The sequence below is a fragment of the Leptodactylus fuscus genome, chromosome 5, assembly GCF_031893055.1.
Source record: "Leptodactylus fuscus isolate aLepFus1 chromosome 5, aLepFus1.hap2, whole genome shotgun sequence".
Taxonomy (NCBI): Eukaryota; Metazoa; Chordata; class Amphibia; order Anura; family Leptodactylidae; genus Leptodactylus; species Leptodactylus fuscus.
Window position 1 is genome coordinate 101,603,692 of NC_134269.1, and position 72,089 is coordinate 101,675,780.

Below are 72,089 nucleotides of genomic sequence, written 5' to 3' on the forward strand. Positions count from 1 at the left end.
GGTAGAAACAGACAGGAAATATTGACCAGTGGATGGAAAGGACACTGCGCTACTCCAAAGCGTTGAATCAACATGCACTTTATTGAGGTTTCTTACACACAACGAATTCGGACAGCGTTTCGGGGACTACCCCTTTTTCAAGTGTACAACCAATACACACACGTATCGGAAACTCTGGCGGGTTCCCTCTGCGGACTTTCTGTAAAAAGCACTGTGAAAAAAAATACAATGTATTACCGCTGACTGGACTTGGTGACTCTCCTGAGTCTAAGTGTGGCTTCCCCTGAAATAAAGCATTTTTCCCCATAGACTATAATGGGGTTTGATATTCGTTCGAATAGTCGAATATTGAGGGGCTATTCGAAACGAATATCGAATCTCGAATATTTCACTGTTCGCTCATCTCTAGTCATAACATAACAGGTCCCTCAAGTCAAGCTTATAACTCTACAGTGTTGATCCTGAGAACCTGTAATATTTTTCTTGTGCAAGAAAGACATTCAGGCCTCTTTTGGACTTACACAATGAATCCACTATCACAATATCCTGTGGCAGTGAGCAGAGCCGGCGTTTGGGAGGGCAAACTGGGCAATTTCCCAGGGCCTCCATCCCCAATGGGGCCCCTGAGATTCAGAGCATCAGGCTTTTAGCCTGATGCTTCCGATCCTGGGAGGTCCCCAGCTGTATTGGTGTACTGTACACGGAGATACTACTTAATTCCATCACAGAGCAGGGAGCTGAAAAGTCCCTGCTCTGCCATAGAAGACCACCAGAAACGCATGGGACGTCACAGTGCAGGTGGAGCATACCTCCCAACTTTTGAACAACAGAAAGAGGGACAAAAAGTGGCAAATCTAGCTCTGCACACTTATGTTGACTCCGCCCATTCTCATTCATTTTTCATGTACTCCCACACAATATTATCCTCCTACAGTCACCCGTACATTATATGCCCCCACATTGTAATGTTCCCTTCCAACTGCCCCGCAGTATCAAGTCCCTCTCCTGGTGCCCCAGTTTAAACATGAAACTGGGGCAGCTGGAGGGGGACATTAGCAATGGGGTTAGTTGGAGAGGGACAATAAATTAATGGCAGATGAATTGGAACATGAAGTGGGCAGATGAAACTCGGGCAGCTAGAAGCAGACATTAAACCATAGGGGTAGCTGGAGGGTGACATTAAACTGGGGACAACTAGAGGCAGACAAGTCCCCCTACAGCTACTCCCACGGTTTAATGCCCCCTTCAGTTGTCCCCAGTTTAATGTCCCCCAGTTTAAGTGCCCCCTTCATCTGCCCCATTTCATGTCCCTTCCTCCATCTCTGCCCCCGGTTTCATCTCCCCCCCTCCATTTCTCCCTCACTTTCATATCCCCTTTCATCTGCCCCCAGTTTCATATCCCCTTTCATCTGCCCTCAGTTTCATGCCCCCCTCCATCTCTGCCCCAGTATAATGACAAAAATACACACACAGACAGACACTCACACTCTCTCTCTCCACCCTGCATCTCACATCCTCCCCTCCCTTCTCAGTACCTTACACGCATCTCTTCACTGCACGGGACACTGACACGCCCACCTAGTCACGTGACCGTGTGATGTCACACAAGGTCCTTGAACCATAGTGAAGCGTTCATTCGAAGGAATGATTGTTCAGTAAAACATTAAAGGGACATAGCGGGACATGTAGGGAGCTGTGTGGGACCGCGGGACAGGGGTATGAAAGTGGGACTGTCCTGCCAAATGCGGGACGGTTGGGAGGTATGGGTGGAGTGATGATGTCACTGCATCGCGCCACCTGTGCCACTACTACAGGGAGAGTCTGCGGCTGCTCCGCTCATCATGGGTGCGCAATAAGGTGAGTACAAGATTTATTGCTTTATGGTAAGGGATTATCTGTTAAGGGGGCAAACTATTATTTATAGTGGAGGAACTATTAAATTTAACGGGGCTAGTATTTATAATGGAAGAACTATTATATATAAAGGGAGCACTATTTTAAGTGAGGAATTATTATATATAAGGGAGGCTATTATGAGGCAGAGACCAGAGCATCAGGGAAAGGAGAGTATGATTTTTTTTTCTCTTCACCTCCAACCTATTTATTTAAAAAATAAAAAATTTTGCCCCTTAACCCCTTCCCGTCGACAGCATTTTTTGATTTTTGTCTTTGACTCCCCCCCGCCTTCCAAACCCCATAACCTTTTTATTTCTCCTCTCTCAGAGCCATATGTGGTCTTAATGTTTGCGGGACAAATTTTTCTTCATGATGCCACCATTAATTATTCTGTACAATATAGTAGGAGGCTGTAAAAAAAAAAAAAAAAAAATCAGAATGGGGTGCATTTGAAGAAAAAGTGCATTTGTACGATTTTCTTAAAGGCTTCATTTTTATGGTGTTCACTGTGCAGCCAAAATGACATGTCATCTGTAATCTATGTTTCAGTACGATTCTGGGGATACCTAATTTATATGATTTTATTTACATTTTAACCCCTTAACAAAAATCCAAAACTGTGCCAATTTTTTTTTTCTAAAAGTCACCATATTCTGACACACGTAACTTTTTTTATACTTCCGTGTATGGAGATACATAGGGTGTCTTTTTTTGCTAGACCAGGTGTATTTTTTAGTTATACCATTTTGTGGGATTGTTATTGGAAAACAGCGATTTGGCACTTTTGACTTTTTTTCCCCGCGACGGCATTTACCGTACGGGAAAACTATTTTTATAGCTTTGTAGACCAGGCATTTTCAGACACAGGGACACCTAACATGTACCGTATTTTTTCACTATAAGACGTACTTTTTTCCCAAAAAATTTCGGAGGAAAATGAGGGTGCGTCTTATAGTCCGAATGTGGGGGGAGGAGCGGATTTACAGCATGGCCGCGCTTACTGCCACTGCTGGTTTTCTGCAGCGTCAGGAGAGTGACAATCTGCAGGCCCCGGCAGCTAAGACACTCCCCGGCTTCCGCCGGTCTGTTACAGCAGATGCCGGGGACTGTCTTAGCTGCCGGGGCCTGCAGATTGCCACGCTCCTGCCGCTGAAGAAAACCAGCGGTGGCAGTAGCGCGGCCATGCTGCAAATCCGCTCCTCCTCCGCAGGTCCCGGCAGTCAGTTAGCCCCGGGGCCGGTCCCCACCGGCCCCATACCTTTAGTGATGCAGGCCGGCTCCTGCACGGCGAGGCCGCAGGAGCCGACCTGTTCCGATGACAGCTGGGAGCCTAATGAAGGCTCCCAGGCTTGTCATAGATATATATTACTATCGCGGCTGGTCTATGACACTCCGCGATAGTAATGTATAGAATCTCCCATAGACAGCAATACACTTGTATTGCCGTCTATGGGACTTGCAATCAAATGATTGCAGGTTCAAGCCCCCTAGGCGGTGGATAATAAAATAGTAAAAAAAAAAAAAAAAAAAAAAAAAACACTTAAAAAAAATATAAAATAAATAAAAGTTCACCTCCTTTCCCTAGAATACATATAAAAGTATAACATTACTGTGAAACATATACATTAGGTATCCCTGTGTCTGAAAATGCCCGGTCTACTAATATTTTTATGTACAGTGAATGTCAAAATCAAAAGTGCTAAACCGCCGGGTTTTTCTCTCTGTTTTGCCTCTGAATTAAATAAAAGGTGATCTAAGCAATAAACATTTCCCAAAATGGTATATCTAAAAAGTACACCTGGCCCCACAAAAAAAAATTTTTTCCCTATTTTTCTCCTCTAAAACCTGGGTGCGTCTTATAGTCCAGTGCGTCTTATAGTCTGAAAAATACGGTATGTGTTTCACAGTATTTAAGTACTTTTATATGTGTTCTAGGGAAAGGGGGATGATTTGAATTTTTTTTTTTTTTAACTTTTAAATTTTTTTTTATGCATTTATTAGACCCCCTAGGGGTCTTAAACCCCAGAGGGTCTGATCACTAATGCAATGTATTACAATACTGATGCATTGCAAAAGTAAACGTAGCCTGCAATAGAAGCCAGTTAATGACAGGCCGGGGAGCCTTCACAAGGCTCCTGGCTATCATAGTAATGTGACGCCGGCCCGGGAGCTTGCTCCGGGTGCAGGCAATTGCCATGAAAATGGTGGTGCCCACGCACCGCCGGGAAAATGGTGCCTCGGTCAGCTTTGACTGAGGCGCCGAAGGGGTTAATGCGCACAATCGGTTCGGGTGCCGATCATGGGCATTAGCACTGGGTGTCTACTGTTTTAAAACAGTAGACACCCGGTGGTTATGGCAGCAGCCTGGCTGTAATTGCCCTCATTAGAACAGTCTCATTTAAAATGTAAAGTTTGAACTCAGAAATAGGATACGACTCATATGGCAGCTATGTTTAAACTTAAATGATGATTGTGATTTTTAAGATGTGGTAGAGTTAAAAATTGTAGGGGGCAATATAAAATAATTGCTTTTCACAGTGGCCGGTAGACAAAAAAAAGTTTGAGAACCTCTGGACTAGACTGAGATTTCCAACAGCCACCAGGAGACTAAATATTCTTTACAACCCCACCCAGTGACCTGTGATTGGCCAGGGCTGAACCAAGGCACTAATTTGAGCTGCAGAGGGGGAGAAATAACAGGAAAACAATATAACACAAAAAATACACATAGAACATGCAAGACGGGACATGCCAAGACAACCTGCAGGTACAAGGGACAAACATAGAAAAAGCAGCTCATTTCAGGATGCTGTCATTTACTGCAGATTCTGCCCCCAAATCCTCAGCAAATTCTTACCAAAATATTCCTCCCATGGTTATCATGGGAAGCAGGAAGCGCAAAAGGAGGCTGAAAAAAATAAGGGTAAGTTCACACAATGCCCTTTAGGGCAAGACATACTATGCAAAATTGGTGTTGGCAGAAAGACTTCTACTCTTATTCACTTTAATGAAAAGTTCAGGCAGAATTCACTGAAAGATCAAACAGGATGCTTCATTCTTTTTCAGCTAGTGGGAAAAAAAAACAAAAAAAAACGCATCTGCCTCCTATTGAAATGAATGGGACATTTTATTTTGTTAACACCATGTGAACCTTATCCAAACTTACAAAAGTAGGGATATAATTAATACAATTATTTACTAGGACTCTGTTCACACTTTATTGTGGTCTGTTAGGGGTCTGACATATACGGCAAACAGCAGGCTCTTACACATTGCCCTTAGCACCTATTGTAAGAAAAAAAGTATATGGTACATTAAAATGTATTCACTGTATGCCTCTACATGAAACCGTACACTTACTAGCCTATATACAGTGAAAAAAAGGTAATGTGATCCGTGATGGAGATATGCTAGCACCTTGTGATGGATATATCCGTAATGATGATCTTGTAGTTACTGCCCAATGTTTGCACAAGATTGAAGTGGGACATGGGCGATATTAGACAGGATGGCTCTTTTTGCAGCTGCTGGCTTAGATGAACCTTCTGCAGATACACCTGTGCTTAACTCTTTCAACACCTCTGCACTAGGACAGAGTTTCCCAAACTGTGCTCTGGGGAGCACCAAGTGCTCCTCGAACCATTTACAGGTGCTTCACGGTATGGCGATAATAAAGGGTTAACAATTTAAAAAATAGGTAAATGTGAAGGGTTTCAAAATTAAAATACTGGTTCACATGCACTCCTGTATATACGAGACCAGCGGCTTAATGCTTCACGGTTGGACGGTACTTCCAAACTGGTCTCAGACCTCCCTTTCTGGATTAATATGCCGGTCTCGAATATTCGCCGAACAAGCTGTACCTACGGACGGAAGTGCTTTAGTCATCTTTCACGCTTATATTGTGCGGTCACTCGATCCTGTGTCAGTTTAGTTTGCGCAGTATTTGCAGTTATTCGCCATGTGTTATTCAAAAACATTCCTAATTTGGTTGTTCACACAATGGATCACTGGTTGAAGACTGGATACTTCAGAAAAGCAGTTAATACCACTGACACAGACCCTCCAGCAGGAGCAGCGGCTTCAACATTGAACAAAAGTAAAAATATGGATGTTGTGATTATCCAGAACCAGATTTAGGCGATACGACTTTTCATTTGCAGTGTTGAAGAGATTACTGATGCTGAAATAATTCGATAGGCTGAAGAGTTTGTGGAAGAGTTAGGGCGGGTTCACACCTGTGCCTGATCTCCGCTTTAGTCAATCCTGCTGGGTTTCAGTCTTCTGCCCCGAAAAACCGGACAGGGGACAGAAACCCAGCAGTCAGTTTTCAAACCCATTCAAGCGAATGGGTTTGAAAAATAAGCGCCTGTGAGCGTTTTGTACCTGTCCGCGGCAAAACCATTTTTTTTAACTGGACACAGTCGGACATGCAGGACTTTGTGTCCGGTTAAAAAAAAAAATGGTTCCACCGCGGATAGGTACAAAGCACTCACTTTTCAAACCCATTCACTTGAATGGGTTTGAAAACTGACTGCCGGTTTTCCATCCCCTGTATGGTTTCTCAGGGCAGAAGACGGAAACCTGCCAGATTGGGTAAAACGGGCACAGATGTGAACCCGCCCTTAATGACGCCAAATGCGCCAGAAGCGTTCAACAAACGAAAATATAATATCTAAAATCAATTCGTTAGAAATCCCCTCCCCATCGTTAATATCGCGCATTACCTTTGTCATCGATGTAGGTTTTAGGTAAAATATGTTAAGTGCTCCCTACAGAATTTCTGTCGTGAATACTGCTCCTTAACTCAAAAAGTTTGGGAAACGCTGCACTAGGAGATTCAGCTGGGGAGAAAGTTTAGAAGAAATTCTTAGCTTGGTCTTAAACGTCACCTTTCTCCAAGTTTGGGACCCCTAAACCTTCAGAATGCCATTATGCAATGGAGTTTAGGGACCCTGTTCCTGCAAACTTTAATAAGTAGCTTACCGTGGGGTTGAATCCAGGAATCCGCTTTACCACATCAGTGTAATCCGTTTGTAATGTGAATCGCAATAGCAACAGATTTCAAAAAATCTATTTGTAATATAAAATGTTTACTTGAAAGTCTTTAGTAGAGTGCTGATAGGATTAGATTGATACAACACAGATGAGTGGCTGATTACCTCTGCAGAACGTTCCCTTTCTTCAGCGGAGTACCTGTGGGGACTTAATCCACTTCGTGTTTGTTTTGGGTAGCCTTGACAGAATTCCACCAGAAGCAACCAATATACAGGTGCATTTAAGTCAATACGCTCAATAACAACAGTACTAACTCTAGTCTTATTGGCCCATGGTACAAAGGTGAATATATACATACCAGTTTACACAATACCTGCTTGCCCTAGTAGCTGGACGACAATCCTTACCACTACTACTGTTGAGGGAATGACCTCCGCCAGAATACGGGTCACTTCCAGTGGTCAGTCACCTGCTCCAAATCAATCATGCATGTGCGCGCTGACAAAGATAAACACTGACGTTGATGCAGTTTTAATCTCAGTCCATGCAACTGGGCGCTCTGGCTGCTCACACAATACTGAGGTTTATTGAGGAAGTTACAGTTTTTATACAGGAATGCAAGAAAGATAAGATAACGGCAGGCTGTAAGCATATACATCTTGTATCCGAATACACTGGCGATCAGTCATTGGCTCTTAAGTTTCAACATCTCTTAGATTTCGATTTCCCGAGAAATGATACTGTCTTTCTTGTAAACCACATGACGATCGTGTGCGTCAGCCTCTGGGTGCGGTACTGGATACAGGCACCATCTTAATGTATAAACGTTGCACAAAGAAAAATATAATTTCTTAAGCAGTATAAAGAATGTACAAAAATAAGAATGGACATGGTCTACCTTCACACTACTAAGGGTCCATCCACACGGAGTTATTTGGTGTGGAATTTTAGCGATGAAAAAAAAGCCTCCCATTGACTTCAATGGTTTCCTTTTTCTACTAGGGTCCATTCACACAGAGGAAAATGGTGAGGAATTTCAGGAGCTGAAAAAAAAGCGTCCCATTGACTTCAATGGGTCCATTCACACAGAGGAAAATGGCGATGAATTTTCCGCACTGAAAAAAAAAGCCTCCTATTGACTTCGAGTCCATTCACACGGAGGAAAATGGCGCTGAATTTTCCACACTGAAAAAAAAAGCTTCCCATTTAGAGATGAGCAAGATGAGCTTACTCCATAGAAATGAATGGAAGCACCTGGTACTTCCGCTTTGACGTCGGCCGGCCGCTTAACCCCCCGCGTGCTGGCTACGTCCATTCATTTCTATGCGACCCTGCTGTTCGGATCGGCTGATCCGAACAGTACTCGCTCATCTCTACTCCCATTGACTTCAATGGGTTCCGCTAGCTTTTTTTCCTTACTTTTCACTACTCTGTGCATAGGTTCTTAAAGGGGTTGTGCATGATAAGTGTTTTTTTACTATCTCAAAGGGCTGGGGAAGGTGAACGAAAAAAATAACCCTTAGCACCGGGACAAGTGAGCACGGGTTACTTTATTTTTTCATCTTCCCCAGTCCCCTTGCAAAAAAACATATCCTGGACACCCCCTTTAACCCTGATGCATTGCAGCATGTTAGTGGCCCCAAACTGGCAGACGCTTTGGACAAAACTGTTTTTGGACAAAATTTTTATTATGGCTAGTGCAGGGCTAACCCCCCCCCCCCCCAAAAAAAAAAAAAAAAAAAAAAAAAAAAATACATTTTTTTACCCCAGGCATTGGCCATAAGCCCTTGTTATCTTTATATAACGCCAGTAAATTTTCAGATGGTTAGCAGCCCTAGTAGTTTGTTCAGTGTACAGCCCTTTTCAAACGTCTATCTGTCAGTAGCTGCAGAATTAGATAGAATCAAGCAGAAAAAACAAGACCCAAGAGCCTTATGTTGAGGTATCAGAGGCTACAAGCTAGTAGTAGATACACTACTATACGTTGTGACCTTCTTGTAATGGCTAACTGAACAGGCCGCTACGTGTACTAGGCTGAGCCGTGACGTCATGACGCCATTGACGCAGCTCCAGCTCTGGCCGTGTGTAGCGTGGGCTCCCGCAGCCATTGCAGCTCAGAGAGGTCCTTGCTTGAGTGTCACGGCGCAGGCTCGCTGTAGCGCAGCCGCTCTGAGGTGAGTGCCCTACCGCGCAATCTCCAGCTATCTCAGCCCTGCTGGCGCAGCCGCAACACGGAGCTCGGGCTCCGGGGCTCAGCCGGCAGCTCCGCCCCGCACAGCGCTTGCCGGGGATAACTGCGGGAAGTGGGGCGCCGGGAAACGGCTAGGGTGCTAGGAAAAGGCGGGGAGGGGGCTTTAGGCCTGAGTAGGCCTATATGAATGCGATCATTTATTGTGGGTGGAGGAGGCCTTGGTCTTCTTGCTTGATGTTCAGGCATCTGCTAATAGCAGAAAAGGCCGAATATGTGCTCGCCTGTATGGGCGCAGAGCTGGCGCTATTTACCACTGTGCAGGGTACCTGTGTGACTGGTGCTGTATCATCTGCAGGGTATATGAATGGAGGCTCAGCACGGGCTCTATTGTATTAACCCTTTCTACAGGGTATCTGCACACTCTCTGCATCTCCTAGTATTTTATGTATCTAGTGACCACTGGCCAGCACTTAGAGATCTAATAACCCTGTTGTGTATATGTGTTGCACCATATACCATAATCTATAGATGTATGAGCACTCTTCTAACCAGTAGGAATCTGCACCACCATTCACAATGCCATTGTATTATTTTCTTCACCTTCCCCCTAGAAAAAATAATCTGTGTAGTTATACAAAGGTTACATTACCCGCAAGTGTCCATGGGGAAATTGTTCACATTGTATGTACAATGTGAACACACGTGTGTATGTGTGCACCTGAATCGGACACTGCAGCTGTTATCTGCCAGCTTTAGGCCATGTTCACATCTGGAGCCTGCATGAGAAAGGATTGGGAAGATAGCAAAGGGTGCTACACTATTTTGTCTGATGAAGTGGTGGTGTCCACAGCTAAAACCAGATAGACTTTATCATAGTCAACGTGATCCATATAGGCTTATACAATGGTCCAGTGTGTAGGTTATTTTTATTCTGCCCCTGTAACGGAACTGGAAAACAGAAATAATGATGCAGAAGTGAACATAGACAAAAATTTCAGGCATACTTAGTCTGTGACATAAAGGTTGTATGTTTGCAGTATTTCACAGACTGAATACTGTCCGAGTCTTAAACCCTCATAGTCGCTTTTGATGTTAAGTCACTCCAGGACTGCTGTCCAATACTGTAATCATGCTGGTAATGTGACCTTGACCTACATTATACTAAAACTGACAATTTTATGTATACATTTTGTTTTGCAGTGACACAAAAGCTTTCACTTTAGTACATTTAAAAAGTCAAATGCCAAAAGCGCCCTCTTGGCATATGTCTAGGCTACAGGTATGTTTCAGTACATGTTAATATATATGTGATGTTAGCCATAGATGTATGTGAAATGCCTCAGGTTCTATAGTCTGGTTAGACTATGGACACAAGCAGCAATGAGACATTCAAAATACTGAACCACATCATACTGCCAGAGCCATATCTATGGGTGTATGTGACCATCTTAAAGCGTAGCTAAACTTTTGGACAGCTTTTGATTTGCCAGTATTTGTATCATTAATACATTTTGTAATATAGGTTAACAAATTTTGGACCGTTTCTATGAAATATATATATATATTCCTGTTCAAGCTCCCAGCGTTTCTATGAAACCCTGCAATTTTTCACTCTCTTCCTTGCTTCTATATTGAGAGCTTTTCCTGTGCTCAAGTTTCTAATTCTTTGGCTCCACTTGGGGACCCGAAAAAATGTAAACCTAATCCACTTGAAAAGCAGTTACCTACAGACCCCATAGACTATAATGGGGTCCACCAGGTTTCCTCCTGAAAAATGCAGAGAGAAAAAGCAGGATTTTTCTCAGCATTTTTCAAGCGGAATGGGGGAGATAGAATCCCTGAATGGAAACCTAGTGCTGTTGTAAATCCAGCCTAAGGGGGCATTCACACTACGTATACTGAAGCTTATTCTGAACGTAAAACACGTTCAGAATAAGCGGCGTATAAAGCAGCTCCATTCATTTTTATGGGAGCCGGCATGCGAGCGCTCCCCATAGAAGTGAATGGGCTGCTTCTTTCACTGCGAGCAGTCCCATTGAAGTGGATGGGAAGTGCCGGCATGTACGGCTCGGCATGAGCAGAGCTTGCCATATACGCCGGTACTTCCCATTCACTTCAATGGGACTGCTCGCAATGAAAGAAGCAGCCCATTTTCTTCTATGGGGAGCGCTCGCATGCCGGCTCCCATAGAAATGAATGGGAAGTGTTCGGCAGCCCTGCTGTAACGCCGGCGTGTACAGCTGTGATACACGCTGGCGTTACGTAGTGTGAATGCACCCTTACTGTGTATTAGAGTACGGGCTGTAAAATGTAGAGAAAATTAGGGTGGGGGGGATCTCTTCAGATATATCTCGGATATTATAAAATATATATGAAAGAGGAGATTCTCTGCTTAACACAGTTGCTTAGTAAATTCTATGGGGTTGAATGCCATATTTATATCTATACTGTTAGCCCATAGAAGCATTACGCAGGACTGACCCATGGGCTGTACCATTCTGTTGTGCAGAGTGGTGTCAGCACTGATATAAATGCATTTGAGCAGGATTTTAAATACATGTTTATTACAAAACTATGATTAATAAACCTAGAATACCGCTTTATTATTCTCAAGGAAGCCAAGCATAATTTTTCCAGAGCAATCCTTTTTCTTCAGCTTTGATATTTGAGATGTAAACCTGAGAGTCTGAGCAGTTTTTCCTCTTTAACAGACTAATGTTGACGTGTGATAAGATGCTGTGATGTAAGATAGGATTGGGTGTGAAGCTGCGTATTGTACTGTAGAAGGTGGAAGATGAGCAACATTGCACTTATCTGGGCAGTGCACTCAGCAATTACAATGCAAGGACAGAAACACAGTTACATTTTTCCTAACCAATACTTTGCGAAAACCCTCCTGCTTATCTTATTTTGGTTTACATCTGTTCCATAGTTTCATGCGGCTGGCAGATGGATGGTCTGGCGATGGTAGTGCACTTCTCATTCGCCACACTGAAACATCTGGCATGGACAAATGCCTCTGTCATTTTGTCAGATTCATGCAGGAGACAGTGGCGGACTCAATTTTTTTAAAAATTTTTTGTGTATTCTAACTGGCTCTCCTCAAGAATGAAACTGGCTTTCTAGTACCATTGGTAGCCAAATTTTACCGTCTCCATAAACTTATAGAAAAAAAAAAATTAGCAAGCTCGCCAACTTTGGCAGGGCCAGTCAACTATCTTATGTGTACGAGGGCCTTCTGGCTCCAGGGCCCTGGAACCATAGTGGGGGGGAGGGGCAGTTCTAGTTAGCTAGTGGAGAGGCACTGACTCCCAACTTGAGAATCACAATGATATAATATATTAATATTGTATAATGCCTTTAATGTAGAGCTTTATTTAGGACCTTTCACGTGGCTTTATTTGGTTCAGTGGTATGAACCACGACTTCCTTGAACAGAAATTGCAGTACTCCCAGAGGATCTATTCAACCAAGTCGTCTGTTCACCTATGTAAAAAGCAGCAACATGTCAGACGTATAACGAGGCTTTTTCTTAACGATCTGTACAAGTATACAAACTGTGTGCCAACATCAAGTCATTATATGATTCAAATTCAATAAGTAGTGGTAAATACATATGACACGTCTCATAATGTGAAGTTTCATATGTAGCAATATATGTAACGATACAATAATATTAGTGGCATACATAGTTTAAGTAAAATTCTTAAGAGATGGGGAATAGGACCACTCGACTGCATGAAAGCAGGGCAGCCCAATATTACATATTTCCATAATCATTTGGCATTCTCAAGTGCTCAGTGCACAGACAATAAGAATGAAGTTTTTTTTAGTGTGAAATTAATAGTTTGAGCACAGTTGTTTTTCTCTGAGTTCACCTTAAGCTTTACAAAGGGCAACACCCCACATGTGTAGACATAGTGCAGGCAGGTAAATGTGGTCTGGAGAAGAAAAGAGTTAATGAGGAGTGTTTTCTTCTGGAGGAGAGCTAATTTGCATAGTGTTTCCCTGGAAGCATCGCTGCAGGGAATCCTTATGTCAGCACAACCACTATGGGAAGAACCTGCATCTCCTGAAGATGTGCCTCTATTAAATCAAAGGCAAACAGAAGTACAGTAGGGGCACATGTACCTCTGTAGTCCAAGACGCGAGACTTGATCTCGCAAGGTGGTGACCAATATGCCTTCCAATACAACTCTCAGAAGTACTGTTACCTGTCTTTTCGTGACTTGGGCTCGACTTTGTGCAGACCTCAATACATCGGCTGCATATTTGGGATGGAACACCATCTCTTTGCATCTTCTGATAGGCCCCACTTTCCTGCTTCTAAGACAGTGGACATTCTTTGTCCCTTATGCTTGGGAGAGATGGTAACATATCTATACTTTATTTACATGCCATATGCCAAAAGAGTGCCCTAGCTGCACTTTCTTCTACATAGGGACACAGTTGAAAAAATGTTTGTTTGTTTGTTGGGGAAGGGGGGTTGTTGTGCCAAAGCCGAAAAATAAACAATAAAACAAAAAATAAAATCTAATTTTGGCATTCTTATTGTAACGATTCACAAAATATCGTGAGTGGTGAAAAAAAACATGATAGAATTGCTTTTTATTCCAGCTGGCTAAAAATGTTAACGTTAGGCAATACATGATATTAGGGCTGGGGTCGATTATAACCTAAATCAAAGTCACAAATAACTGAACATTTTGTCTAGATTACAATTGATGTATGATTTTTAGGACCCTCCTTTTTTACACATGCCTCACCATGTCACTGAATTTTGGTTTTGGTTATTCACCTATCGCTAAACCTGATTGCATAGTGACATATCCTTTAGCCAATGGCAGTGTAATACAGGAAGGCATGGATCCAGAATAACTGAAATATTCATTGTGAGCAAGTTCACATCGATTAATCCAGTTGACTTTGGTTATCTTGTGATTAATTGCCCAGTCGTCATAAGCGGCACCGGACTTCCCTGGCTCCCCCCTGTTTACACACAGTGCTCAGTGAACTTCCGGTGCTCCATGCTGGTTAATTAGCATATCAGTAAAAGCAGGTTAATTCAAAAACTGCTGAGAGGATTACTAAACATAAGGTATGTGTGGAATAGCCTTTCTAAAGGCTATGCAAATATATGCTTAGTTAAAAATCACTAGAGCCAATGATAGAATCCCTTTAAGGTGTTAATCGGATGTCTCTCCTAACTGGTTCTATTTGCTCAGTATGCCAGTACCTTGAAATGTAAATGATCACTGGTTCTGTGCTAGGCTGTGGTGTTAGGTAGGCCTCTCATCCCACTCCAGCCTGATTTCGACTCCTTTATAAATAAGTATGGTCAGACAGAAGCTGCAAAGCTCCTAATTCAACAAAAGTCTAGTGATTAAACTCCTATGAAAATAAACAATCTATCCATCTAATTCATTGCACGGTACAGACAGTTGTATCATATACCGTATTTTTTATTTACTATAATGCACTTCTTTTTTATGCGAGGAGAGCCCTTGATATAAAGTCCCTATAACTTATAGTCCTAAGTCATTTCCTTAATGGTTGGAAGGAGCGCTGATAAAGTGCTTTTCCTGATCAAACAGAGAACTGAGTCTGCACAGCTCTCTCCCTCCTTGCCTCACACCAAGCGGTCAGTGCTGGGCAGCAGAGAGGAAGCTGCTCACTCAACAGTGTTTGTTGGTGGACCAAGGTCTTAATGTGAAATGAACCCCTGCATCCTGGACCTTCATAATACCAGTGGCTGGGAGAAATGCTCATCTTCCAACCGCTGTCGCTAAGCCCTGATACCATACAATAACAGCAGGAATGATTGCTGGTTCCTGTTGCCTCTATTGTAATGTATTAGTGCTAAAAGCGCAGTGTTAGTTAACTGTCAGTTCTGTGTGGAGAGTATTGAGGAGCGTTATGCACAGTGGGGGGCAATAAAGTTGTATTGCCCCTATACAATATAATTCTCTGTTAGTGCCACCCACACAGTACTGCTCTAATGGCAAATAATGCCAAGGAGCCACTGGCTCCTAAACTTAAAACTTACGAGCCAAAACAAATTTTTTAGTTGCCAGACTATATAATGCATGTAATTTGGACAAAAGGGTACCCAACAACAAAAGAAAAATAATAAATACCCGTTAAAACATAAGTTTTATTTAAATTACTGGATAAAAGACTAACAACTCCGTACAGTCCCAATAAAACGGTCCTCCTGATACTGATCTCAGGACCATAAGAATAAGGTAAATGCGGGATCACAGAGATTAGTGTAGGTTCATATGCAGGAAATAAATATAATGATCCAATGCAGAGACCAACGCCTTATGTCCTATTTCTCTGTATCCCTTAGACACAATTTCAGTCACATTCTATCTCTGTCTAAACACCACTTAATACATACAGAGGGACAAATATAGTGTATATGAATCAACACTCCATGGGGTAAATTGTTTCAGCTCTAGTGGCCATGCAGAGCTAATTAAGGAGAATGAGCAAGGGGGGATATCTAATGGGTCGGATACTTATGTAATTGCCCCATGCCCCTATTCCTTTACCTTCCTTTTTCAGCTCCACACTCCCCTCTTCTCCTACGCCCAGTGTATTACCATAAAATGCATGCTAGTAACCACACACACTAATGATCCTCCCAAACAATATATTGCTCCCTCAGCCCAGTATAATAGCATCCCCAAAGTATAATGCTATGCCTAATGCTCCCTCCCTCAGTTGTATAATGCTTCCCATTATAATGTGCTCCACAGTTCCCCATGCAACAGAAATTGCTAGCTGAAGTTTTCGTGCTCCACCATTATGTTCACTCTATCTACAAATAGAGCAGATGTCAATACATGCAACTGTTGGATTTTGTCTTACAGAGGGAGCGTGGCAGCAGAGCTTGTTGAACATGGCACAATAGCTAAAATATCTTGATTCCATTTGCACATTTTTAGTCACATTGGACATCTGGAGATACCCCCCCCCCCCCTCATTTTCTGTCACGTGGCGTAATGCCCCCTCAGTGCCCACCGCTTGGGTATAATTCCCTCCGCATATTGCTGATATTTCTGCTGCATTTTGCCTTCCCTGTGTAAGTCTGTGGAAAGAATGCTGCAATTTTGAAAACGAAATGAATGTGCTACATTTTGAAAATACTGATACTAGCATTTTCTGCATTTCTGGATGAGATTAAATTAAATCTAATTCACTTTGCTATTTTTGATGCTAGCAATTCTGCAAAGTGTGGCCTCAGTCTCAAGCATTTTTCATGTTCACTTAGGGGAAAAGACTGTGACCCTCAGCATTCACGAGAAAGAGGGACCCGCAAAAATATTCAGAGATCCAAACAACCTGACCCCCTACAATAAGGCATTTAGTCTCATAAGAATAGTAGTTAGGGAGCGTTCACACTACCGTCGGTGTCCGACATGTAGTGTCCGTTCCTAATGTCCGCTCAAAATCTGTCACGGACACTAGGAGCGGACACTAGATGTGTCCGTGACACCTGTCATTCACTTTAATGGGCATCGGGTGCGTTCTTTTGCACTCCATGCCCGTCCTTTCCTGTCCGCAAGAGAAGATGTCCGACTTCTCAAGCGGACAGAGGAACCCTGCATGCAGGGTTTTTCTGTCCGCTTGAGAAGTCGGACATCTTCTCTTGCGGACAAAGAAGGACGGGCACGGAGTGCAAAAGAACGCACCCGAAGCCCATTAAAGTGAATGACAGGTGTCACGGACACATCTAGTGTCCGCTCCTAGTGTCCGTGACAGATTTTGAGCGGACACTAGGAGCGGACACTACATGTCGGACACCGACGGTAGTGTGAACGCCCCCTTAATGGAAACCTGTGTCATTGAAAAAAATGAATGGGTTTTAAAACTGACTGCCAGGAAGCAGTCCCCTGTCCAGTTTCTCAGGGGCTTAGGACGGAAACCCGGTGGACTGACACAGGGATGCAAGTGTGAACACCCCCTTAGCTGCTTTGTGCTCACTGCTTGTACATTACTGAGAGTGGAGTCTACGCCTTCTCACAGCGAATGTCAGTAGAGTCTCTATTTCTGACTAGCTGCTTGTGTTATTCCTGATAGGATTGTACAGTACCACAGTTGCTTGCATCAGGTGGAAATAAGACTTTTCTTTAAAGCAGTGTGATCACCAGAGTATATAGTATGTGTGTGTGTATACAGTACAGAACAAAAGTTTGGACACACCTTCTCATTCAAAGAGTTTTCTGTTTTTTCATGACTATGAAAATTGTAGATTCACACTGAAGGCATCAAAACTATGAATTAACACGTGGAATTATATACTTAAAGAGGACCTTTCATCATTTTTCACACAGGCAGTTCTATATACTGCCGGAAAGCTGACAGTGCGCTGAGTTCAGCGCACTGTCGGCTTTCCCGATCTGTGCCCGGTGTGAAGAGCTGACGGTCCGGTACCGTAGCTCTTCTATGGTCAGAAGGGCGTTTCTGACCATTAGCCAGGAACGTCCTTCTGCCTCGCGGCGCCAATCGCGCTGTACTGTGGAGCCGGGAGGAACGCCTCCTCTTCTCCTGATAATGCTCGTCTATAGACGAGCTGTGTGAGCAGAGGGAGGGGGCGTTCCTCCTGGCTCCACAGTACAGCGCGATTGGCGCCGCGAGGCAGAAGGACGTTCCTGGCTAATGGTCAGAAAAGCCCTTCTGACCATAGAAGAGCTACGGTACCGGACCGTAAGCTCTTCACACTGGGCACAGATCGGGAAAGCCGACAGTGTGCTGAACTCAGCGGACTGTCAGCTTTCCGGCAGTATATAGAACTGCCTGTGTGAAAAATGGTGAAAGGTCGGGGCCACACGGTGGCTCAGTGGTTAGCCCTGCAGCCTTGTAGCGCTGGAGTCCTGGTGTTCAAATCCCGCCAAGGGCATAAATCCATCTGCAAGGAGTTTGTATGTTCTCCCCGTGTTTGCATGGATTTCCATCCCATATTCCAAAGACATACTGATAGGGAAAAATGTGCATTGTGAACTCTATGTGGGGCTCACAATCTACATTTAAAAAAAAAAAAAAAAAAAATGGTGAAAGGTCCTCTTTAACAAAAAAGTGTGAAAAACTGAAAATATGTCTTATATTCTAGGTTCTTCAAAGTAGCCAGCTTCTGCTTTGATTACTGCTTTGCACACACTTGGCATTCTCTTGATGAGCTTCAAGAGGTTGTCACCTGAAATGGTTTTCCTAAGTGGGATTTCTTGCCTTATAAATGGGCCTGGGACCATCTCTTTTGTTGTGCAGAAGTTAGGTGGATACACAACTGATAGTCCTACTGAATAGACTGTTAGAATTTGTATTATGGCAAAAAAAAGCAGCTAAGTAAAGAAAAACGAGTGGCCATCATTACTTTAAGAAATGAAGGTCAGTCAGTCTGAAAAATTGGGAAAACTTTGAAAGTGTTCCCAAGTGCAGTTGCAAAAACCAGCAAGTGCTACAAAGAAACTGGCTCACATGAGGACTGCCCCAGGAAAGGAAGACCAAGAGTCACCTCTGCTGCAGAGGATAAGTTCATCTGAGTCACCAGCCTCAGAAATCGCAGGTTAACAGCAGGTCAGATTAGAGACCAGGTCAATGCCACACAGAGTTCTAGCAGCAGACACATCTCTAAAACAGCTGTTAAGAGGAGACTTTGTGCAGCAGGCCTTCATGGTAAAATAGCTGCTAGAAAACCACTGCTAAGGATAGGCAACAAGCAGGAGAGACTTCTTTGAGCTAAAGAACACAAGGAATGGACATTAGACCAGTGGAAATCTGTGCCTTGATCTGATGAGTCCAAATTTGAGATCTTTGGTTCCAACCACCGTGTCTTTGTGCGACGCAGAAAAGGTGAACGGATGGACTCTACATGCCTGGTTCCCACCGTGGAACATGGAGGAGGAGGTGTGGGGGTGCTTTGCTGGTGACACTGTTGGGGATTTATTCAAAATTGAAGACTTACTGAACCAGCATGGCTGCCACAGCATCTTGCAGCGGCATGCTATTCCATCTGGTTTACGTTTAGTTGGACCATCATTTATTTTTCAACAGGACAATGACCCCATACACACCTCCAGGCTGTGTAAGGGCTATATGACCAAGAAGGAGAGTGATGGGGTGCTACGCCAGATGACCTGGCCTCCACAGTCACCAGACCTGAACCCAATCGAGATGGTTTGGGGTGAGCTGGACCGCAGAGTGAAGGCAAAAGGGCCAACAAGTGCTAAGCATCTCTGGGAACGACTGTTCAAGACTGTGGGAAGACCATTTCAGGTGACTACCTCTTGAAGCTCATCAAGAGAATGCCAAGAGTGTGCAAAGCAGTAATCAAAGCTAAACATGGCTACTTTGAAGAACCTAGAATATAAGACATATTTTCAGTTGTTTCACACTTTTTTGTTAAGTATATAATTCCACAAGTGTTAATTCATAGTTTTGATGCCTTCAGTGTAAATCTACAATTTCATAGTCATGAAAATACAGAAAAACTCTTTGAATGAGAAGGCGTGTCCAAACTTTTGGTCTGTACTGCATGCATGTATGCATATATATATTATAATATATGGCATACAGTTTTGTTTTTCCATTCACTACTCTTGGTTAAAGTGCTGGACAACATTTTGCCTCAATAATACTGAGTAATACTCCGTAATACTGGGATTTTACCATAGACTGCAATACAGTATTATTGCAGTCTATGGTATAAGTGAACTAATGATCGTAGATTCAAATTCCCAAGAATGGCTGAAAAAAGTTTTAAAAATCCAGAAAAAATATACAATACCGTAAGTTCAAATCTCCCTGTTTCCCTAGAATTCCTACATAAATAAACATAATCACATTAGGGATCCTGGTGTAACAAAATGCCTGGATTGTAAAAATACACAATTATTTATTTCATATAGTGAACACCATAGTGAGGAAAACTGAAGTGCCTACAACGTTTTTTTTGTCTGTTTGTTTACAGGTTCTGTCTAGAGAATGAACATCTCGCTTCTTTTTTTCCTGGAGCCGGCTCCCGGAAAAAAGACCTGAGCGGCTCCCATTGATTTCAATGGGAGCCGTCTTTTTGGTCAGGGATTTGAGGCGATTACGGCCTCAAAACCCTGACCAAAAACCCTTTATGAACTTACCCATCCATGGGGTGACCGTGTCTTTAAGGGTATCTCCATAAACCTTTCATTCAAACCTTCAATTTAGCTTAATCTTACAGTACCTGCAAAGTGGATGGGATTTATCTAATCCTATCCACACATTGCTGAAAAATATCCACAGTGGAAATGCTGCAGTTTCAAAAAAAAAAAAAAAAAAAAAGTTACATGCTGATTATACCTGCTGAAATGCTGGCCTTTTCTGTATAGGTATAATGAGTACAGAAAGTTTGCAGAGGGAAACTCTGCAGACTTTCTGTGAAAAGCATTGAGGAAAAACACGATTTGTTTTGACCACGTTTTCTGGCTGTGGCTCGTATCCGCTTCAAAATCCTGACCAAAAAGACGGTTCCCATTGAAATCAACGGCTCCCGGAAATAAAGAAGCGACATGCTCATTCTTCAGGTAGATTTGCCTCACGATTCGGCCTGAAGACATTCTCTCCTCCCAACTAGGCCCATTCAGTTGCGGCTACCCATTTTTTGGTCCGGAACCTGAGGTGGCCTCCGCCTCAGGTTCTGGACCAAAAAACCCCGTGTGACTAAGGTGTATTTGCATGTTATGATATCTCCAGGATATGCCATTAAATTCTGTGTAGTGAACCTAACCTGCAGCTTATTCCGTGCGCAGCAAAATGGTTCTACTACGTTGGAAAGGCTGCCTGTCCTGTCTATAATACCACTTACAGAGACCGGTTATTTTACAGGCATATTTCAGTTACATGTATCTTAACAGAATTTTTTTGGCTACAAAATGTTATGAAAGAATGTCTTTACTAATGTGATATTAATGTGGACTTGAATATCTTTTATCAGTTTACAGCAATGGAGGATCATGCAGTCACACAGACGGATAACCTCACTACCATTGAAGCGCATACAGTTGCTCACACTGTTGCTCATTCTGTGGCTCAGCAAGTGCAGCAAGTCCATGTGGCTACATACACAGACCACAGTATGCTGAGTGCTGATGAAGATTCTCCATCTTCTCCTGAGGACACCTCTTATGATGACTCTGACATACTTAACTCCACTGCAGCTGATGAAATAACCGCTCATCTGGCGGCTGCAGGTACAAGGCTAACCTTTTATTAGTAGATGGAACTTATCATATAACGATTTCTTTAAAGGTGTTTTCCTGCCCCAAATAGCGTCCAACATCTGGACCCAGTGCAGACCAGATGTTCTGGTACCCTCCAGGCACAAGAAACTGCTATGGTGGCCAGTGAGCGCATGCAGGCTCCTCCAACTGAAGTATTTGGAGCAGTGCTACAGCCACATCCACTCTATAATGGTAGTTACAGAGAATTGCAGCCCGAATGAATGGACCTAATTGGGAGGGAGTCTCACGCCGTAGCTGAGTCAGCTGCGGGAAGAAGGGGCATGTCGCTTCTTTTTTTCCGGTACTAGCTAGTGGAAAAAAGAAGCAAGCGGCTCCCATTGAAATCAATGGGAGTTATTTTTGGCAGCGGATTTTGAGGCGGCTTCCGCGTCAAAATCCGTTGCCAAAAAAACTAGTGTGAACTAGTCCTAAAGGTGTCTGCCTGCGACCTCTCCGCGGGGAAACAGTTTTTTTTCGGCTGGACACAAAGTCCTGCATGTCCAACTTTGTGTCCAGCCGAAAAAAAAAAGTTTCCCCGAGGAGAGGCTGCAGGTGGATACTAGTGGTCACCTTTTAAAAACCCATTCAAATGAACATCCCCTGTCCAATTTCTCAAGGCTTAGGACGGAAACCTGGTGGAATGGCACTGGGCAGACACCAGGCGCAAGTGTGAATGCCCCCTTTCAGTGCCTAGAGACTGCTGAGACATCTGATCTGTGCTGGGTCCTGGTGCCTCACCCATAACAAATCACATTTTGATAACCTATCCTGCGGATAGGATGCGATAGAAAAATTGATGATGAGCTGAGGCACCCCATTTCCATGAGGTGGTCCAGACATGGGCTTGGACCTAGAAGGAGCCCGAGATGGAAACTCTGCAAGTAACTTTTTTTTTTATTTTTTTTTTTTTAATCTGGTTGCTGAACAGGTTCTGTGCCGCTGCTGCAACAACAGACGTACCAGGTGCAAGAACAAATACCATGCTAAATTTATTGGGAGGGGGGTTTCTGCACTTTGTTTTTTTTCATTTTCTCTTTATACCATGCTGAAGGGAAACAGCAGAGGATGTAAATGAGAGATGACATTGCAGCCTGTAACAAGGGCTGTGACAAACTGTAAATTTGTCCTGGCCCTCTGAGGAGTGATAATGAATAACACTAATCACACATCCAAGCCATGTACAGGGCAGGATTATGGGAAACAGCCGTTTTTTGTTTTGTTTTTTTCACAATGGGTGAATCGGGTCCATGAAAATGGTCCCGATAGTCTAATCTGTGAAAAAAATAAAAATAAAACTTGTGGTCCTGGGTGCTACATGTTTTGTGTGAATAGGTGTGTAGGACTCATGCACACAGCCTAGTGTGGGGGGCTATTTTTTTTTTTTAAAGTGTTTTAACCTGTCAGTATTTCAGTGAATGGTGAGGAGCAATGGACACCCCCCCCCCATCAGAAGAGCCTTGGCCTACACACTCTGTTGTGTGCAAAATGCCTTACTTTAAAAGCTGCAGTACCCTGCACAACCACTACTGGGGGTCTAGTGCACATGCACCACAGCCCCCACTGATCAGAACCGCTTTAATTGCAATCTATAAACATTCCTGTTTAATTTTAGATGAGAGCATCTGTTATATGCATTAGCAATGCTGAATTTTTTCATGTGGCTAGAAACAGCATGTCCCTTCAATCCATTTAATTCCAGAGTTTAAGTAAAGCATGTCATGTGAGCCTTCTAGGTACTGACAGATGGCTGTGGTGTCTCAAGTATCATTGCTCCCACATACGCTTGTTAACCTGTATGGCACACTAACCCCACTCCCCACAGAGAGCAACCTGAGTGTTTGTTCCACAGTCTTTCACTTGGCCCCGATTTCTTTCCAGCCTTCCTTTCATTGGTTTCAGTTGATACGATTTTTTAATATCAACAAATTTCTAAAATAAATATAACCTGTACAGATTTATAGAAGATTTGCAGACCTCTCTTCCTTCTTTCCCCCTAGAGTCTTGCTTTTCTGCATTGAAATAAATATTTGGGTGAAACCATGCATTTAGAACGTATGAGAGAAATGCAGCATTAGCCGCCTCTGTCTGAAATGCATCATGGTGTGGATGAATATATAGTCAATTAAAAGCTTGGAAATACTTTCTGTAGAAGTCTTGAGGGCATTTTAGTAAATTCCACTTCAGTAATATGATCCCCCAATGATAGAGAAAATTAGTAGTTCTTAAAATGGCTTTGAAACGACACAGATGCCTCCCCGAATTTTAAAGCTGTAAACTGCTGTCTTCTCTTTATCCTTTTCCCAGAGGAGGGCGTCTCTGTGAGGCTGATAAGAAATGGGAAACAAAATCTCAATAGACTTGTGTGTAGTTTCTGCAATAAATACAACCGAACAGCAGAGGACTTCCTACTCTAGCAGTGTGTGCAAAATACCTAACCTAAGCTTAAATCAAATAAAAATTGAAATTTCAAGTTTATATCTATCGGTTATAGTTCATTGACAAAGAAAAGTATATGTGCACCCTTCATGATTGTCCCAGCAGGGGGAGCAGTTGCATCATGTAAATTTCAATATTCTAGAACATTTGTACTAAGGCAATGATATATTTTTTAAGTCCCGTAATGAATATACATAAAGTACTAAATATTGTCTGAATAGAAGATTAGAAACTCTTTACCGATGTAGTGTAGGTCTCTACATGTTCACCTGTTTTCCCTTTTATTTTGTGAGATTTTCCTAAAAACACTCTTGGCCCTATGAAGGCCTTGTACAGTCTTATGCTGTTGGTTCTTACCACGTCAGAGTGGGTGTACTTGATAAAACCATGAGGGAATCATTTACAATACCACAATGTTTAGGCATTTATGGAATGTAAATCTTAATCCACTGCATCACCATGTGTTGTTGGTAAGTGCATAATTTTATTACCACTATATGGGTGCATTCACACTGAGTAAACGCTAGCTTATTTTGAAGAGTAAAATTACACTTGTAAATTTTGCTATTCCATTGACTTCAATGACATTTTACAGGCGTATTTTTTACAGGCGTATTTTTTACAGGCGTATTTTTACAGTTGTAAAAAAATATCATTGAAGTCAATGGGATAGCAAAATTTACAAGTGTAATTTTACTCTACAAAATAAGCTAGCGTTTACTCAGTGTGAATGCACCCTATCTCTGTTCAATTTGGCGGGGTTGTGTTTGCTTTTTTAACTTTGCCCTCACATTTGAAAAATTTAGCCCCATGTAGGTTATATTCGAATATCTCTTACTAGCCAAGGGGACATATTTTTTCTGGACATGCATCACTGGGTGGTGTATAAAAATTAAAGGTTATCAACTGGCTAATTCACACACAAACTTCTGGGTGCTATAGCAAGTGAACAGTCAAATTGTAATAACTAGGTATGTTATTTAGTATTTTGTTCTTGGTTTAGTATTTAGTTTTTTTTATAGTACTGCTATAAAACAAATATAGACTATGTCCTTTTATCGGCAGGTCCTGTTGGAATGGCTGCTGCTGCAGCAGTAGCCACTGGGAAGAAACGCAAGAAACCCCACATATTTGAATCTAACCCTTCTATACGTAAGAGACAGCAAACCCGGCTACTGAGGTAAGTCCATCCACAATTCTATAAGAGAACTGCATTATTTTTTAGTTAGAAATGCCTAGACTTCTGAAGATTTACCAGTAGCGCAAAAGAAACACTGGGGAGCAACGAGTTAGGTTCCAGCTTGAATTTTTTTTTTTTTTTTTTTACGTCACTTGGATTAGCGCTATATACCAACCAGTTTGCTGCTTCCATATTCTATCTATCGCTTGCACAGTTTTTTTATTTTTCTAAATCTCCTGCAGTGTGTCAGAAACGGCACTTTTATCTTGCTAATTGAACCTACAGGGAAAAAATGATTTCTTTTTCCCTCAGTCTCTACCTTCCATGTAAAGTTGTTAATAATGCTGTCTGTTAACCCTTCCTTATACAGGACCAATTTTTACTCTTGACGATCACAAATAACATAATACTAACATGAAAACTAATAATTCTCTCTATACGTAAATCTTTTGAAAGGAGGCACGTGGCACACTGTGCAAATGCCAACCAACAGTTTGCAGTCATGGATGACTTCATGTATTTTTGCATTATCACTTAGTTAAAAAAAAAAAAAAATAGCATAAATTTTTGTTTGTGGCTAAAAGTCTGACCCCAGCAAAACATGAAATGCAGAAAACCTCTTAAATGTATCTGATTCAAATGTCTGTAAACTGTTGAGTCAGAACTGACTAGGTGGAGAGATGTGACCATATGCAACTTCTGATCTTCTTACTCTTTAATAGAAAGAAACAGCACCACCCCTAAATGTGTCATAGAGCAGCTAGATCTCCTGACTGGAGATAACGTGAAGAAAAGCTTGTGTATCCCCTCCCACTAGTGTTACTGGAGGTTGTACAGGGACAGAGATGACTGTAACAGGCTGATCTTTCAGCAAGATGTCACTTGCTGTTGTCCAGCTACAAATGAGACTGTGCCCCAGATATTGCATTTAGAATATGGAGTCTGACATAATTTGGAAGCTAAGATTCTGGGCTTTAATATAATCCTCCTCTAGTCCTTATATTGTAGCACAGCAAGCAGTTCAGTTCTTGGTGCATTACTTGAGCCTTGGCAGTAGAAAGATTCACTTTAAAATTTTATTATACACAATAAACAATGAAAAAAAAAACTATTTTCAGTGACTACCTATTTCTCTGTGCGCATATACTAGGTTCTGGGGATAATATCACTCCTTAAGGAGAGATCATATTCACAGGCTTATGGAGATGTACAAAAGTCTTTTTCGCTCCACTGGGGGATTATGGGAAAAATATGCAAATCTATACATATAGTGAAGGAGAAGTTATTTCTATATTAGTTCATAGTTTACAACCAGGGCTGTGGAGTTGATAGTCCAAAGCTCTGACTTCTTCAAAAATGGCTGACATCCATGGTCAGACAGTCACAGTAAAGGAGGAGAGCTAGTGATTGACTTCATGTAAAGTAAATACGCATCTAATTATACAATATGGATAACTTTATATTAAAGTTTTAAGTTACATTTTGAAGTAAGAGTCGGTAACTTTTTTCCTACTCCGTCTGACACTGGCCATCCACGGCTCAGACACCGCAGCTCTGTTAATAATATATAGTTTGAATGCTGTGTTTCTTTTGTGCCCAGGAAACTGAGGGCAACCCTAGATGAGTACACCACTAGGGTTGGCCAGCAAGCAATTGTCCTATGCATTTCTCCTTCCAAACCCAATCCTGTTTTTAAAGTATTTGGAGCCGCACCTTTGGAGAATGTGGTGAGTGTTACACATGCTTTTTATTAAGGTTCTCTGTCCATTAATAGCTTCTATTTGATAGAGAGTTGTTTGCTATGGGGAATTTCTTCATGTTACCAGGGTCCACTGGCAATAATCAAGCTGTCTTGATGGTGAGACATCAGATTTTATGTGTATTGGAACCTGGTGTCAAGTAACATAGTAGATGAAGTTGGATAAAGACACCCGGTTCCTCAAGTCCAATCTATAAACCTACAGTGTTGATCTAGAGGGCAAAGAGACAAAAAAAAAAAAAAAAAGTAAAGAAAGAGAATTCATGTGAGTTCAGTTCCATTGCAGAGGTATAAAGCATTATATAGTGTCAGGTAAACCAATGGATTGTTGGAGATGAATGGTCCTTCCAAATCAGTGATGTGCTTTGTAGCCGTGTTTTATTCTGGTTCTTGGTTAACAAAGGAAGTTTTCGGCAGTACCAAAAGTTGCCTAATAGGGTATTTGAAAACAGAGGTGACACTGAAAGATCTCCACACCTTTTATAGATATGTAGGGTCATAGGCCTATCACTGCTACCAGTATACTGTCATGGTAAATGGTGTTAGCAACAAGAGACATAAGATCCTTATCAGAGTTTTTCTTTAAGATAAGTTCAGTACTATTGAATGTTCCTTTAGTATTCAGTCATTCTTACTGCTGCTACTTAAAGAGGACCTTTCACCACTTTTGGGCACATGCAGTGTTATATACTGCCAGAAAGCCGACAGTGCACTGAGTTCAGCGCACTGTCGGCTTTCCCGATCTGTGCCCGGTGTACAGAGCTTACGGTGCCGGTACCGTAGTGCTCTATGGTCAGAAGGGAGTTTCTGACCATTAGCCAGAGACGTCCTTCTGCCTCGCGGCGCCAATCACGCAGTGCTGTGGAGCGGGGAGGAACGCCCCCTCCCACTGCTCACACAGCTAGTCCATAGACGAGTATTATCAGGAGCGGGAGGGGGGAGTTCCTCCCCGCTCCACAGCACAGTGCGATTGGCGGCGCGAGGCAGAAGGACGTCTCTGGCTAATGGTCAGAAACGCCCTTCTGACCATAGAGCACTACGGTACCGGCACCGTAAGCTCTTTACACCGGGCACAGATCGGGAAAGCCGACAGTGCGCTGAAATCAGCGCACTGTCTGCTTTTTGGCAGTATATAACACTGCATGTGCCCAAAAGTGGTGAAAGGTCCTCTTTAAATTATATTACGTGGGGCCCCACGGTGGCTCAGTGGTTAGCACTGCAGCCTTGCAGCGCTGGAGTCCTGGTGTAAAAATCCCGCCAAGGGCAAAAAAACCCAAAACACATCTGCAAGGAGTTTGTATGTTCTCCCCGTGTTTGCATGGATTTCCATCCCATATTCCAAAGACATACTGATAGGGAAAAATGTACATTGTGAGCCCTATGTGGGGTTCACAATCTACATTAAAAAAATAAATAAATTATATTACTTAAGGTTTCATCATTATTTCCTCCTTGTTCAGCCATGAGAGACACAGAGGACTGTGTATTTTTAGCTGGCAGCTGTGCTATCCGAGTTGCCTTTGAGCCCTGGGGCTGAAATGTTACTAAGCACAGGGAGGCTGAGAGCTGCACTCATGTCTGTTTACCACCCACTCTCTCCCTTAGGTACGCAAGTATAAGAGTATGATCCTAGAGGACTTGGAGACTGCTTTGGCAGAGCATGCACCTGTCCAACAAGACATCAATTCTGATCTGCCCCCTCTGACTATAGATGGCATTCCAGTGTCTGTGGACAAGATGACACAGGTGAGCAGAGAAAAATCCAGTCACTGGTCACTTGTACACACAGCGCCTTATACCATTAACAACTGTAAAAATTATAACCTAAAAAACCAAAGTCTATATTTGGAGTTATGTCTAAAATATTGCCTACTTACTGAATCTGAAATCATGACTGGTCCAAAACTAGAATAAGGCATCTCTGAGAAAAATTTCTCATATTACACTATTTTGGGGATATATTTTCCCCAACTGGTTCAACTTTTAATGCTACCAATACAAAGGTTGTCATTGTTGTCACATACTTGTAATGGACCCCTGGAGTCTTAGTACACACACTGTGTATTAAGACTGTATTTCTACAACCCCTGTCATTTCATTCACTTAACCCTTTCATGATGGGATTGCTGTATTAATTGGGGTTAGTAGTAGTTGCATTTGCACAGTTAATCCTGACTTAAATAAGGTAAGGAGGGGTGTAATTTCCTATGGGATTTTTCATCAACTTTGGAAGTGCCGATAGCCTTTCATTAGTCGGAGTGATTAAATGGGACAAGTGGAAGAGAGCTCAGGTGCGTTGCTCACTAGCCTGACTGTGGACTTCCAGCGACACAGCCTTAATTGCTCTATTTTCCATGGTAGTCTTAAGGGAGACAGAGCTGTGATGGTGTTATGGGCCTGCAAATCCAGTTTTCTCCTACTACAAGAATATTGATTCTTACACATTATACTATATACATGACAAACATATCTATAAGCTGCTTTGTGATTACAAAAGTAGTAATTTGATACACCTTTGGTTTATTTTTCTAATTAATCAGTTTTCTGAAGTATTTCTATAGGTTCTCATGATTTTAATCTTATTTTTATGTTATTTTATATGCTGTGAAATCTTTTTAACCTCTTATTGCTGATAATCCCAGTCATATAACTGTTTTGTGTATGAATCACGATAACAGAAGTAATCACCCAAAAAACACAACCTTTATTAGTACTGGAATATAACAATGAATTACTGCCCAAGCTATAAAGACTCAAAACCCAGTCTTGTATACAAAACATAATCCAGATAAAGACATGCCCAGTCACAACCACCATGATTCCACTTCTGGGCCTAAATATACAAAAAAAAATTATAATCTATACTAATGAGTGTAATGGTAATGAAAAAAAACACTAAAATAACTTGTACTTGATTCATCATTGATATCTAGTTTAACATTAACTCCATACTTACCTGAGGAAGAGGGGAGACACTGCTGGCGTTTCATCACATGAAGACACAGTGCATAAAGCTGTTTGAAAATCTGGCGCACTTTTAGACTGCCTAACTTTAGCCAAGAACACTGTATGTTCATTGTTCTGGTCTATTGGAAGACTGAAACAATGGACACACAAACCATTAAAACAGAGGACACCAACAGTGCCTGAGAGACCCTGTTGACTATGACATCCATCAGGTGTCTGTTGTTTTAAGCTGAAACCATCAGACGAAAAAGTTGAACTTGCAGCACTTCTTCACTCAGCTATTTTTTATGGTCACTGGGACAGTCTCCTAACAGAGACTGAAACCCAGAAATGAACCCAGTCTGACCCCTGGTTCATACTAGCGTATGTATTCCATCTGGTTAGAGTCCGCATGGAGTCCCCCCGGACGGAATACAATCGCAATTGCAAGTGTGTGCTGTAAAAGCGCTCAGACGCCATAGACTATAATGGGGTCCGTGTGCTTGCCGCGCACGAATGATTCAATTGTATTCTGTTCGAGGGGGTCTCCATGCGGACTCTCCCCGGATGGAATACATACGCTAGTGTGAACCAACCCTTAGTTGGCTTAGTTTTCAACAAAATTTGGCACAATTTCCAATAAGTTGGTGCAGTTTCTGGCTCACATCCCTACATTTATGGTTTGGGAGGATTTTTTTTTTGTGTATCTGATCCCTCAAACTGATGTAGTGGTTGCGACTGTACATGCTTTATTTGGGCAGAAGTTAATCATCGCCTTGTACAAGAGGATTTTGTGTCTTTATATTATATAATTCCTATACTCCATACTTTTTAGTACTGGGGAGAACTTGGATAGATCAGACAAAGTGATGCTTGGTTCACACATCAGTGTGCCATCTGTCCGTTTGAATTCAGTTTGACACTTTAAAACTGACTGCACATACTGATTGTATACTGACACCTTTTTACCCTGATAGCAAACCATTAAAAGTAGCAACTGTAAACATAGTAGAGATAAGGACATATAAATGTCCTTATCTCTACTCTGTTTACAATTCAGCTTTGCTATCAGGATAAAAAGGTGTCGGTATACAATCAGTATGTGTATCAGTCCATTTTAAAGTGTCAAACTGAATTCAAATGGACGGATGGCCTACTGATGTGTGAACCAAGCCTAAGGGCTCGTTCACATCTGCGTTGTCCTCTCCGTCGTGCAGGTTTCCGTTTCCTGCATAAAACAGAGCAGGATACGGAAACCTGCAGGAGACTTTCTCACCCATTCATTTGAATGGGTGAGAAAGTTGTCCGGCTGTGAGCGGCGGTGATCGTTTTGCGCTCTCCGCCGCGAAACCGGGTTTTATAATCTGGACACAGAGTCGGACATGCAGTACTCTGTGTCCGAATTAAAAAATCCGGTTTTGCGGCGGAGAGCATAAAACGCTCATGGCCGGACCTGGTCTATGCATTGCGTCTTCTGGCATGCAGAAGACGGAAAGCACAGAACGGAAGGCTGAACGCAGGTGTGAACCTAGCGTAAGCTTGTTTCTGAGCTTAATATCACACCTCCTTCTCTGCTCTGGCTCAAGACCACCCATCTAACAGTAAAGAACTTAATCAGTGCAGTTAGTTTTGGTGCCTTATGTGATAATTATTTGGTAACCGTGTGGCACTAAAGGAAAAACTTAAACTACACCAAGATCATTAAAAGATGTAAAGAAGTGGCGGAGGTGAAAATGGGTCCTCTTTACAGGGGTTGCCCAGGCATACTCTCCCATCTGACTTTATATTGTACATAGGGAGACTTGACTACTGAGCAGGAAAGTTGTCAAGCAGCCATCTAATGCCCAGCAAATATGTAAACGTGGGATACTCTCTGAAGGCATTATGTAGTTGTACCTCTCCAAGCCCGATGTAAGATTGAGAGGGACAGTATACCTGGACATGCTCTTTAACTCTTCTGGCCTTAATTAAAAGAAGTTTTGCAGATTTAGTTTGATTGCTTTTTCCTGTTGATCAAGTCTCCAGAGGTTGTAGCTAATACGTAGGATACACTTCTCAACTAGACAGAGCTACTAATTATTTTTGCACTTGAAATCCTTGGTTTCAATAGTAAGACCGATTAATACAATGTTTGTTCTCGATCAAGTATCCCAACTGGTTTTGAGCACTTTAGTTCAAGGTGCTTCCAGATATAATTATGCCGAAACGCAGGCTTGTATAGTTCCCTGAAACCTGCTGTGAATGTGCGCTCTGTATTTATGCAGATGTAGTAGTTTTTTGTTTTGTTTTTTTAACCCCTCCCCGACATTCGCCGTAATAGTACGGCGCTGCAGGGAAGGGCTTCCCGCAAACCGCCGTACTATTACTGCGGATGCATGGTGCGCACACAGAAACTGTGTGCGCACCATGCACAGCGGGTGTCAGCCTTAATATACGGCTGACAATGCCCCGTAACACCCGCGGTCGGAACCGGGTCCGATCGCGGGTGTTAACCCCTGAGATGCCGGTGATCAACATGACCACCGGCACCTCCGGGGTTTCACTTTGTTATGGTGCCGATCGGCACCCCCCGCGCCGGTTTCGGGGGGTGCCGGTGTTCGTAGGGGGCAGCCCGGGGTCTGATCAGTGACCCCGGGTTTGCCCCTTCACTTACCCCGTCCTCGTGCCTGGACGATCCTGCCGTAAATGAAGCTGTCAGCCTGTGCGTCTACACAGGCTGACAGCTTCCTATACACTGCAATACACGTGTTACACGTGTATTGCAGCGTATCTCTATTGAAGAAGTGATCAGCCGATCACTGCTTCAATTCCCCATGGGGACAGAAAAAAAAAGTGAAAAAAAAGTCAAAATAAAAAAGTTTAAATAAGTTTAAAATAAATTATAAATAAATAAAGCCCCAAAAATCTCTTTTTCCCCATATAAAATGTTTTATTATGTAAAATAAAGAAAAATAGAAAAAAAATTACATATTTGGTATCGCCGCGTCCGTAATAACCTGAACAATAAAATTAAAAGATTATTTAACCCGAACGGCGAATGTCGTAAAAAAAAACGTAGAAAACCGCACAAAATAATGATTATTCACCACCTTTCCCTTACAAAATGTTCAATAAAAAGTAATCAAATGGTCAGATGAAAACCAAAATGGTACCAATAAAAAGAAGAGGTGTTCCCGCAAAAAATAAGCCCTCAACCAGCTCTGTCTAGCGAAAAATAAAAACGTTATGCCTTTCAGAAGATGGCGATGCAAAAACAATAGATTTTTTTTCCCTGAATTGAATTCTATTCTGCACAAATAGCAACGCATTAAAAAATCATATAAATGAGGTATCGCCGTAACCGTACCGACCCGCAGAATAAAGGTAACATGTTACTTATGCTGTACGCTGCCCGGGAAAAAAAAAATGCTAAAAAGCAATGCTAGAATTGATGTTTCCTTTTACATCCCACCCAGAAAGAGTTAATAAAATGTAGTCAATAAGTTACAGGCCCCAAAATGGTGGCATTGAAAAGTACATCTAATACCGCAAACACCAAGCCCTCATATGGCCACATTGCCAGAAGATAAAAATAAAAATCTAGCTTGTACAATGTGAAGACAAAAACCCCAAAAGTCGCCAAATCATTAGGACATAAGTGGCTGCGACTAGAAGGAAATGTGTAAGCGGTGCGAGTGTTTTCAGGGGGCACCCCATATTTAGAGCTTATGAGAGATAATACAGCAGTGCTGATCCCCCAGAATGCCCCTCTTCCCCGTCCGTGTCATAGGAGCTAGTGGGAAAATAGAATGGGATTTGGTGTACCCAATTTACTCCGCACAGCTTACACATTCACTTCGGGGTTACTAATGCTCACAACATCACTTGATAAATTCTTTGAGGGGTGCGGTTTTCACAATGGGGGGGGGGTCACTTTCTAGAGGTTTTCACTGTTTTGACTCCTCAAGGGCTTTGTAAATGCGATATGGTTCCTGAAACTGATCCCAGCCAGATCTGCCCTCTAAAAGCTCTTTGGCGCGCCTTCCCTCCTGCGTCTCGCTGTGCGTCCATATATTAGTTTACACCCACAAGTGGGGTACTATGGTAGTCGGGAGAACTTGCCTAACAAATTGTGGGATGCGTTTTCTCCTTTAACCCCTTGTGAATGTGCAAATTCTAGGGCTAAACGAAAATATTAGTAAAATAAATTCAAATTTGAAAATTTCACCTCCATTTTGTATTAATTCCTGTTAAGCACTTATAGGGTTAAATTACTAGGTATATGTTGTTTTGGCTTATTTAAGGGGTGCAGTTTTGAAAATGGGGTGATTTATGGGGGGCTTTAATACAAGGGTCTTTCAAAACGCCTTCATAACTGGATTAGTCCCTTAAAAAATGGGTTTTGGAAATTTCTTGAAAATTTTGAATATTGTTGTTTCACTTGTAAACCTTATAATGTCCGTAAAAATTAAAAGGGTGACTAAAGTTTGATGCCGACATAAAGCAGAGATCTGGGACATGAGATTTATGATATAATTTTGGCGGTCTGACTATCTGTATGTAATGCACATCATTTCAAACTTTATAAAATGCATATTTTTCAAAATTTCCACCAAATTTCCAATTTTTTCATAATTAAACACAAAACATATCAACCAAAATTTACCACTAACATGAAGTACAATGTGTTACGAAAAAACAATCTTAAAATCACTTTGGTAAGTTAAAGCGTTCCAAAGTTATTGCCACATAAAGTGACACATGTCAGTTTTGAAAAATCGAGCTTGGTCAGGAAGTCAAAAAGTGCCATCGGCGGGAAGGGGTTAAAGGATGAAAGGGCTAAAGAATTGTCTTCTGAAAAATTAAAATGAAGAGTTAATTCTAAGTGTAGCTTCAGTAGGTGTATGTGCTTTCCAGGAGTTAAAAACTTGTTGGAAATGTCATAAACAAAACGCAGCTGTTGAAACCACTGCAACTTCAGCCCTCACTCTGGCGGTCCCTGCCATTCTTTTACTTTGGTTCTGAGATGACTTGTACATCCACGTGACCACTGCAGCCAGTCACTGGCCTCAGCTGTAATACTTGTATGTTTCATAATCTTAAACCCTTTAGCTGATGCTACATCACATTTACCATATGGTAGAGCATTGTATTTACTTTTCTATTGCATTTAAAATTCAATATAGAATCTTTGCCGTTTGCATCTGAATGTTGAATATGAGAGAGTGAATCTAGACGGCTCCTGTTATTACACTGAGCAGTTGATTTTTTTTGTGACTTGTTTTTATGCATAGGCTCAGCTGCGTGCATTCATCCCAGAAATGCTAAAATATTCTACAGGAAGAGGTAAACCAGGCTGGGGCAAGGAGAGTTGCAAACCTATCTGGTGGCCTGATGACATACCATGGGCAAATGTGCGCAGTGATGTACGCACTGAAGAACAGAAACAGAGGGTAAGTTATGATGTGACTGGATTACAGTTAGGTTATGTTCACACTGAGGTTTTTTGGGGGGTTTTGTAGGCTGATTTTGAGGCGGAATACGCATTAGAAAACACCTCCCATTCGTTTCAATGGAAGTCAGTAGCATGTTTTTTTGTTTTTTTTGTTTGTTTTTTTTTTCTTTATAAAAGAGACGTTTCCAGGTCCATGAAGTGTGCTAGGACAAAAAAAAACGTGACACAAGCCACATCATGTGTTAATTTTTAAATATTTTTTATTTATTTTTTTTAAACACATGATGTGGCTTGTCGCGTTTTTTGTCCCATCACACTTTATGAACCTGGAAACTTCCCTTCCCCCCCCCCCCCCTAATTCTTGAAGCAGATTTTTTTTCAGCTTGCAGAAAAGTCTGTGTGAACATACCCTACAACCTTTGCCCATGTAGCGTTATTGCAGTGGATATATAGTACCAGTACAGTAGATGGGACTTAATCCCTTCCCGACAACCGCCGTACGAGTACAGCGGATGCCGGGTGTTTAACTATGGCGGCTGCCTGGGAGCCGGGCGGCCGCCATGGCTGCCAGGTGTTTACTGTTGGTAGACACCCAGTGCTAATCCCCCCCGATTGGTGCCTGCATTGATCGGGGGCATTAACCCCTCCAGCGCCTCAGTCAAAGCTGCCAGAGGCGCCATTCTTCTGGCAGCACGTGGACGCCTCAATTTTCCCGGTCGATCACCAGCACCCGAGCAAGCTCAGAGTCCAGGATCACGTTGCTATGACAGCAGGGAGCCTTGTGAAGGCTCCCCGATCTGTCACTCACTGGCTTCTATTGCAAGCACTCTATGTACCCTGCAATAGAAGCCCTGGTATTTTGTAATGCATTGCATTAGTGATCAGACCCCCTGGGGTTCAAGACCCCTAGGGGGTCTAATAAATGCATAATTTAATTTTTTTTTTAAATAGTAAAATAATTTGTGTGTCATATTTGTCTTTTTATATTGCAGGTCTCCTGGACACAAGCATTAAGAACAATAGTAAAGAACTGCTATAAGCAGCATGGTAGGGAAGATTTGCTGTATGCATTTGAGGATCAGCAAACACAACAGGTGGCAACTGCACATGGTATTGCTCACCTTGTGCCTTCACAGACTGTGGTACAGACAATCAGTAACCCGGATGGCACAGTGTCCCTAATTCAGGTTCGCTATAATATTTAACCATTTTGTTTTCTGCACAAGTCCATTTGGTGACTGTGTTCCAGTTGAAAGTCCATAAAGTCCATAAAAAAAAATATTAATGTTCCCAATATAGTTTAGTGTTTTAGTTTGATAGCATACTGGAGTTTCTCAAACAAATGGCTTCCAAATGGTGATCCAATTGCAGCCATCTGCCCTTTTGTACTTCAGCTAAAACATTGACATGCGTCACTTCTGTGTTACAGGCCATGTTAGATCACGTTTATCAGTCCCATGGCCTGTTCAAGTTCCGTCCTATTAAAGAAGACCTTTTACCAACTCCATTTCTTAACATATTTTAATAGGCGCCGGTTCATAACACAGTTGAAATTTTTTCGCTAGCCTCCACTGATCATGAGCAGTCAATGCAGCTAGATTTCATGTCTAATGTGATACTTGGGCTTTGTAGTTTCAGATGCACAGTGTCAGGCAGGAGCAAGCAAGGGGGCGTAATCCAAAGCTAAAATCAAAGGTGGATAGTGTCAAAGCTCTGAATCATGCACCTTCCCTGTTCCTGCCTGACAGTAGAGAGACTAGATGGCATATGATGCACCAAAACTAACAGCAATTATTGCCCAGCAACGGTGAGAGCTAGAAAAAGAATTCCAGTTATACTGGAACCTGTGGAACAGAGCTTATTAAATGTACAGAGCTGTGCTTGAGAAGTAGGAAAGAGGCTTTAGCTCTAAAAGGAACTCTTTTGTCTCTTTAAATAGCTGATTAGTGGGGACAGTGGGTTGGACCCCACAAATCTTCAGTTCATGGGTAACAGGGATAGGTCATCAATTATTAAGCCTAATATTTCTCCCGGTGGAGAAATCTTGCAACCTCTAAGGCAAACTAGTTGATGTAGAAGACTTTTCTTTGAGCAATTCAGTTAGGCTCCATTCCCACGAAGTAACGCGTCACTCATTCTGACACATAAACATGTTAGAGTGAGCGCTGTAAAACAGAATCCCATTGACTTCAATGGGTGCCGTCTTGCGCGCGCTACACATTGAAATCAATGGGTCAAAAAGCCTCCCATTGATTTCAATGTGTAGCAGGCGCATGACGGCACCCATTGAAGTCAATGGGATTCTGTTTTACAGCGCTCACTCTGACACGTGTTTACGTGTCAAAATGAGCGGCACATTACTCCGTGGGAACGGAGCCTTATAAAGACTTCATAAAGGTGCATCTACATGTTCCAGCTGCCTCATGCAACCTCAAAATTTGTGCTGTCATTGAACATTCTGGGTGGACTGAATTACAGCCACATACTGTAACCACAATGTGGGAACTAAGTGGAAGTTGTGCTACAGAGAATTTGTGAATGCCTATCCAACCATTAGTAGCACCTAATAGTTGTTTTGTTTGCTACAGGTCGGTACAGGGGCTACTGTTGCCACACTTGCAGATGCATCGGAGCTGCCAACTACTGTAACCGTTGCACAAGTCAATTATTCCACGGTTAGTGACGGAGAGGTAAGGTAATACTTTGCGTAGAATGATATAAAGACCATGCCCAGCCAAAGCTGCCATGTACTTAAAGGGGTTGTCTGCTCAACAAAAATTTTACGTATGAACATTGTTTTATTTCCACATCATGTGACTACTACTACACCATGTGATCAAAAGTATCTGGACACCTAGCTGAAAATGACTTATAAGTTCGTGGCGCCCTCCATCGGTAATGCTGGAATTCGATATGGTGTTGGCCCACCCTTAGCCTTGATGACAGCTTCCACTCTCGCAGGCATACGTTCAATCAGGTGCTGGAAGGTTTCTTGGGGAATGGCAGCCCATTCTTCACGGAGTGCTGCACTGAGGAGAGGTATCGATGTAGGTCGGTGAGGCCTGGCACGAAGTTGGCGTTCCAAAACATCCCAAAGGTGTTCTATAGGATTGAAGTCAGGACTCTGTGCAGGCCAGTCCATTACAAAGATGTTATTGTCGTGTAACCACTCCGCCACAGGCTGTGCAGTATGAACAGGTGCTCGATCGTGTTGAAAGCTGCAATCGCCATCCCCGAATTGTTCTTCAACAGTGGGAAGCAAGAAGGTGTTTAAAACATCAATGTAGGCCTGTGCTGTGATAGTGCCACGCAAAACAACAAGGGGTGCAAGCCCCCTCCATGAAAAAACACAACCACACCATAACAACACCGCCTCCGAATTTTACTGTTGGCACTACACACGCTGGCAGATAACATTCACCGGGCATTCGCCATACCCACACCCTGCCATCGGATCGCCACTTTGTGTACCGTGATTCGTCACTCCACACAACGTTTTTCCACTGTTCAATCGTCCAATGTTTACGCTCCTTACACCAAGCGAGACATCGTTTGGCATTGACCTGCGTGATGTGTGGCACCCAATCACCCGACCACATTCGTAGTCCGTGAGTTCCGCGGAGCGCCTCATTCTGCTCTCTCACGATGTCTAATGTCTCCTGAGGTCGCTGATATGGAGTACCTGGCAGTAGGTGGCAGCACAATGCACCGAATATGAAAAACGTATGTTTTGGGGGGTGTCTGGATACTTTTGATCACATAGTGTATTCAGCACTTCTTATAAAGTCATGATCTACTCTTTAGGTTGCCTTTCCACCTATGACAAGAAGTGCTAGATAGTTATGTCAGACCTCTTAGGAACAGAGTGGTATTCATAGGCCAGATTTTTTATTTCTACACTACTGCAATCCTCTCTGTAGAAACACTCAAGCTTCTCTTTTGATGACCTGAAAACCTCTTCAAGATAAGTTGATTTCTGATGCAGGGAAGATCAGTCTACAGTGTTTATGATGAACCTCCAATTTTCCACCAATGGCAAGAATAGCATTTACTGAGAGTCAAATAAGTTAAACTTTTAAATTCCCAGTGCTTTGCTTCATCTAATGCAGGATGCCTTTGTGGTTATTCTGGAGTTAAAGATGTGAACTCAGCAAATCTTGTCCTAACTGATCGGCCTTATTGACACACCACTATTTTGCGTCAGTGTTTATAAGCAAAAGCCAGGAGAGCAGACTACAGAGAGAGAGATAAGGTATAATGGAAAGCTTTGTGCCTGGCTTACAGACACTGATGCCAAACACTGCCATGTGAATAACGCCGTTTGATTTGTTCTTCTTCTCTTTGACCACCAATGTTATTTAAGCCACTATTGTGATAGCATTTGTTGCTAGAATCAGATCAATCTGTGGCTTCCATCCCTAACCATTGATGCAAGTTTTAGGACAGTCTTTAATCTAGATCACATTTTCATACTTCTGCAAAAAAGGGGAGAAAGTAATGGCAAGAACTTTACATAGCAGTATTAGAGCTCTATTTTGTACAGAGCCATATTAGGGTAGAGCTCCCATTTTAGTACATGGATCATATTCAACCTCCTTATGTCTCTGTTTTCATGCAGTGGCATACAAAGGTTATTTTTCTGCTGGATTCTTTATAAAACCAACAAATTTTTTACATGGTAGATTAACAGTATTGTCCACTTTAAGCCCAATATTAAGAGACAAATGTTATTGTTTGTATAATAAAAAGTTGTACAATATATTTTTCTGTATCAGTTCCTCCTGGTTTTCTATATTTCTGCTTGCTGTCAATCATTCTGCTTACTTTCAGTGGATAAAAATCCATCTACGGTTAGGATATGTGGTCCATGGTCATGTGATGAGCACATAGGTGCAAAAATCATTACCAGATAGAGGTCTGATTACTGTGCCTATAACAAGTAGAGATGGGCAAATCACTTCTTAACGAACCAGATTCTTCATGAATACTCCAAATTGTGTTTTGTTTTTAACAAAACTGAACAATTTGGGATTATTTTCGGACTAACTAAAATGGCTGCTGCAACATGTGTTGCAGTAAATTATTATACCTTGGGGTCTCTTCGGAACCCAAACTTTAATACGTTGGCCCAGGGGAGGTGACAATACAATTGTCTATTGGGCATCCTTGTGGCGTCCGACGCTCTGACTCTTCAGTAACATCTGGCGCTTTTTTGTGACATCGTGAGCCCATAGGTTACCGCTGAGGTTGGTGATCCCAATGGCAGAGATTGAGTGTCCCAGTCGCAGGACTCAGCAGTGATCTTGGGCTCATGACGTCACAGGAGAGCGTCAGATGTCACCGAGGAGGCAGAGACGGAGCCTCAGACGGAGCGCATAGACCAGTGGTTCTTAACCAGGGTTCGATCGAACCGTAGACCATATACACGATTCATTTTGTGTACCAGTAAAAAAAAAAAACATATACCTATGTCTTGAATCTGGAAAAAAATCATATTTGATTTATCTCTAAGGAAGGGTTCGGTGAATGTGCATATGAAACTGGTGGGTTCGGTACCTCAAACAAGGTTAAGAACCACTGGCATAGACCCAAAAAAGGTAACGGAATTTGAGTATAAATGTTTTATTTAGTACACCTCTCCTAGGCCTACAACTATTATATTCTGGAGTTTAAAGACATTTTTTTGTACAAACCATAAGATTAGTCTCTCAATATTGGTCTGAAAGTGGATAACCCCCTTTAAATGGCATATATATGGAGCCATTCGGTGCAGCAGCACACAGGGTCAAGTAAATATGATGATCGTGTTTAGCTTTCTAGTCAACTTGTGTTTTTTGTCGTCCCCACCCCCCCACAGGTGGAGCAGAACTGGGCAACACTTCAAGGGGGAGAGATGACCATCCAAACAACGCAAGCTTCTGAAGCTACTCAAGCTGTAGCATCCCTGGCTGAAGCTGCTGTGGCAGCATCCCATGATATGGCTCCAGGAGCTACAGTGACCATGGCTTTAAATAGGTATATTACTAATCTAAAGTGTATTACTACATTTTTTTATGTCTCATTTTTTTAGCTAGTAAAATAGTTTATACTCCACAATTATACTGAACTGATTATACACTATTATGGATAGAAGAATATTTAAAAAACAAGCTAGATAGATGAATTTACAAACTTCTATTTCCTTTTAGAGGATGGCTCTTTCAGCCATAGGTTTTAAGATGTATCTGTTATTATTCATACAGGTTGTGTTCTCTTTTACATGAATGATTGTGTTACATTTTTAAGTTATCATAAGAGATATCAATCATGTGTTAAAGCACCTACTGCAATTAGAAATGTAAAATGCAGTGTTATGACAGCAGAGGGCGCTGTTACAGAACAGTAGGGAGGGACGGGACACAACTTGTTCAAATAACACTTTTAATGTAAAAAGGGATATTTTTTTTAACTATTCTGAATTGTCATTAGCTGGTCATGTGGCCATATTCACAGCACACTACATACTTGAGCTCAAAAGTAAAGTGCTTTTCTTTCAGAATCTTGACTGAATTTATTTTATTTAGGGTTTCTGTCAGCTGCCAAATATTAAGGAGTAGTCTTTAAAGTGCAAGTTTGCCTAAGATGGCATAACCTAATTTTGTTGTCTCACAAATATTCCGTGTTTTGTTTTTTTGGTTTTTGTTTTGGGGTTTTTTGGGGGGGGGGTCCATATTTTTTTATTTTATTTTTTGTATGTTAATAGTTGCTGCTTCACTGATTCTAGAACAGTTAAAAAATTATCTTTAGCCCCAACTAAAGCTAACACTGTGTGTTGTTCAGGAATGGTGAGGGTAAAAAGTAATCATATCTACATGAATAGTTTTGCCAGGGTTCCTGATAGCATTTGACAGATGTCATTTTTCCTTATGTAGAAGGGCTTATTTAATATGTTGTTGTTTTTTCTCCATGTTGATTGTCTAACTATAGTGAGGCAGCGGCTCACGCAGTAGCAACGTTGGCAGAAGCCACCCTACAAGGAGGAGGACAGATCGTATTGTCAGGGGAGACTGCAGCGGCTGTCGGAGCACTGACTGGAGTACAGGATGCCAATGGTAGGGTGAAGTTGGCTGTGCTGTATATGGGTACACACACAGTAGACTAGTCACTACTGTCTCTATGGGCAAAAACTGGGTTGCTGGTTATTATGATGGGGAACCCTTTTGACTACTAAATGTTGTTACAGTGTGAATGTGTTTAGTTATTTTCTCATTAGAAAATTTGTAGTTATGCCAGATCTGCAAGCAGGTTTGCCAACTATCCATATGTTCCTAGACAGTTAGTAAACATTTTTTCCCTGTCCATGAACAAATAATGTCCCTTGTTTTTGTTTTGTTTTTTAAAACCTGGAGGAGTTTGTACAGAATTTTTATTTTTTTTTTAAATGCATTCATTTTTTTTCATTTCAGGTGTGTGTGAAGGATCATTATGGAGTTGGCTATGATGGTGGCTTTGCCTGTATGGTTGGGTTGGGGGGGGAGGGAGTGATGGCCTTTTCCAAGGAACCACTCAACATGGCCACCCATGTCAATACAAACAAATTGCTCCCTTCAACTCTACAGAAAGGGAAAAAAAATAGAGAGGGCAGTTTCCTCTGTGCCCCTGGGGTGATCATCAATGCCCCATCAGAATCAGTGTAATGGCCAATTACTCTTAATAAATTGGTAAATGATTGTATTTCATCTTTAGAATGGGTTAACGTTCAGTAATCCCCCATCTTCCTTAACGAGAACCTTTCCTTTAAAAATTGGTTATCACTTTATTTGTAAATAGTTTTCTAAGATACATAACAATTCCTTATTCCTGCCATGGAACAAATGGCTTTCTAAAACCAGTTGTAGGAATATTTTATTACATTGCTTTATTTTATAATACAAACAATTAGCTCGGCTAATCCTCTTCTTCAACCCAAACCAGATCAGTACACAGCACTCTGCAGTTCCACTGATAAAATTACTGAGGGCTAATTATATAGAAGGCACTTTATAACCTATGTTTTCTTCGCATTTGAATGTTCAAGATTTCATAGTAGCAGCGCTACATTTTTCAGCTGTTGAGCCATTCTATAGGTGGGGGGAAGGGCAGCTAGATAACATTGCAGACTCACCTTTTGGGGCCCTACCAAATCTATATCTTATAATATACAACTTGTAATCACACTTTTTTTTTTTTTTTTTTTTTTATAGAGCTACAGCTTCTAATATTCAGGCAGGGAAGCTTTTGAGTTTGGATTACTTGCTTGTATTAATGTCCTTGTAAATTTATTAATCTCATTCTGATTGTAAGAATATGAAAACATTGCTTTTTTTTTTTTTTTGGCAACTTCCCAGTACATTTGATTATAACTTGTTGAGCTGCGGCGTCCGCCTCGCAGCAGCAACCTCTGGAGTTGGCCCATTCATTTGAGCCTACTCTGGAAGGAAAAGCCGCGATTGGAGGAAGCCGCGACCGTTGTGGCAGGCGAATTTTGGCCCGAGAGTGACGTGGCTCCCCGCATCACCCTTGGTGCCAAAATCCGCCCTTCCGCTCCCCGTGTGAACGCCCCGTCCCAGTACATGTTGCTGCCCAGCTGGTGTAACCACATGGTAATTACCACTAATTACCTGGCGGTAAAGTGTGGTGTAAACTCAGGCTTACTTAAAGGCTGCATGCATTGTTTAATTGCAGGAATACATTGTACATGTTATTCTGTATCTGTGTGATAATGGCCATTACACTGAAAACCTGGTTACTGGCATAGAACTCATGTGCCACTCACAACTGCAAATTCTTCAGGAAACATACACCATGTAAATCCACCCTAAATTCCACATCCAGTTTGCCAAAAAGAGTGAAAACAAGTTTGTCCTGTTTGACACTAGGTTTACTCTATTGTCACCTCTTCATTGTTTGGGTCAGTCAGGGGACCAGACCACAAAATCTGCAGTAACACTCAGTCCGACAGATCCCATTGGCAATGATGGGGTCCGTCAGGTGTTGTCATAATGAAGCTGAAACCAGCAAAGGAGAAAGTCCTCCGTACAGGACCCTTTTCTCCGCCTATTTTTTAGGTGGATACTGCAACAGTTTCCAACGGATGTGAACCTAGCCTTTGCTTCATAATTATGTGGCAAATTTTTTTTTAAACAGATTGTCATCAGATGTAGACTGAATTTAGTGGGTTTTCCAGTTATATGGCATTGGAAAGTTAGCATATTTATTACAAATCAGAAATTTGGGCATATAGTGCTGTTGAACAGTTTAGAATATTAGAATTGCCAATTCTCCAAATGAGTTCAATGTGCACTGGAGACGCGCGGCAGCAACCTTGTGTATGAGAGGCCAGTCAGAGTACAGCCCACCCTGCAGTTGCATTTGTGCCTTGCAGTCTTGTTATTCTTTGATGGGTGTGTATAAGGTCTTGATGGCTTTCCTCCTCCCAGCATACCGCAGTGCAGAGGGATGGAGCTGTCCTGATTCCCCTCTCCTCCTCATGACCTTCCCAGCCCCTGACAGCTTGCTATGCTGTAAGGCAGCTCATGTGACTGCAGTAATCCGGAGCCAGTAAACAGCTGTGCAGGAACATAGCAGGATGAATCAAGCCCATTGTTCCGCACTGCAGACCTGTCTTGGGCAGTCTTTCCTTGGCCTCTTTATGTAGTATATAGAAATATATGCTTTTCATGCAGTAACATATATTAAGTGCCTTGTCTAATTTTACCTCCGAGTGGGGTCATTGTGAGTAATAATTTAGATTGCCATCATATACCTTTCGATGACATTACCACACCCCTCTCCCCAGATAATCTTCATCCTTACTTGTCTAATTCAGTGAACATGTGCAGATTATTTACATTTACCCATTGATAGAAATAGTGCTGTACAGTGCACACTTTGGTGGTTGGAGTAGCTAAAATGAATTAACTTTTTAGATTATTGGTTTAGAATTGCTGAATGACATACATGCTTTTATTAGAATATGCATATTGCCCCACTATTGCACACGTTTGATTTTATTGATTTACAATGGATGCTTAAGTCAGATACAATTGCACCTTTCCCCCCTCTTTTAGCCAAATTGTACGACATTCTTCGCCACACAGGGCATCACTACTGCAGTTTTTTTGTTGTTGTTGTTGTTGTTGTTTTTTTTTTGCTTTGGCCATGTGGTTTTATCTAGAGTAGGTGACAACACAGACAAGACCTTATGACTATTACTATGCCAAGCAGTGCTGTGGATGAAATAGTAGTTTTCTAGCCAGAAAAGTAATGCTACCTTGTCTGCACTGTCCCATGTGCCCCTACTGTAATGCATTTTCCTATGTCCAGCACGGCAGCTCAGTGGTTAGCACTGCAACCTTGTAGCACTTGAGTTCTGGGTTCAAATCCTGCCAAGGACAACATCTGCAATGCATTTGTATGTTCTCCCCATGTTTCCGTGGGTCTCCTTCAGGTACTCTGGTTTCCTCCTACACTCCAAAGACATACTGATAGGGAATGTAGATTGAGAGCCCTATATGGGAACAGTGACTGTCAATGTCTGTAAAATGCTGTGGAATATGATGGCGCTATAGAAGTAAGCATGATAATAATAGGCCCTAATTTTATGATATTTGGCTTGTATCAGATTAGCTCAGTGGTTTGTCTGTCTCTTTGAAATTTGGTCTGTGAATGGTGTCCACTAGGTAAACTTAGCTTATGTAACGGTTAACATTAGAAAGGGGGCAATGTTTTTTGCTGTTTGTTGTTTTTTTGTTCTTATCAAATACAGGTTATGTGATACTGAAAAAAAACTTAGTAGGTTTTTCATTAGTTTGGTATGTTTACACAAAATGTGCTTTTATTCTCAGTTGAGCAGATTTATTAAGACTGGCATTTTGAATGACGGTCTTAATTTAGGATAGAATGGTACAAGACTTTGCTGAATTATCAATAGGCTTCAATCTCTCTATGAATCAAGTGCACACCTACTAGAAAACTGACGTGAGTTATAATAAACATGTCTGGTTGAAGCATCTCAGCCCTGCTTTGTCCACATTTTGAGAAAGTGGCAGGAGAGGTGCGAAACGGGATGTGCTGCATCTTTGGGGCGAGAAAGGACCTTGTGTCAATGATATGCAACATTATCACCAATTATATTGTAGAGTGGTTGATAAATTCTTCCCATTGTTTATGATCCACCAAAATGGCTATCATTTAACTTCTCTTTAGTAAACACTCAAATCTTCTGCTTCCCATTTAAGTATTGACTACTATTGAAAGGGGAGTGCCCAGTGTATGACAATGTATCATAGTCTTTTAGTCCTGGGTGTTATTTCATACTGTACCTGTACATGTATACATGGAGCACAGATTGCAATTTCTGGTATTGGTGACTTGGGTAGCTGGTTATCTGAGTTGGAGAGACGTGAGCTTCTTTTAATAAAACTGAAAGGGTCTTAATCCCCCACTTTGGATTATGAACATGTGCAGACTAGATTAGCCTAATCAAAGCCCCACGCCTGACCAGATGCAGTGTCGGGACAATCACAAACCTGATTAATACTTGTCAAGGGCTTAACCACTCCACTGTCTGCTGAGCTCTAATACCAGGCAATGCGTGTGCTATGGCCCTGTGGGCTGCCATCACTGAACTGCAGGAATGTAGAGTGTGCCGACAACCAGCTAGTATCCGTATAAATAGCTCCGAAATCTGGATGTACTTGTAGAATGTATATACTGGAAAGACTTCTGCAACTATATGTGATATTTTCACATTGAAACAAGTAGCATTAATGTTTCCCGGTGACCCACCTGGGCTACACAGAGGCTCATTGTCACATCTGCTTAATTTTAACAATGTAATGATGGTTGTTAACAGCTCAGTCTATCTCAATACAGAAAGTCTTGTTGTACCCCAGACTATATAAATTGTAAAATGTGGTGCAGCATGTTTGTCTAATTTGTGTGGGTGTCTCTGGCACTCACCTCTACACTGAGCATGTAAAATTTTGCATAACCTAATATTTTTTCTTCACATGAGATAAGCCACTGCTTATTCGCCTTTACTCATTGAAACTATTTGCTTTATCTGATGACTGCTACTGAAGTTGTGTGGGCACCTTTATCTGCTGTCAGACATATGCCACATATGTTAGACTTGCTGTGATTAAACTTTAATAAAGTTACTTGTCATTATATTCCTGATAACGTTTAGGGGCACATGAATCAAATGGTGTTTTGCCCTGGTGGATTAATTCCTCTGTTGCCGAGTTATCAATGTTAGAGATGAGCGAGTACTATGCGAAACTCCCATTTCAAATAGCACGCACTCATAGGAATGTATTGGCGCAGCTGACACGCAGGGGGTTAAAGCGGCCGGTCACCGGCAAGGTCAACGTGCTGGCCGCTTCCATTCATTCCTATGGGTGCGTGGTATTCAAAACGGCCATTTCGAATAGTACTCGCTCATCTCTAATCACCATCCTTGTCCATATGCAAATGAGCACTTTTATGTGATGGTAACACATCATTTGAATATTACTAAAATTGCCAATAACTTGGCACAGGGGAACCCATTCCAAAGAGCAAAACTCTGTCATGCAGGTGATCCCAACTTCTCTGTCTGCGGTGCTTGGTTGATATGCTGGGCTCTGGTGAAAAACTCCCCTTTAAATGCTTTAAAAACATAGTTGCCTGCATGTAGACCTTTATAGTTCCCATATCATGAAATGATATCGACAGAAGAATTGGTACCGTCCAATAAAATAGTAGCAGCAAGTAGTTTGCAGTTTAGTATTAGTACCATTGTCTCTGTGTAGGGTCTGTCAGCAGTTTGGAGCACTGAAATGGCTGACAATACTAAATATGTAATGTGTAACATACCTATGAGGGAATAAAGTATGTAGATGGTCACAATAGCTGCATGTCAAGAAAAAGAAGTTTTAATCTGCCGCCTCTTACCATCCAAAATTTCTGGCTTCTCTGTCCACCCAGCTGCTTTTGTATATATACACACATATATATATATATATATATATATATATATATATATATATATATATATATATATATACGCACTATAATTGATGGAGCGGGATCTATTAGATGCAAAGAAATGATGTTGGTGGAGATAGTGAAAGGTGCTCTTTAAAGGGTTAATTGTAGATGTTCTCTTTCGACATTGTAGTTGGGCATTAGCATTGTGTCACTGAATTAATTTTACTTACTCTACTTTAATTTTTTTTTTTTTTTTTTTTTTTTTCACTTGTTCTAGTTTTCATGTTACTAAACCTTTTGTTCTTCGTGCCTTACAGGACTAGTACAGATACCAGTCAGCATGTATCAGACGGTGGTCACAAGCCTGACGCAGGGTAATGGACCAGTGCAAGTTGCCATGGCACCAGTCACTGCACGGATATCGGATTCTACGGTCACAGTGGATGGGCAGGCCGTGGAGGTGGTTACTTTAGAACAGTGATGTTTACGCCAAAAAACAGAATTGATGTAATTTCCTGTTTCTCTCATGCTCCTGATGTAATGAACAGAGTGGTTTTAGAGACTTCTGCAGATCCTACCATAGCTTGGACCCCTGTGCTTTTGAAGTGGTCTTCAATGCTCCACTTTTTTTTTTTTTTTCTTTTTTTTTCTCGGCCCCAAAAGTGTTTGACCATATAATAATGTGTCCCCCCCTTCATTTAATTTATTTCAATAAAATAAATATCAAGCATACATGTATTTTAACACCGCCATATTACATTAGAGCATATAGTGCACTGTGGAGGATCACCTCAATGACTGTTTACTTGGTTCTTAACTGACTGTTTCATGCCATCATAGTGGACTGGCTTTATGATGGACTGCTTTCGGATGAAAGACTTTACCAATTTTAATGTTTTCCTTTGTTGGGCTAACCTGTTCACGGCAACCACTTCTCCAGTTTATCTATGGCACCTTGAAGAGTTATTTAAAATTTACATCGGAACCTGTTGTGAAAAAGGAATCCTACCGTTCTCCGCTTTCTGCTGGTACTTGTAGTTAAAGAACCAGGTACCAGCCTGATCTTGGACTAAAGAGCATTTGCCTCATGAAATGAATCAAAATGGGGCCTGACAAATCCAGGATTTTCACTAAACATCTCAATCATAAAGCATTGACTTTATGGAAGAGGGAACGTGCCAAAGCAATGTTTTCAGTCGTACTGTGCTTGTAAATGTTGGGAGATATATTAAATCTTCAGAGGTATACTCTGAAACTAAACAAACTAGTGGTTTTCGGGGAGGGGGGGATGGGGAAGACACAAAAAAATAAAGCATCATATGACCTTTATGTGTTTGCCACTCATATGTTGTAACGTATCTCCATGTTAACCTGAATTGTATTGTGTGATTTTCTGTGAGGCGTTTTCAGGACTATAGATATTGATGACTGATTGATTTCTCAGTGTCTGATTGATGAGGGGTTGGTATCCCCTCTATAGCCGCTGTTTACATCAGTTCCCAGAACATAGACCCAGAATAGAGCTGGAAGCAGACTTTCGCTGGGTTCACACCAGCGCTCGATCTCAATTTTCAGGTTTCCATCTTCTGCCGACAGAAGACGGAAACCTGGCAGACTGTGACCGCCGGTGAGCGTTTTGTGCTCTCCATGGCGAAACCGTTTTCTTTTTAACTGGACACAAAGTCCTGCATGTCGGACTTTGTGTCCAGTTAAGGAAAAAAAAAAATTGCTTTAGCCGCGGAGAGCGCAAATGCTCACAGGCGCTCACGGCCGGACACTTTCCAAACCCGTTCAAATGAATGCATTTGAGAACTGTCCTGTCCAGTTTCGGGCAGGAAACGGAAACCTGCAAAACGGAGACCCTGGGCGCAGATGTGAACGAGCCCTTATCTGTTCTCAGCTCTGGGTCAAGTACATGGCAGCTGATCTTCAGTAATCTGGTCTGCCCACCACACAGAGAACAGAGATGTCTGCTTTTGGCTTTATTCGTTGTAGGTGAGCTGGATATCTGATCCTGACTAAAGTGATATTGGTGAACACTCCCTAAGGCTGTATTCGCAAAACACTGTTCCATCCAGCAAACATAATCTGTGTGTGGCCCATAGTTCCCAGACTGACTGCAGCCATTTGAAATGTATCATGGTGCTAGAAAGCCCTCCATTCAGTACTGTAGTGATCCAGCTGTTCATGAGCTCACTACATCATAACTCACTCGTTCTAGTCACATAGCCATGTTCAGTCCAATAAATATGGCCCCCATATGTACCATATTTTGCAGATGGAGCTCTGTTGTGTGAATATGGCCTTAGAATAGGTCATTAATGTTGTGTAGTGCGGAAAACCCTTTTATGCTGCTCATTTCATTTTCACGACCCTTCTGTCCCCTGACATTGAACACTGGCGCATATCTACAATATCTACATGGTCAAATTATTCTTTTTTTTATATATATATATATATATATATATATATATATATATATATATATATATAAAAAATGCAAGTCATAATGTAAAAATGGAATCTATGTAGCTGAAAAGATAACCAGGCTTTGAGAAAGTTCTTCAGAATTAGAATACATTTATCATAGAACTTTTTTTATAGGGGTCCTTTAAGACTTACAATAGACATTTGTGACATATCGGTCAACAACTGCTCACGCGGTTGCCCAACAACTAAGTAGCATCACTGTTGCTTTGTTTTTTCAGTTGCCTTAGAATGGTCCATGACTGATCAGACATTGGTAGGATGCCCTGAGATACCATAAATCCATAAAATGCAGTGATGCTATGTGGGCCGACAGCTCAGCTCCAAAGCAGAGTGATTGACTACGGCAGCCAATTCCATTTCTGCTTTCATTCTCCAAAGATCCTCGCTAAATAAATTTGTTGCTTTGGGTTGCTGCTTCTTCATATATATATATATTTTTTTTTTGGTTGTTTTTTGGGGGGGTTTTGTTTGCTGAATGAAAACAGTAAAAAATAGTGTTAATGGACAATTTTACTGAAAATCGGCCTGGTTTTCAAAGTTTCCATGTCTGCATGGTTTTGTAGGTAAGCAGTCTGTGTTGGCAGTCTGTGTTGTGGCCTCCTATGTTTACCTGTAGTCAAATCCTTCCCTTGTCCAATCTGAATTATTCAGAGTTCATGATACTGATTGGTTGAGGGCAGGTACTGCAGCTACTACTTGTCTGGCACTTAGGTGGAGCGTAGTAGTTTGTGGACCGATGTTGTGGCTCTAGTGGTACCATACACCTTCTCTAGCTGTTGACTGTAGACATGCACACTCTGACTGTTTTTTTTTTTTGTTTGTTTTTTTTTTCTTGTGGTCCGACTTGCCAGAGAGACTATATTTCAGAAGTACCTTATTTTTCCAAAACTCGTCGTTTTTCATCTTGGATATATGTGTTTGGCCAACTTCCGCTCTCTCCAGCCCTGTCGTAATACACTCCCAGAATACTTACTCTGTCACTCCTGTTTCTGGGCTGTGAAGTTCCAGTTTTGGGTGGAATCAGAAAAATTACTGACTAATTCTTATGTTATGCAACAAGCTATGGAACTAATTCTACAATATCAATAACTGTATATTTACTTTCATAGGAATTCAATCACTGGCTTTTTGCTTAAACTAGAAGAGCTTTGTTACTTCGGTCTGACGATGGCTGTCAGACGTTTATGAAGGCGCCGGGGACTGAGTTGAGCTAGAGGGGTCGGAGTTGGTGTTTTGACCTCCATTCCTCTGACTCCTTTCAGGTTAGATATGGGTGCATTTGTAAAAAGCTGTCAGAGTTTTAACTTGCGGGTTAACTGATTCCAGTGTGTGTTTTTATCCATTTTGTGCTGTTTTATTTTCATATATATATTTAATCAGGAAATTCAAAATTCTTGCTGGAATTTATACCAATCCTTTATTTTACAAATAAGCACAAATTAGTTAATTTTTCAATAGGTGTAAGCAGAAATCGGCAGTATAATTTGACACAGGCTGATATATTTCAGTGTAAGGGCCCAACACTGAAATTACTACAAAGCTCTGAATTTAACTTTTTTTTGTTTTTTTTTTAGTATTGTAAATATGTTGTGAATATAATGGAGTATAGTGTATTCCTAAATTGTTACTCCCCAATGACTTTAAGTTTTTAGGGTGGTGGTTAAAAGAAACCTGCATGTGAAGCTCATTTTTCTTAACATTAACTTGTAGATATCAAATGTAAAATCTAATCCCTTTAAAAAAAATAATAATAATTTATGTGCTCTCCAGAAACAATCAGCAAGCTGGCTCAAATTGCTGTCAATTGGTATTTGTTTTGCATCTTTCTTGATTACAACTTGAATGAATACCCTGGAAAGCTAAGCTCCTTAGCAAGTTTGTGCCAATGTTAATGAATCTGGTTTTAGCATATTCTGTGTATGTTCTGGCAACTGCTGTGAACAACTGATCGGTAGGGGTGCTGGTTGTCAGACCACTAACAATCTGATATTGGTGACCAATCCTTAGACTGTATTCACACAACAGAGCTTAACTCCCAGACTGAGCGGTGATGGAACTTGACAACATAGTAATATAAAGCAGTCAGTTCACTACTGTAGCGATATGGCTGTTCGGGAGCTCACTACATCATATCTTATTAGTACCAATCACACAGTCATGTATAGTCCAGGAAATGAAGGGTGGTTGGAGAAAGTGCAAAATCCAGCCAAGTGGAGGTCGCTGGAAAACTGGGAGGAAAAAAAAGCAACTTGCGTATCTGGCAAATCATCTGTCCCTCTTTGTCTACAGTGCAGTCACCGGCCTCAGACCACTGCAGCCAAGTAAATAGAGATAATATGGGAGGAATCATAAACCAGAACTGAAATGGTGGTGAAATTCACCAGGGAAGTAATGAGTTGTAGGGTTATTATTTTATAGCCTATATCCTCCCTTGGCTAGATTTTACCTGATCTCGGAAACCCCTGGAATACTTGTATTTGTTGTTCATACACTAATGACCCCTAGTATCTTCATTAGGTATTAGTGTCAGGCTGTTATTATGCATATCTTATATAATGCATAGTTTGTCATTTTTCATATATACCAACTTTTCAACACTGATAATATTTACATTGAATAAAAAACACTGAACGCTTGCCTTTTTACCTGTTTTCAAATGTTTTGGGTTTTTTTATACCCCAAACAAAAATACTTGCGTCCAAATGCAGTTTCATCTTTTTAGTAGCACAGTATCATAAGCTTGAAGCGCCAAATAAAGACACACAATTGCAGATCTGTTAGAAGCAGCTTGATGATGGTTTCCATGTAGCAAACTATTGTTCAAAGATGCTAGCTATATTTGTTGTACTATATATTTTAAGTTTATCAATGTGGCACTTCACTTTTTTTTTTTCTTACAAAAACATTAAGTTATTAAACTTGTGTAAGTGCTGCATAGGGTGGGTTTGGGGGGTTTCTTCACCCCTGGTTTTCCCTTATTGCCTCCCATTATCCTATGCTCATAGTAACTGATAACCCAGAAGTTACTTCAAATTTGTGTTACTCAATTATTCCTAGGGGTTGAAGGATATTTCAGTGCCCCGTGGATTTTTGTATATTGTTACCTGTAAGACATATGTTTTTTCTCTGTTAAATGTATGTGGTCTAGGGAAACCTTTACACATAGACTTGTACAACTTTTTATTTTTTATCAATGTTAAAATTCCAGATAACTTATGTTTTCACTTACTGGAAGATAGTCGCTTTCTTGAAAATGGCAATGAAATAGAGCGCTGTACATTGACAGTGACTTGCGTTTAATGCTCTGTGTGAGCTGCATTGAGCAAATAAATTGTTTAACATGTTTGTGTACTTTATTTATTATCCATTGTTCTTAAAACACCTCCACATATGTCTTCTATTCATACGTAATCTATGAAAGTATTTCTTTATTAATATGGTAATCCTTATGAATTACAGCGCATTGCTTACTGTATAACTTGCTTACTCAGGCATCAGGAGGGCATGATGCATTGGCTTTCTAGATTTTCAAAGTGACCAGTTGGTTAGACACATAAACAGAAAGTACTAATATTAACTAACTTGTGAGGGTGAATAAACTGTGGAAACGACCCAAACGAAGATGTCTTAACTTAATATGTTATGTAGGTGGATTGAATAGAGAATTTCCTTCTTTAGTATCTATGCTCAGTTGTATGAAATACCACATTTTATTACAGTTCTGAGTGAGGAGGCCGTTCTGGATTTTTCCAAATTCCATCCTAAGGCCCCACGAGCCGTATCTGCAGCACTAAAGTGGTGCGGGAAGAACCGCTGCGTGAACGCAATGCGGTTCTTTCCGCAGCGCTTTTAAGAGAAAGTTCAGAGTTTTCCTCTTAACTTTCTCTTAACATTATATCTAAGGGGTAGCCGCTGGCGTTTCCATAGATATAATTGACATGCTGCGATTTCCAAAGCCGCATGTCCGCACTGCGATCTTTTCCGCAAAGTGGGGATGGGATTCGCATGAATCCCATCCACTTTGCCTGCACTGTACAACGCCACGATTTTTCCTGCAGTGTCTACTCTGCGGGCAAATCGCGACGTTCCCGGACCATGGGGCCCCAGCCTAAGGATGTGATGACAGATATATATATAATTTTTTTTTTTTTTTTTTTCTTTCTTTCATACTTGTTCTTTTTGGATGACAGTCAAAGGGTACTATGGGAAGAATATGCAAATCTGCCTTCCATGATGTAATTAGGAAGACAGTTGCTGCCTCAGTATTGCAAACCAATAGAGGGCGCTCACTGGAATGTGCAAGCCTGTCTTATGACAGGATTCCAGTGAAATAACCCGATAATGGCTGCTCCCTTTAGCATCATGCCCGACCTTCCAAGAGGCCTTTGTTTTGCAATGACGCCGTCAGCTTCTTTGCCGGTATTCATAGCATGAGATTCCATCCAAACCTTCTTTCTTTCCGTATTGTCTAGCATCTCTTCCTTCGAGCCATCTTGTGATTCTAGTTTGGGTTTTTTTTTTTTTTTTTTCATTTTGTGCTATATTATTTAAATGTGTCCATCATTATAATTCATATTGAGAGTTCTTAAAAGGTTCCACCAATAAAATATTTTTCATTTTAATATTATTACAAAAATTACAATGTCTGCTTTTCTTTATTGGCTATACAGATGAAGTGTAACGGAGTTAACAGGTCACCATTGCCTGTAATTTACTAAAATGCTAAATTAATGCCAGAATCTCCAAGTAGCAAAAAACTACCATCCAGAGCCACATATTTCCTTAGAAGTTAGAGCGAGGGGAAACAATTGTATTACCTTTTAAAATGCGTTCTTTCAAGCAGTATGTCACAAATAAGGATTTAGGTAAAAGCAGTCTGCTGTTTTCTCAGCTGCTAGGTCCTGTAAGGGTATAAAGCATTTGTTTGCAACTCTTGGCAGGTGATATGGAGAGGGGAATAATTCACCTGCTGCACCTAGCCAATGAACAAGAAAAGTTTAGTGTTGACAGACCTATATGTTTAGATGAGCGTGACATAAAGTATTACATGGCTCTGCTTGATCCAGAAGCTTTTAACATGCTGGAGAAAATGGTCTCTGAATATGTTATATGATATAAAGTACAGCCTGATCATGAATTGGGTGATGCCCTTCTCCAATCACCCTTACACCCTTAGGGGGCATTCACACAATGTAGCGCCTCGCTGATTCTTGAATGATAACTCGTGTTAGAATCAGCGCTGCAAAACAGAATACCATTGACTTCAATGGGTTCCATTTAGCACGTGTAACACATTGAAATTAATGGGTTACAAAGCCTCCCATTGAGTTCAATGTATTATGGACTTTAATGGAACCCATTGAAGCCAATGGGATTCTGTTTTGCAGCGCTGATTCTAACACGAGTTATCGTGTCAGAATCAATGCCGCGTTACATTGATTGTGAATGCACCCTTAATGTAAATGATTTAAAAAATATATATATGGTGTGGCTGGAACAAAAACGCAACTTGAGCCTATATTAGACGCAGATCACAAATTTGATCAGTGAAGGTCCAACTGATGGGACCATGGTCTGTCACAGGGGGTCCTGAGTCCTATCACATTTGAATGGAGCTGTGGTTGTGCTTGGTAGGAGAGGGGATATTTTTTTTTATTTTTTTTTTTTTTTTTTATGTGGTACATTGCAGAGCCTGGACCTTTTTTGTTCCAACGATACACTTTCCTCTTTCTGCTCCCTGCTCACCACTTTTTCAAAAGTGGTTGGGCTGGGGATCAAGGTGGGTTGGAGGCGCCAGTCTTAAATGGCTTGTCCAGGATAAACAAAGAATTAACCCCTAAACTAAACCCCCTCCCCCTGCCTAACATCTAATTTACTTCAATTTAAAAAAAAAAAAAAAAAAAAGAAGCAATAATTACCTATAACCATGGAGGGACACCACCTCAGGGACACTTTCTGATAAACTGGTGACATTCCATTTCACCACTTCCGAAAAGAAATGTCACCATTACTCTTCCCTCCCCACCCAATATTTCCATCAATACTTACCAAGCCTTCCTGTGTCTGTGAACGCCTCCTCCCCTCTTCCTCTCTGCTAGTAATGGGTGGAATAGGTTAGCTAGGGAGTTGGTGGGAGGGGCTAGTAATGGGCAGGATTGCTATGCTAGGGATACAGGGAGTCATAGCTTGAAGACCACGGCGTATACACATTTCCAGTGCAGTTTTTTTTTTTTCTCCACAATGTGTGGATTAGTCAGAATCCCATCCACTTTACAAGTAGTGTAAAACGTAGTGGGTTTTTTTTTTGCTGTGGCCAAAACGCTAAATTTTAGCAACATGGCTATCAAATGTATTATAAGACTTAAATCTAGACACTGCTGTATCTTCAAGATAAGACTCTATGGGCCCCTTCACACGGAGTTTACACTCCGTGTATTCTGTCTACTGTGTGAAGGGACCCTATCACTACAGAGAATGACACAACAACAATACACAGGGACAAGGAGAGCAGCTCGATAAGTGGAGAAGAAAACGTATTTCTTTGATATATCACAAGTTTGTTATATTCAACGATACTATTCATTTATAAAAAAAAAAAAAAAAATAGTTTTGTAATTGGAAGCATACTTTAATGCAACATGCTAAGGATCCCAGAGCGGTGAGAGGCAGAGACAAATGCGGTCATTGACATTTTAGTTGCTGTATAACCTCTATGGCCATGATAAGAAGTAGAGATGAGCGAGTAGTATTCGATCGAATATCGAATAACATTATAGTCTATGGGAAAAAACAGGAATGTTGTTCCGGTTTCCATGGAAACCAAAGTTCGACACATTGGATCCTCCAAGTTCCGGAAGTATTAGGACAAGGAGCACGAGGTTTTTTTTTTTGCATTGAATTCAATGGAATTTTCCCACGTGGTATTCGACCGATATGAGTATTCGATCGAATAGTCATATTCGATCGAATGCTACTCGCTCATCTCTAATAAGAAGTAATTCCCATCCTAATGGAAATTTTATCTATCTGTACTTTCCAATAAATGTTTGAATATTAAACATCCCTTTACAGTATTATTGTTAATATGTAATATATGATACCGTCTACCGTATTTTTCGGACTATAAGACGCACTTTTTTTGCCCCAAATTTCGGAGGAAAATGAGGGTGCGTCTTATAGTCTGAATGTGGGTTTGCAGCATGGCCGCACTACTGCCACCGCTGGTTTTCTTCAGCGGCAGTAGCGCGGCAATCTGCAGGCCCCGGCAGCTAAGACAGTCCCCGGCATCTGCTGTAATAGACCGGCGGATGCCAGGGAGTGTCTTAGCTGCTGGGGCCTGCAGATTGCCGCACTACTGCCGCTGAAGAAAACCAGCGGTGACAGTAGTGCGGCCATGCTGCAAATCCACTCCTCCTCCGCAGGTCCCGGCAGTTAGTTAGCCCCCCCCCACCAGCCCCATACCTTTAGTGATGCAGGCCGGCTCCTGCACGGTGAGGCCGCAGGAGCCGACCTGTTCCGATGACAGCCGGGAGCCTAATGAAGGCTTCCAGGCCTGTCATAGATATATATTACTATCGCGGCTGGTCTATGACCCTCCGCGATAGTAATGTATAGAATCTCCCATAGACGGCAATACACTTGTATTGCCGTCTATGGGACTTGCAATCAAATGATTGCAGGTTCAAGCCCCCTAGGCGGGGGATATTAAAATAGTAAAAAAAAAAAAAAAAAAAACACTTAAAAAAAATATAATAAAAAATAAAATAAAAGTTCACCTCCTTTCCCTAGAATACATATAAAAGTATAACATTACTGTGAAACATACACATTCGGTATCCCTGTGTCTGAAAATGCCCGGTCTACTAATAGTTTTATGTACAGTGAACGTCAAAATCAAAAGTGCTAAACTGCCGGGTTTTTCTCTGTTTTGCCTCTGAATTAAATAAAAGGTGATCTAAGCAATAAACATTTCCCAAAATGGTATATCTAAAAAGTACACCTGGCCCCACAAAAAAAACGCCCTATACATCCCCGTACAGCTGCAGGGTCACCTGTCAATGTGGCCTTGCAGCTGTTCCAAAACTACAACTCCCATATATTAAATATTTTACCATTTTTTGCGTGAAAATTTTTTTTCCCTATTTTTCTCCTCTAAAACCTGGGTGCGTCTTATAGTCCGAAAAATACGGTATGTTTAGAATGTGATGCACAGATAATGTAATGCCCAGGTAAGTTGTCTGAAAGGGGTTTTCATATTGTTTATAAATTGATGAAATATTGATAATCTATACCATCATCTGTAGGGTTCAAACTCTTTAGCAATGTACAATTATGTTATAAGAAAAAAACCTTTGAATCTCCGCACTGTAAATGATTACTTATATAAAATCTACTTTAACTCCTATCCATTTTGTTATGCCATGATCAGATCATCCCGATAATTTTGTTCAGTAATGGCAATGTTATGGATTTCCTTTGCGCCTTTTGTTTTTCTGTAGACGATATCCCTCCTTTTTGCAGGCTATTTTGCGTTTGTGGTATAGGTTTCTGTATGTCAAACCTTCTGAATTTTCATTTTCTGTTCAAGTTATTGTTGTACCTTCTCCATATATGTTATTATACAATACAATATGTGCTTCAACATGCTAGTTTGAGGGGGAGGGAGGGGGTGGGAAGTCCTCTTGACAACAGATGAATGGTGACTTTAATCTTCACTAATCGCTATTAAATGAGAGGGTCAGGCCCACCTGCTGGCTTCCACCTTCTGCTCATTGTAGAACTCTGTTTAATCCAGAGTCGGGTTTAAATAGCCGAGGAACAAAGCTAAGTAATGTGCACCACAAGCGTGGCAGGGAGGGAGCATGATCTGAGAGTGACACCCTGATACCAATGAATGTTTAATGGGTTCATCACAAGAACTTCCAAAATAGGCATGACAATATGATTATCAACACAAGAAGACACAGTAATCATATCATCTGCTTATGACCACATGCCACTTACTACAGCCGTGACTATGTGTGTTGTATGCAATACTTCAGATTGTTATCCTGTTTGGATGTGGAACATTCACCATTTATAAACTGTAGAAGACAACGGGAGGAATTTGCAAAGACTGACATTTCATACCTCAGTCTTCATAAAGTCCCCAACTGTCACAGGGCACACCTGAATTATTAAGGGGTTCAGGGCTCTTTAATATATCCTGTGTGCCAGAATGGCTATCTACGCCAGTCAGAAACTGGTATCATTTAGGGCTCATTCACATTGGGCAAGAGGGGGTGGATTTTGGTGCTGAATCCATGTCAGAATCCACCCCCTCACAATAGAGGTCTATGCAAACCGCCAGCTTCCTTTTTTCCATGAGCGGTGTGTTCTGGCTCATGGAAAAAAGAAGTGAGCTGCCCTTTCTTTAAGCGGATTCTGCAGCCGATTCAGCCGTGGCGTCCACCTCGAGGCAGCACCCTCCGGACTAGGCCCATTTATTTGGGCCTACTCCAGAGCGGGAAGCCGCGGCAGGCACATTTTGGTCCTATTTTGACACTGCTTGCCGTGTTAAAATCAGAACCAAAATACGCCGCCCCGTGTGAACGGGGCCTTACATGACTCAGGTGCAAAAAATGGCCATGAAAAACATCCGTTTTTCACAGCTGTCTTACACCTTAGGGGCACACTTTTTCATGGATCCCCCATAAATTTGAATGTGTGGAGGGATCCATGAAAGAACAAAAATAGAACATATAGTTTCATGATCTGTTACAAAGAACCATCAAAATAACGGTCATGTGAATAACCCCCATTCACTTGCATTGAATTTAATGCTGCCTTGTGACATCAGTTTAACCCCTTAAGGACCAGGCAATTTTTTGGTTTCGCATTTTCGTTTTTCCCTCCTCACATTTCAAGAGCCATAACTTTTTCATTTTTCAGTTCACAGAGTCACATGATGGCTTATTGTTTGCGGGACAAATTGTACTTTGTAATGGCACCATTCAATATGCTGTGCAATGTACTGTGAAGCTGGAAAAAAATTCAGAATGAGGTGCAATTGGAGAAAAAATGCATTTGCGCCATTTTCTTATGGGTTTAATTTTTACAGCGTTCACTGTTTGGTACAAATGACATGTTACCTGTGTTCTACGTGTCAGTACGAACGCGGTGATACCAAATTTATATAGTATTTGAAATGTTTTGATACTTTTAAAAAAATGATAAACTTTGCAAAATAGAAAAAAAAATGTGTCATCATGTTCTAACACCTGTAACTTTTTCATATTTTCATGTATGGAGCTGGTTGTGGTGTCTTTTTATGCGGGACAAGATGACGTTTCTATTGATACCATTTGGGGAAAGATCTGATGGTTTGATCACTTTTTATTCAATTTTTTATAGGAGGCAAAGTGTTGAAAAAAACGCTTTTTGGCTGTTTTTATTTTTCTTGCCGCTACACCATTCGCAGTACGGGATAAATGTTTTAATATTCTAATAGTTCGGGCATTTTGGAGCGCGGGGATACCTAATATGTTTATGTTTAATGTTCTTTAATTACTTTTATAGCTAATCTAGGGAAAGGGGGGTGATTTGAACGTTTATATTTTTTTAATTTTTTTAATACTTTTAAAAACTTTTTTTTTTCTTCTGTTACATTTATGATCAGACCCCTTAGGTACCTTGAAACCTAGGGGGTCTGATCGCTCATACTATTCACTGCAATACTACAGTATTGCAGTGAATAGCAAAATCGCAGCACTTCTATTAGACGATGCCTCTGGCATCGTCTAATAGATCTGGTGCAGAGACAAGCCTGGAAGCCTTCAATAGGCTTCCGGCTGTCATAGCAACCGATCACCGCCCTCATGTGACGTTCAGGAGGGCGGCGATCGGCAAAACATGGCGGCGCCCATGCCGCCGGCGCCGTTTACACACTGCGGTCACGTTTGACCGCAGTGTGTAAAGGGTTAACAGCAGCGATCGTCTCGGGCACCGACCGCTGCTGTTATTGGCAGGTCCTGGCTGTATTATACAGCCGGCATCTGCCGTGTATGGAGCGAGCTCAGCGTGTGAGCTCGCTCCATACAGCCCCATGCGACCCATGACGTAGAGTTACGTCAAGGGTCGCTAAGGGGTTAAAAAGAAAAAAAATCACGCAGCCATTATTCACTGTTGCATGAATATAGCTTTATACGGGAGCCGTCACACGGAGTATACGCTCCGCTCATTCTGAACGTAAAACTCGTTCAGAATGTGCGCGTAAAAACCAGGTCCCATTGATTTCTATGGGTGCCGGCATACGTGCGCTCCCCATTGAAATCAATGGGAGGCTTTTTTTTCCCTATTGCTTTCAATGTGATACGCGCCAACTGTCGTCGCAAACCCATTGTCTTGTCTGCTTTGGACATAGAGAAGACTTTTGATAGTCTTTCCTGGACTTACCTCGCTTGTGTTATGAAATTTATGGGACTCAGTGGCCTTTGTGCTCTCTACAATACTGTGCAAGCGGCCATTTTTTCATGGCCTATGTGCATGCGCAGTCTGCTCTGCCCAAGGTCTAGAAGTTACAAGCCACAAGGTCTAGAAGTTACAAGCCACCGCTGGAAAAAGATGATGAAGAGGACGCTGCTAACGAAGATGGAGGCAGCATTGGAGAGAGTTCTCTCGCAGCATTGGGGACGCCCCCAGTGCTGTGAGAGAACTCATTTGCATACCGACTAGAAGTGGGATTCGTATGGAATGGCGGCGCGGAGAAGAATAGCCTTTCTAAGGGCTATTCCTACGTGTTACCCAGAAAAAAAGGGTTTCTATGATAGGATCCCTTTAACTACTTATATTTTCAAAAAAGTTTAGCTTTTAATTATCTATGAATATAGATATAATTATGTTCATGGGAATACACCTTTTAGCTTGACTTTATGGCAGCCTTGGAACGAGATCTTGATTCTACCCTGACCCCAGCCCAATGGAAAGACTGTTGTACATCTATTAGCAAAGGCAGTTGGCAGGTCACCTTATGGAACCTTCTGTGAAAGTCCTTCATCATTTGCATAGTTTTTACACTCTCACCCCTCTGTTTTAGGGGCTGCAATGTCCTAGGCACTACCTTCCATATCTGGTTGTCCTGCCCTCATGCCCGGCACTTCTGGATAGTATTCATAGAATGTCCAAAACGTCAATGAGCCAGTCTTTTTCCATTGTCGTCACCAACTTTTTTTTTACAATTGGCGCACCATTATTCTCCAGAAAAAAATTAATGCCTCTATCTCTGATAGTTGCTTGCTTTATGATAAGGTTTGGGCTCCCTTGGTCAACATGTCGAACATCCCAGGTTTTCTGTATTGTCTTCAGCTCTGATTGTCAGGTTGAATTGGGTGTATTTTTAGCTCCTCCCTTCTCAGGTATGACGTCCCCTCCCTACCCATCTCCTATAGATTTGCACTATACCGCTATACTCCCCTCCCATTTTTCTCCCATGTTGGTTTTAGTTTTGACACCTTTTGCTTTAACAGTTTTCTTGTTGTACATCCTTGTAATTCTACTGCTATAGTCTTCTTGTTTGATGTTTTTTGTTATTGCAGTTTGTCAATAAATAACTTTTGAAACTAAAGAACTTGTGCCATGAGTAATATTTATTTCCTAGTAATAGAGTGAAGACCCTTGCAGTTGACTGTGGGCAAGATCAGTGTGCTATCAGTGTTTTTCCCGGATAGCACATTGACCCATTCATTTCTATGGGCCCATGCACATAACCATGATCTCCATGGATCAGTGTCCAGTCCATGAGTCTGCACCGCAAAATATAGAGCAGGACCTATGCTGTTTAGTATTTGCGGCACAGACTTACCCATAGAAGCCTATGGGAGACTAAAAACCATGGATGGCACATGGATGTACTCTGTGTGTCTTCATTGTGCCATCCGCATTTCCGGACAATCTAGGGACATCATTAGATGTCTCCTGTGGTTTTGTTTTTGTTTTTTTTATAGCAGATCCGCAAGCTCTGATCACACACTAATGACACACTGTCCGTTTTTGTGGACATACAGCACTGATGCTAGAGACACACTGATGACATTTGCAGACGGCAAAATACACACGGTCTTCTACATCTAAGCTTATTGTGTGATCAGTGGGGGTCCAACTGATGGGTCCATGATCTGTCACAGGGGTTCCTCCCCCCACTTGAATGGATCTGTGGTTGTGCATGTCGCATTATCCCACAGGATAAAATTTTGTATTGGACTGTAACTTTGTACGTCTAGGCACCATCTGCACATCAAAGAACACTGACTGGTGATGGCTCATTCAGCTTTTTATATGTAATGACAGTAACCTCCATCATAAAAATGTCTGGACCTCTGTATAAGCAATGTTACCTCTTGTGTCACCCCCTCTATCTCGTGGATTGCAAGCAGAGCCCTCAGTCCCATTGTGTGAACAGACCATTCTGTTTCTAATGTTTCTTTATTTGTACTTTAACCCTACAATTTGTAAAGTGCTGCGGAATATGTTATGTTGACGCTATATAAATAAAAAATTTAATTATTCTTTTTATTATTATGTCTGTTGCAGCTCCATTCCCCTCTATTGTGGAGTGAAGTACAATGTTCATCTGTCTTGATGCAAGAGATAAAGGACTTGTACCAAAAAAAAGATAAACTGTTCCTATTAATCTCAGGAATTAAAGATGTTCCACTGAAACTCAGTGCAGGACACTTTTGTTCTTTGCACCAAACCCAGCAAGTCCAAGGCTCCATGTTGCGAAAACAGTGTTTTAGCTGCAGCGGAAATGCCGCAGCCAAAAAAAAGTGCTAAGTTTTACAGTACCTGCAAAGTGCATGTGATTCTGGCTAATCCCTTCCACACATTGCAGAAAAAAAATCTGCATCAGAAAAGCTGCGATTTAAAAAAACACTTGCTTGTTTGAAAATCATAGCATGTCAATTATACTTACGGAAACGTTGTTTTTTTTCTGTATAGGTATAATAGGGCAGAAAATCTGCAGAGGAAAGCTTTGCAGATTTTCTTTGACTGAGGTCATGTTGATGAAAAGCTGTATTTGTTGAAGGTTTTGCTGTGGTTTTTTAAGCCAAAGCTAAGAATGGCTTCAAAAGGAATGTGAAATACAGTGGGGCAAAAAAGTATTTAGTCAGTCACCAATAGTGCAAGTTCCACCACTTAAAAAGATGAGGCGTCTGTAATTGACATCATAGGTAGACCTCAACTATGAGAGACAAAATGAGAAAACAAATCCAGAAAATCACATTGTCTGATTTTGTAAGAATTTATTTGCAAATTATGGTGGAAAATAAGTATTTGGTCAGTAACAAAATTTCATCTCAATACTTTATATATCCTTTGTTGGCAATGACAAAGGTCGAACGTTTTCTGTAAGTCTTCACAAGGTTGGCACACACTGTTGTTGGTATGTTGGCCCATTCCTCCATGCAGATCTCCTCTAGAGCAGCGATGTTTTGGGGCTGTCGCTTGGCAACACGGACTTTCAACTCCCTCCAAAGGTTTTCTATAGGGTTGAGATCTGGAGACTGGCTAGGCCACTCCAGGACCTTGAAATGCTTCTTACAAAGCCACTCCTTCATTGCCCTGGCGGTGTGCTTTGGATCATTGTCATGTTGAAAGACCCAGCCACGTTTCATCTTCAATGCCCTTGCTGATGGAAGGAGGTTTGCACTCAAAATCTCACGATACATGGCCTCATTCATTCTTTCATGTACCTGGATCAGTCATCCTGGCCCCTTTGCAGAGAAACAGCCCCAAAGCATGATGTTTCCACCCCCATGCTTTACAGTAGGTATGGTGTTTGATGGATGCAACTCAGTATTCTTTTTCCTCCAAACACGAAAAGTTGTGTTTCTACCAAACAGTTCCAGTTTGGTTTCATCAAACCATAGGACATTCTCCCAATACTCTTCTGGATCATCCAAATGCTCTCTAGCAAACTTCAGACGGGCCCGGACATGTACTGGCTTAAGCAGTGGGACACGTCTGGCACTGCAGGATCTGAGTCCCTGGCGGCGTAGTGTGTTACTGATGGTAGGCTTTGTAACATTGGTCCCAGCTCTCTGCAGTTCATTCACTAGGTCCCCCCCCCCCCCTCCGCGTGGTTCTGGGATTTTTGCTCACCGTTCTTGTGATCATTTTGACCCCACGGGGTGAGATTTTACGTGGAGCCCCGGATCGAGGGAGATTATCAGTGGTCTTGTATGTCTTCCATTTTCTAATTATTGCTCCCACAGTTGATTTCTTCAATCCAAGCTGGTTGCCTATTGCAGATTCAGTCTTCCCAGCCTGGTGCAGGGCTACAATTTTGCTTCTGGTGTCCTTTGACAGCTCTTTGGTCTTCACCATAGTGGAGTTTGGAGTCTGACTGTTTGAGGGTATGCACAGGTGTCTTTTTATACTGATAAGTTTAAACAGGTGCCATTACTACAGGTAATGAGTGGAGGAAAGAGGAGACTCTTAAAGAAGTTACAGGTCTGTGAGAGCCAGAAATCTTGATTGTTTATAGGTGACCAAATACTTATTTTCCACCATAATTTGCAAATAAATTCTTACAAAATCAGACAATGTGATTTCTGGATTTGTTTTGTCATTTTGACTCTCATAGTTGAGGACTACCTATGATGTAAATTACAGACGCCTCTCATCTTTTTAAGTGGTGGAACTTGCACTATTGGTGACTGACTAAATACTTTTTTGCCCCACTGTATATAGGAAGCTTTTATACTTCCACCTTCTGTTAAATCTGTTCTTGGGTTTGGCTCAAAAAAAAAAAAAAAGCGCAATAAAATCTGAAAAGAAAAAGCTGCTTTTCCGCATCCTGGGGCTTTTGTCTTAGGGTCTATTCACACAGTTTCCGTGCGCGGATTCTGATGTCAGAATCCGCGTGGGAAAAAAGCCTCCTATTGACTTCAAGTAACCTTAGTAGTTTTTTTGGGGAGGGGGGGGAATTGCCATACACCGCTGGATTCAGTGATTGGCACAGCAGTCTCTTGGATAGATTGAGATGTTAGTGCTGCAGTCATAGACTAGCAGAGACTTTTTGGAGCCAGGGCTCTACTCAGCCCGACTTCTACACTGGCTGATACACTGGCCACTGTTAGACAAAATACCCTAGCAACTGACATCTTGTAGAAATTTGCAACAAACTATGTAATGACGAACATTTGTAATGAGCTTTTCTCATTGAGGGACTCAAAGCGCAGGAAGTGTAAAAAAATAAGTCGCTGCCATGCAGGAACTTATCACCAACACCCGCAAGGGTCACTTATTTTATGGGAAGCCAGTTTATCCATCAGCATGTTTTTGGCATGTAGGAGGAAACCCACAAAAAACATGGGAAGAACATACAAACTCCATGCCCTTGTTCAGATTCAAACCCAGTGCTGCCACTGAGCCCCCTGCCATACAATATTAATAATTATATAATATAATTTTTTATAAAAATGAATCATTTTATTTCAGAGTTGGCCACTTTTTTCTGGACTTCATATGTTCAAAACTGGTCCTGACTCCACAGCTCTGACTGGAGAGATATATCTTTTTGTTATTTTTTTGTCGTTGTTTTTGTTTGTACAATTCCCGCCCTGTGGCCACATTTTATATAATCTCAGAAAAGTCCTTGACACACGAATCGTTCTTCAGTCATAAGATAGACAAACACTGACCTCCTTTTGACAATAAATTGGTCTACAATTATGTGTAGTTTTTTTAAATTTTAAAATAAATAACTATTAACTATAAAAAAAAATAGAAATTCAAATTGCAAAAATGAAAACCTATGAAGTCTATATTCACCTGCAAAGCGGTTTGGGTGAGTAATGGCTTCATTTTTTTTTTTTCTTCAGTTTTACAGTTTGGAGTCCTTGCTATTTTTTTTTTTTTTTTGTATTTTCTTAAAACATTTTTAAATATCTCTATACACTTTTTTATTATATAGCTATTAAAACCTCAACAGATGAAAGTCATAGTGGTGTAGTTATTAACTTGACTTCTTAGAGTTGAGACATTATTCCTTCCGCTCCTGTACCTAAATACCTGTGAGTCACCCGGCGGAAGACAGGGCTTAACGCAAGCTGATGAGCAATGTGTGGGTAGCAGTTTACATTAAAGCTTTCTATTTTATTGTGTTTATTTTGAGTGCTAAGAAGAGACTTAATGATTTAAGATCCAAAGAAAGGGCGGTGTATTGAGGCCGATAGCACACTTTGAAAGGAAAAGTCATTTACTTTCCAGCTTTTTATAATGTGTTTATATCTAAACTGCTTTGAAAGCAAGTAATTTTATGAATGGCGCTAGGACAATCCAGTTACTAATGGAACCAAGCGCAGTGAAAAAAAAAAAAAAAGGAATAAAAAGTTATATAGTTTTGATACGTTTATTGGAAGGTTTTTCTTTTAATATTAATAGGAAGAGGTAATAAAATAATCCTAAATAGCCCATGCAACCAGTCACGGTTTCCATTCTTTACAATCACACCAATAGTAAGTCATTCAAAGAAAGAATGGGAAATTGGGCAGCAAGCAGCAAACCCTTTTGTTTACAAATGATAGGTCACAATGTCATCAAACAACTAATAGCACAAATACACAATTTTGGTTTTTGGTATTGGCTTCTCTACTGCAGGAACCTGAAGTCAATTGTTATTCATTTCTAGATTAACTATATAGATTTTAAACGCTTCAAAAGATTTAACGAAAAATAGAATACAGTTTAAAGCCAACACCAGGAGTGAATCCTAACAAAGAAATCACTTACCCTGTACATACCATTTGTAGGCAATAAAAGAGCATCCCCCCACCACCACATTTGTGTACATAGTGGCACTGCATTGGTGGGACAGATATACCATTTGTAGGCCAAAAAGAGCTTCCCACACACACGTACACAGATTTGTGTACGTAGTGGCACTGCACTAGTGACACAGGTCACTAGATTCCACTTTGCGTTTAATCAAGCTGTACCCCTTTATCCCCATTGCCCTGCTCGCTGACCTTGTACAGGTGCATTCTCTGCACCACAATTCAGTGCCCTGACACATCATTGCAGGGGTTTCATCAACAGGCAGTGCTCAGAAGACTCCACACTATATGGCATATCAGCTGCAATATACTGTAATGTAGGGGTACATTACAAAGATAAAGTATGTGGGCCAGTGCATTGTTTACAAAGCAAAAGTCAGAGACAGGAATACTCTTTTAAAATGGATGAAAAATACTTCAACAAAATGTGTTTTTGCAACGTCAGTCTTTAGCCTGAAGAAGAGAATTAGCTTTATTCAGTTACATGCAGGTATAGATATGTAAACAGTTGTAGTTCATGCAAGTGTGGTATCTAAAAACTTATCCAGCAGAATAAAATGAAGTACTTGGTGCTTCCGTGGTTAATCCTATTACATAAATGCAAGTTCTAAGAGGGACCCTTCACACGGAGTAAACGCGTGTGTATTCTTGCAAAATACACGTGTAAAAATAAGACTCCCATTGACTTCAATGACATTTTACAGGCGTATGTTTATACGTGTAAAAAATATAATTGAAGTCAATGGGAGTCTTATTTTCACATGTGTATTTTGCAAAAATACACGCGCGTTTACTCCATGTGAAGGCTCCCTCTAGATTGAGCCAATTACACTTCACATCTCAAATTCAGCTAAAGATTGGGATATGTCCCAGCCATGACCTATTTATCAGTTATAAACCCTTTAGTTTTCCAACCAGCACACTACATACTGTTCTATGACAATAGTATGTGCAGTTCAATGTGCACACATTATAGAGATGAAGCATGATAGTGTTGGGTTTCAGAACAACAATTTATAAAATATGGAGAAATCCTTTCAGAAATAACTATGCTCTCTGTTATTTGGATAAGAAAGTATTTGCTCAAGAAAAATGCCAAACACCCTTCAAATTCAATCATTTTATTAACGTTTCTAACATGATGGATTGTGCGGCTTTCATGTACAGTACAGCAAGCACTACTGTACTACCTGCATTGGCACCGAAAGTTTGCTTGTTTTTCGTGCCAAGTCTCTTGAGATATCAGGTGAAGCTGCTGAAATGGTGAAATATTAACTGATGCTGTTGGGTCTCATAACGTGTAGATCACATTCTGGGGATAACCCATTAGCTGCCAACACTGTATAAAACATGGTATAAACAATATATCTGATCACACTAAAGTACATAGATATGTAATTTCTCTGTTTGATTCCATTTTTGTTTGGTCCGTGCTTTGACTTTCTCCAATGTCAAAAAAGGTTAAAGCTTAAAAAAAAATGTCAAGTTAGAGTGGGACTTGATGAAAGGTAAATGGGAAGTGAAAGCTATTTCATCTGGCACCAGGTTATGTGTACAGGCTCACTTGAGTTCCTTTTGGATTTCATAGATACCTGAGGTTCTTGTCCAAGTATGTAGATGTATACAATAGGAGGACATAAAGGGTTGGGCATGTATCTAGAGTTTTTTCCAGATTTATACTATGAACCAAGCCATTCAATTTCTGAAGATTACACAGAAAGGTTCACAAAACAAAAAGCAGCCATGGAGTATGATGTTTTTTTTGTAGGGGGCGAATGACCAGACTGGCTCAAGATCTCAAGATGGCAGGGAGACACCTGTAACTTGCACATTGTTCAGCCAAATGAATAGGCCACAGAAGCTGAAGAGATCACCATGTTTTCTTCCGGATCATATAAAATTAGAAAACTGAGGCTATAATAGTTAGAAAATCACAACAATATTGATTTCTTTTGCAATGCAAAATAAACTCATAAATTGGCACAAAATCACATGAATACATGGAACACGTGCACTTCTTTTAGAGCCTATGGATGTGTTGCACTGGATTAGGGGACATAGTTCTTAGCACACATTAGGTCCTATACAACACGCTGAGCAGTAACACTTGTATCCAAGGCACATAATCAACACATTTCTTTATAAGATTTTCCATTTACTTTGCTTGTGTAATTTTTTGAAACTTATGAACAAGACTAGAAAGTAATAATGGGATGTTTGGCTTTGCTGTCGCATAGTTGTAGAGTCCTGTAACTTCAGGTGTGCAGAGGAACACAAGAGAACACTCCTACTGCACTACCATCAGCCACTGAGTGTTTAGGCTCTGGTATAGCAAGTGTCTACAGTAAAACTGAAGATCGGAGGTGTTCATTGTTGGCATTTTATGAAGGTGGAAAATCTTGTGTACCCGCTGAGAGCATTCCTCCCAGGCCATAGTTGGCAAGTCTAGAACCACCGGATCTACATAGCTCACCAGTGTGAGTTCTACCATTGCCAAACACTGCCGGAGAAGTCAGTCTTTCCTGTTTGAAACCTAAGGAGAAAAGTTGAACAAGAAAGCATTTAATGTGCTACTATGAAGATAACACTGGAGTGTATAAAATTTTTGCTTCTAAGGTTCAAACATACACAAGGGCAAATTATTTTTTCTTCCATTAGACTGGCAAAACTACAGTGGGGGCAAGAACTGCAGGTGCATGTCAGCCATGGTGCCTTAACAGGAGTCTAACACCTCTCCAATCAACTGCCACCACCATAATACAGAGCACGGTACAATCATAATCAACATGCTTTATACTTATGTTACCTTTGCAAATTTGGTGAAAAACAGTTACAAAGTCCTGCAAATGAGGCTGTTTGTGCAATGGGCGTGGGTTTTCAGCTCTCTGGAGCACTGTTCATGACACTGACCCCTACAATCTTCTCCCTGCACCAGTCTGTGCAGTGGGAGTTGATCCTCCACTTTTATGATATCACCAGCCTACCTGAGCAGCAAGAGCATAACAAAGGTATGATGTATATTACTGCAATGTGCTCAGTAACACATTGGTGACAGCTGAATATGCCTGGAAGAGGAGGTAGGCTCCCTTTAAAGACCTCCCTGTCACTTAAGAAAAGCAGTAGCTATGGGGAATGGTAAAAGATGGCGGGATTTGGTACATATTTTGCATCAAGAACTGGGTACAAACTTAATCAAAACAACTGAGCCATAATGAATATTTGCTCATTTAATGCAAAGCTAATATTCTGGATTATGCCTAGGGCAGGTCTCTTATGATGGGGAACAATGAGATTGTCTTGTTGGTGTTATTTAAATCCTTGTGACATTAACTAAGCATAAAAAGTATATAATGTCTATGTTTTGACAATACCAGTTTTATTGTGGAACCTAAAAGGGTGTGGGAAAAACATGGTTAGTATATATAGAATTCTGATAAAGGCTTCTAACATAAATATAAATTGTTAATTGGAAGCTATACAGCATCTTATCACATCGGATAACTACTGTTGAGAAGTTCACTGTAAGTAGGGTCTGCCCAAGAATATGGTTTGCTACTAGCATTCAGTCACTTTGTAATACTCAACAACAGCCACCAATAGTGTCTGGATAAAAAGTAGTAATGAAGAAAATAAAAAGCCATTATACAGATATAATGTGCAAAGTGAAGTAACAATAGTTGCATAATGCAC

At 41.3% G+C, this 72,089-nt stretch overlaps 1 protein-coding gene across 2 annotated transcripts; it reads left to right on the plus strand.

Annotated features, from left to right (window-relative positions):
* Nucleotides 1-8,956: 8,956 nt before the first annotated feature.
* NRF1 (nuclear respiratory factor 1) lies at nucleotides 8,957-49,330 on the plus strand. 2 transcript variants are annotated; one of them, XM_075273900.1, is made up of 12 exons: nucleotides 9,047-9,068; nucleotides 10,286-10,364; nucleotides 21,060-21,315; nucleotides 24,847-24,961; nucleotides 26,562-26,688; nucleotides 28,326-28,466; nucleotides 34,940-35,098; nucleotides 36,093-36,287; nucleotides 37,689-37,790; nucleotides 40,958-41,115; nucleotides 42,067-42,191; nucleotides 48,411-49,330. In XM_075273900.1, exons 2-12 carry the CDS (start codon nucleotides 10,326-10,328, stop codon nucleotides 48,572-48,574), a joined length of 1,581 nt encoding a protein of 526 aa, XP_075130001.1. In that variant the 5' UTR covers nucleotides 9,047-9,068; nucleotides 10,286-10,325; the 3' UTR covers nucleotides 48,575-49,330. The 2 variants fall into 2 exon arrangements, with proteins under 2 accessions (XP_075130002.1, XP_075130001.1); XM_075273901.1 differs by lacking the exon at nucleotides 10,286-10,364 and having other exon boundaries at nucleotides 8,957-9,068.
* The last annotated feature ends 22,759 nt before the right edge of the window (nucleotides 49,331-72,089 follow it).

Coding starts and splice junctions, on each gene's coding strand:
- NRF1 (XM_075273900.1), top strand. CDS start 10,326: ATGCCAAAAGCGCCCTCTTGGCATATGTCTAGGCTACAG. Junction 35,099..36,092: donor CTGAAGAACAGAAACAGAGG/GTAAGTTATGAT, acceptor TTTATATTGCAG/GTCTCCTGGACACAAGCATT. Junction 36,288..37,688: donor GCACAGTGTCCCTAATTCAG/GTTCGCTATAAT, acceptor TGTTTGCTACAG/GTCGGTACAGGGGCTACTGT.